This window comes from Hesperophylax consimilis, chromosome 16 (assembly GCF_061612785.1).
Source record: "Hesperophylax consimilis isolate HC1 chromosome 16, BYU_Hcon_1.0, whole genome shotgun sequence".
Lineage (NCBI taxonomy): Eukaryota > Metazoa > Arthropoda > Insecta > Trichoptera > Limnephilidae > Hesperophylax > Hesperophylax consimilis.
This window is the reverse complement of record NC_142851.1, coordinates 2548145-2620233: the sequence shown is the minus strand read 5'-3', so window position 1 is coordinate 2620233 and position 72089 is coordinate 2548145. Positions and strand designations below refer to the sequence as shown.

The window sequence follows — 72089 nt, the reverse complement described above, 5'->3', positions numbered from 1 at the left end:
AAATTCTCAAACTGATACGGAGAGCAAAAAGTGTTCACAGTGTTTAAATTCGCACAAAATTCACGAGTGCCCCGTGTTTTTGGGGAAAAATATCCCCGGACGATGGGAAAAAGTAAAAAATTCCCGACTTTGCCATAAATGTCTAGACGCAAGACACCATACGAGAGCGTGCAAATACCGTGTGTGGTGTGGAGTGGGTTCTTGTCGGCTTCCTCATCATAAACTACTTCACGACCCGTCGCGTGTGAAATCATCTGCCGGTACCTCGCGCGATAGTGAAAACCAAACTGTAACCAGTACCACGTCGTATGGACATGAATCTGTGCTGTTGAAAGTGATACCGGTAACCATATGTGGCCCAAACGGGCAAGTGTCAATTTATGCCCTACTAGACGAGGGGTCAACTGTGACCCTTCTAGACAATGAAACAGCGGACAAAGTGGGAGCGAACGGGCCGACCCGCGGGCTCCGTATTCACGGGGCGAGTGGTATGTGTTCGTCGGATAGTACATCCCGGCGAGTTAAACTATCAGTGCGCGGAGACGGTGACGAATATGTTATTACGGCGAATACAGTGCGAAACCTGGACCTACCTCAACAAAACATAGCCGGTCGGTGCCAAGTGAAACCAAAAATATTATTGGGACAGGACAACGTGCATCTCATCGTGTCAAGAGAGGTGCGCGAAGATACCGAGAAAAGAATGCTGTCCCGTACTGCACTCGGTTGGATCGTGCATGGAGGCATTCATCCCGTAGAAAATATAACGCTGAGCATTATCGGTGAAGCCGAGAGTGGAGACCAACAGCTCTCAGAGCTAATAAAACAAAACTTTGCGATCGATTCACTTGGAGTGACGTCAGCGACACGCGTAAATGCGACTATTCAGCGAGCAGAGGCCCTCATGGAAAACACCACTCGGCCATATGACACCGACCGGTGGGAAATGGGCCTACTGTGGAAAGAAGATAATACGCACCTGCCTGACAACAAACAGTGCGCGCTAAAACGATTATACGCATTAGAGAGAAAGCTAGCGAAAAATAATACATTAGAAGCAGCATATAAAATGAAAATTAATTCTCTGATCGAACGTGGATACGCGCGCAAATTAAATATTCGGGAGGCGGCCATTCCAAGCCCTCGAAAATGGTACCTACCGCATTTCGCGGTAGTTAATCCCAATAAACCGGGAAAGCTAAGAGTGGTTTTCGACGCAGCAAGCCGCTGTCGAGGTGTATCATTAAATGATAAACTGTTAACAGGGCCCGATCTGCTCTCCTCGCTATTGGGTAACATTTTGCGCTTCCGCGAAGGAAAAATCGCGCTCGCAGCAGATATTGCAGAAATGTTCTTACAAATAAAAATAAAAAGTGAGGACCAACCATCTCAATTATTTATGTGGAGAGCAACGCCAAATGAAGAGCCGAGCACTTACATGCTCACCTCTATGATGTTTGGGGCAACTTGTTCCCCAAGCAGCGCGCAATTCGTGAGAAACAAGGTAGCTGAGCAACACAAAGTGCAATATACCGCCGCGGCAACAGCCATACAGGAAAAATTTTATATGGATGATTATCTCGACGCCGTGGACACATCGGACGAAGCCACCAAGTTGGTACGGGAGGTGAGCGCAATCCTTGCAAGTGGGGGTTTCCTGCTCACTAATTGGGCTTCAAATGACCCTGCCGCTATTGCAGAAGTACCCTTTGAAAAACGGGCGAAATCGGCAATACCTATTAACAGCGGGGACCACGAAAACGAGCGCATACTAGGCCTCGTATGGGACCCCATAGGTGATCACTTTCTCTACAGCTTCAGGGAGGCCGCCTCAGCCGAGATGATCCCACACCCAACGAAAAGACAATTACTAAGTATTGTTATGAAGATTTTTGATCCTATTGGTTTCGTATCATGCTTGACAATACGTTCAAAAATACTTCTACAAGCAGTGTGGAGATCGAATATAGGTTGGGATGAACCAATTAAACCCGAGCACGCGAATAAATGGTCGGAATGGCTACTACTTCTCAGCCAGAGTAGCGTTTCTATACCACGAAGATGCTTAATTAATAAAAACGGCGATTTTGAACTCCACCTGTTCTGCGATGCATCGGAGTCGGCGTGTTGCGCTATTGCTTATTTAACCGAAAACTCCCAGGAAGGCACACACTCAACTTTCCTGGCTAGTAAATGTAAAGTGGCACCATTGAAACCCCTTTCTATACCGCGCCTTGAGCTACAAGCAGCCCTAATGGCTGCACGATTGGCGGCTACAATCAAAAGGGAAAGCCAAATTCACATTAGAAGAATAACATATTGGACGGACTCAACGACCGTCTTGTGTTGGCTAAGGACAGACCCGAGGACTTACTCCGCCTTCGTGGCCAACCGGCTAGGAGAGATTGACGACCTAAGTGAGATAATTAATTGGAGATGGGTACCTACTAAATTAAACCCGGCCGATATCGGTACAAGAGACATCGAGCCGCCCGACCTCTCGCCCACTAGCAGGTGGTTTTGCGGTCCTGCCTTTATTACCCACCCAGAAGCTACATGGCCCCGTGAAAAGGAGCCAGTCATCCGACCTGATAACCAAGTTTTGGAGGTGAGGCCTCAATATGTCGGGCTCACAATAATAAAAGGAGGCGGATTACCTCTTATTGAGCGATTTTCATCGTGGCATCGGCTAATACGCACCACTGGATGGGTTCTCCGCTTCATAAGGAGATGTCGGCCGAACCCCAACAAATCATCAGAAGGTCCTCTGAGTGCCGAAGAGACTCGAGGAGCAGAAACATTATGGGTAAAGAAATCTCAAGCAGACTCTTTCGCGGCCGAAATTTGCGCTACCCGAAAAGGCGATACACTACCCGCCGACAGTCGCTTGCGAACGTTAACGCCTTTCCTTGGCCCAGATGGCATTATACGAATGGGCTCACGGTTACAAGCCCTGAAAGGAGTTGCCAGCGGAGTACGGACACCAGTCATCCTGGATGGTGACGAGGTATACACTCGGCTCCTGATCCGCCACTATCATCAAATGGCGGACCATTCAAGCACCGAAAAAACCATGGCGGAAATCAGAGGCAGCTTTTTTATATTGAAATTGCGCACCAACCTTCGCCGAATAGCGCATGAATGCTTAGTATGCCGCATTAGGAGAGCTCAACCACTGCCACCACTGATGGGACCATTACCGGCTGCCAGGCTTACACATCACGTGAGCCCCTTCACGCATTGCGGCCTAGACTATTTTGGCCCTATGGAAGTGACAATCGGTAGGCGTCGAGAGAAACGGTACGGGGCATTATTCACCTGCCTGTCAACCAGGGCTGTACATCTCGAGCTAGCGGCCTCACTAAGTGCCGATTCAGCTATAATGGCAATGCAGCGAATGTCAGCTAGACGCGGCCAGCCCGAATGTATATACTCCGATAACGGGACTAATTTCCATGGCGCTGACAAAGAAATCCGAGACGCGCTGGAATCAATCAGTCGAGACCCCAGAGTACAAAACTACATTGCAACACAAAAAACATCGTGGAAATTTATCCCCCCCCTGTCTCCCCACATGGGGGGAGCTTGGGAGCGCCTCGTGCGCTCTATAAAAAGAGCCCTCAAGTCAACTATGAAAGAGCGCTCACCGAAAGAAGAAACTCTCCTCACGGCCCTGGCAGAAGCAGAGTACATAGTGAACAATCGCCCGCTGACTCATGTCTCTGTCGACCCGAGAGATGAGGAGCCGCTAACCCCTAACCATTTTTTGCTGGGATCAGCAGGAAAGCGGCCACACCTGTCACTGTATGCGGCAAAAGAAGAAGAGGTCTGCCTAAGAAAACAATGGCGAATCAGCCAGCAATTAGCAGATATGTTTTGGCGGCGATGGATGAAGGAATACTTGCCCACTATAGCCGCACGTCAAAAATGGCACCAGCCAGGTACCCCTATCAAAACGGGTGATCTTGTGCTAATCGTGGATCCCGCTTTGCCCCGCAATAGTTGGCCCCGCGGGCGAATCATTGAAACAATGCCCGCCGCTGATGGGCATGTAAGGACCGTTCGGGTCCAAACCAACACCGGAGTGTACGTGCGCCCAGCGGTCAAAATTGCCGTACTCATGACGACACCAAACACGGGCCCTAAATCACAAGAGGCCCCCCCACGCCGCCAAAAAGGAACCGGCCGAATGGATCGCCGCCGGACAAAAGCATCCCGTCACGTTCGAATTTGCTAGGCGCAGCCGATACTGCACCGGGGGGAGGATGTATCGAACGCATTACGCAATGCTACCCAAAGGCCGCAAAGCAGATGTCTGACCATGTGAGGATAAGAAAGCTGTATTTACCCGGCCGGCGAGTACTGAGCACAACGCGCGCCAGGACACAGTATTTACGTAGTATCCCCTCCCCGGCTCGAGAACACTGGGCACATCGCAAGCCATGGACCCAGTATTTACGTAGCATCCCCTCTCCTTTTCCTAGGCGAAGCTAGGCCAAACAGTGAGCGGCAACGGTCAGCCAATCAGCGTAAAGCCACGATAAACCTAGAAATATTTCTCTTTTCATATATAATTGCGCAAATTAATGTTAGATTTGCGTGAGTCTCGCCGCAACAATGCTAAATAAAAATATACAGGTTGAAAGGCTGGACTCACGTCTATGTTGTAAAGTAATATTGAAATATGTAAACATTAATATTAAGTAGTTATAAGGATTTCCTCACACCAATATCGGTCTGAGGACCCACTGATTCATATTGTACAATTTATTATAAAAACATTAAAAATGCTAGGGAAAAACAGTTTTCATGAGATGAAGCGGCGTAAAGAGTACTATTGAATAAATAATTTTAATATTGACCATTAAAGTCATATGAAAACACACGAAGCTGCACAAAAATACACCTCGTTTACGCGGGGCATTTTAGACGCGCGCACACCGATGTGTGCGCGCCCCCGCTAGTCCTATATATACTGCGCGTAAAGCGATCTCAAGTCTCTCTCTTCCGACATCTACTCTCGACCGCTTCACTCTGGACTGCTTCTCCCGCTGGAACAACTACAACCGCCTTTGACTTCTGACCTCTCGCTTCCTTGGACTACCTACTGCTCTCTCCTTGGATACACGACATCACAGCAACCGGAAAAGGCCCTGAACATAAAGCAGCTCACCGACTAGAAGATTCAGCACCCCCTTATTTACAGTCAATGTAAAGGACTTGCGTCTGATACACCTAACTTAGATGAAATAACGCCAATCTATAATACTCCTATGTCTAATCATTGGCTAGACTCTCCATTCACCTTAATTGAGCTAAAAAATTGTTTATCAATAGTCAAGGACTCATCTCCAGGCAGAGATGGTATACCCTACAGCAGTGTTCCGCAAAGTGTGCTCCGCGGCACACTGGTGTGCCGTGGCCATTTGTAAGTGTGCCGCGAGTCCCGCGTCACTTCTCACAAAGTGCTCTGTAAATCGGTCTTTACTTTTCTGTGCGGCGCGGCGGCCGGAGGTGGCGTGGGTGGGACTCGATCGCTGCGAAGTGGCCGTGTGCTACGCCGCTACGCTACATTATCACGTGTGCTATACTACATAAGTGGTGTGCTATTGCAACATTATCACGTGGAGCTTAAAACAGATTGGACACTAAAATTAAAATTTTCTGAAACAGAGTTAGCACATTTTTGGCTCCACGTAAAAAATGAGTATTCACTGCTGTCAAAGCGAGCTATTGCAATTCTATTACCATTTGCCACGACCTATTTATGCGAATTGGGGTTTTCAACTCTCACAACGATAAAGTAAAAAAAAAAGAGAACGCCTGAGGACGATCGACGAAGAGATGCGAGCAGCGTTATCAACGATTGTTCCAAATTTTGATCGTCTGTGTTCAGTTAAACAGGCCCACATTTCGCATTAAACATATTTTCATGTTATATTGATTTTAATAATAAATATTAATAAAATATTGTTTTTCGTAAATTTTGGTTCGGAGTGGCCACGCTTATTACGAATAATTTTTAGAAAAAAACTTTAGATACGCCGTAATTACTATAAAAGGAAACTTTTTGGCTTGGTGGCGGCGGAAAAAGATGCATTTTACTTATCTATTGCGTAAAATTAAAATTCACTTCTCGAACCGATTCGGTGACAGTTCGCGATCATTCTGTCACTGTTATGTGATAAATATCAATCATAATTACACAAACCCGGCTAGACAAACCCTGCTTTGCCAAACAAACCATTCAAAACCTGGGATGTTTTTTTTGAATTATGATGACATGCAGTTTTCGTAGTTTAACCTCAAAGTTCGCCGTTATTCGTAATAAGCCTAGCCAATCCTATCCAAAATTTACCTTGTTTTTTTTCTTTGGTGTACCGTTAAAATTTCTTGATTAGTTAGGTGTACCGTGAACATAAAAAGTTTGCGGAACACTGCCCTACAGCATAATCAAAAATAGTAATGATAATGTTCTAAACCACTTCTTAAGCATCTTAAACAAAATCTTCCAGACTGGTATAATGCCTGATGACTGGAGTTCTCAAATAATCATCCCTATTTTAAAAACAAACAAATCACCAAATTCTGGATCCAACTACAGGCCAATCGCTCTTTCATCCACCCTCAGTAAACTTTATGAAAAATTAATTAAAAACCGATTAGAATTTTTTGTCGAGAGTAAACAGCTTCTCTCTCCATTTCAATTTGGATTTAGGAAAAAAAATCCACTCAAGATAACCTTGCCATCATCAGCACTGATATTAATTTATCAATTTCTAAACAGGAAGTTTGTCTTGCCGTCTTTATAGATATAGAAGGCGCCTTTGACAATGTTTCCATCCCAATGCTGAAAAAAAAACTTCTAGGCCTTGGCCTTCCCCCCATGTTTGTCCAATCTATTATTAATCTATTTCTAGATAGAAAAATTTTCATTGAACTTCCAGATATTTCTCCTCAAAGTAGGTCTGTTTGGAAGGGTTTACCACAAGGCGATGTATTGTCCCCCTTACTGTATAATATATACACATATGATATGCATGTCACTATTCCCCCACAAGTAAAAGTTATTGAGTTCGCAGATGACATAGCTTTCTTCTTATCATCCAAAATCATCCCTCTCGCCGTCAAATAGCTTAACGAAGCCATGAATGCCCTTTGCACATGGCTCACCTTAAATGGTTTTGAACTTTCAATCCAAAAGACTCAGTGTGTCACCTTCTCAAACCGCCATAAAACCCCCCCCGTATAAATTTTATTTAAAAATTCTCCAATCCCCAACGCTTCTGAAGTAAAATTTTTGGGAGTAACATTTGATAGGAAACTTAAATGGTCTTCCCATATTAATAATTTAGTTACCAAATGCGAAAAAAAATTAAATATCATCAGATCATTATCTGGCGTTTGGTGGGGAGCTCACCTTACTTGCATTAAGTTGCTTTACAACGCACTTATTCGAAGCCATCTCGATTATGCCTGCCCACTTTTTAGTACTGCCTCAAAAAATGTACTTGATAAATTAGACAAAATTCAATCTAAATCTTTGCGAATTATAACTGGAGCGATGCAATCGTCACCCATCAATTCCCTTCAAGTAGAATGTTCTGATCCTCCCCTTTATTTAAGGCGTCAACTATTTGCTGACAAATTTGTTCTTAAATGTTTAAATTCTAAATGTCATCAGGTTATCCCCAGCGTCTCGTTGTTCATTGACTCAACCCATTCATCTACAATCAGAGCTTCAACTAAACCTCTTCCTGACATCTGTAAAAAATTTAAGTCTCTCTCAGAGCTTCACATCATCCAAAATGATCTACTTCCCTTATACAAATTAAAATATAGTCACGTCACCCTATCCCCAACAATATTTGAAGGGATCGGAATCCTTAAAAGTCATTCCAATCTCCCGGCCCGAACTGTCAATAATATGTTCAATGACATTATTTCATCTAAATGGCCCAACTTTTCTCTTTTATTTACTGATGGATCCAAATCTCCCGACTCTCCTAACTGTGGTATAGGTATTAACGTTTACCACAATAATTCTAATGACAGAATATTTCATTCAATTTCAAATCAATTTTCAATATTTTCAGCCGAGTGCATTGCAATAATAGAATCTCTCAAATATATAATCAAAAATAATTTCGAACATTCACTCGTTCTCTCTGACTCTCTCAGTTCCCTCCAAAAACTTAAATCCAGTCCTCTTCTTCATCCTGATGATCACTTTGTATGCCTTATTCGAGAGATGATAGCCTCCATTCAAAGCTCTGGTAAACTGTAACTCTGATTTGGATTCCTGGACATGTTGGTATCATGGGTAATGATATTGCGGATGCCTTGGCAAAACAAGGAGCGTCCAACCCTGTTGTTACCCTCGTAAACCACATTCCCCTATCTGACATTTTTTCCATCATCAAAGATAGATCCAGCAACGTTTGGTCTGAGTATTGGCACATTGCTAGTCAATCCAAGGGAGCCTGCTATGCCTCAATACAAAGGACTATTCCATCAAAACCGTGGTTTCAGCAATTCCCTCATTTTTCCAAAAAAGAAATTTCTTCACTCATTCGAATGAGGATCGGACATTGTTCCGTTCCTTCCCATCTTTTTAAAATTCACGTCGTTGACTCCTCAGATTGTACATTCTGTGGTCTAGAAGTGGGAACTTTAGATCACATATTTTTTGGTTGTCCCTCTCTAAACAAATATCCTCTCTTCTATCAAGCCTTATCTAAAATTGCCTCCCCTCCATTCAACATCTCATCTCTTCTAAGTCTGAACTCGACTCCAATTTTCATTATAATTTTGAAATTTGCCCATTTAAATATAATTAATATTTAAATTCGCCTTTCATTTCTCAATAATTTTAAATGATATCCAAGAACACCCTTGAAGGGTGAAAGCCAGAAATAATGTTAAAAAAAAAAAAAACCTAAAAAATCCAAACTTGGGCTCGATTTACACGAAAACGAAAGCTTATCAAATAATGTTGATGTACTCGTAGATTCACCAGTTTCCCGCTTTTACCACTGGTTTCCGGAGATTTGAAAGCTCTGACTAGTTCGTCGTTCTGTCCGCAGATGGTGCTGGCGGCAGAAATCATATGTTCGCTTAGTGCGCTTCTGCAACAATAAAACATGAATAAAACCCAACTGTCAAAATCCGCCGAACAGCCGAGAGCCGATCTCACGGGCTTGTTTTGTCAGACAAACATTGTTTACTAAGTGAAAAGTGCGCGCGATAAATACAAAGCAACCATGCTGCACTTTGCGGTCAAGGAGTTCTCCGTGACCGAAATCCACGAGAAGTTCGAGGAGTATATGGAAGATCAGGAAAATGTGGACAGTGCTACTAACTTTATTTACGACTCTTTGGTCGAAGATCTGACGATGGGGGTGCTTTTCGAGTTCCACCACGGGATCAAGACGGGCCTGACAGAAATAATTGAAGGAGAGCCAGAGAAAGAAGAGCCCCTACAAATTGTCAGCACTCCAGAATGTGACGTTTTCGGATTGTCAGTTGTCAAGAAGACACCTGATTGCAACTGCTCCTGTCCGAATTGTGATCGACCAGTTTCAGCCACGAGATTTGCTCCGCATCTTGAAAAATGCATGGGTAAGTGGAATTATTTTTTTCAAATGAAATACGCAGTTTTACCATAATCTTTCGTTCTATTTATAACTGGGTTTTTGCGCAACGCAATCCAAAGGGAAACACTCAGATGCATTCAATAAATATAGTTTTAGTTCAATTACATCTAACTATCATGTCTAGCGATATGTTAGCAAATTACCCAATGTAGATTTCGATTAAAACGTTTAAGCACATATTTTTATTTAAAATTACACTGTCATGTTAAAAATGCTGTCACGTACCACAATGCTTTTATAATTGCAGTAATATTATGTACCTATTTATTATTCATAGAAACTATCAACAGGTTACAATATTACATAGGCGTTTTTCATGTTTTTTGCATCATTGTCTCAAAATATTAATCGAGTGATGTTGATTGATAAATTACTCCGACAATTTCAACATATAACTCATTCAGTACCTACATGATTTACAATCTATATACATAGAAATGTAAATGTTTGTTTGTTCTAAATCTTAAATCTCCTAAAGTTCTTCACGGATTGGTTTGAAATTTTGATGCAGCATTGTATTCGAATATGCGTGTGCTTTTATATGCCTATATTATATAGATGTCACATATAACAGGTAAAAACTAGCTTATTTTGAAAAACGGCACCATCTGTTAGATGTACGCGTATGACGAAACGCGTTATTGTTTCTCTATCTGCACAGCAACAGCTAGTGTTTTTATATACATGTAGCAAATTGAATGAAAAAATGGACTAATTTTCAAAATAACTTGTAACATGCTTTCAAAGGCCTTGCTACGGTAAATACTTTCGTAATAATTATCAAAAATTTATTTTATGCATACCACCCTCATAAAAATAAAATGTTTTATTTTGCGTTCAATAGAACACACCGACTATGGCCCTACCACTGAGAGCTACGTTGGATTTTTTCTTTCTATAATGCGCATAGTTAATGAGAATGCGAGAGAGGTTACAGCAGAACTATCAGTCTAATATTCTATCCAATTCTTTCTCTGTCTGCCTCTGAGTCGCTTCCACTTGTTCATAATTGTTGTGTCCTGTCATCTGGCATTCTTTCAACCTATCCAGCCTATCGGATAATAGACAGATACATATTACACAGTTCCCGTGAGCACTTATTTTACCTCATTCCTTTGACAGTGACCCGGTTCCTTTGATAAAGTTCACCAGGGTTGACATTGGATTTTCGGCTAGGTCTCCTGGATCAACAATGTGACTTCCCAGGTAGCTGAGCCTTGTTCCTATCGGGGCTAGGCATTGGCACTATAGGTGAACTGGAGTACCTTCATCCTCTTCTGCATCTATTGGTGTTGTCCATTCCCAATGGCTGTGTGTGTATCCCCTTAGATGGCAGTGACCTGTCAGTAGTCCTACCAGTTCCCTCAGTGAATGCACTGTCCATATTGAGTATGTAGTTCCTGGTACGTCTAGGGTCCGGTCCATTGATGAGTACCTTCTTTCTCATTTGGGTGCCCTTTCCCATTCCTTCCAGCGCTGAAATTTGACCCGCCATTCAATATAATTATAGTTCGGTGTGACAAGATGACACTTCTACGGCAGGAAATTTTACAATGGTCTCACGCTCGATAAGATTTTCAAGCTGATGGGTTGTTATATTTGAATTCTGTACAATCCATTTTGTAGCAAGCATTCTATCCCTATACATATCAATGAATAACAAGTTGAAATTTGCGCAGGCATGGGACGCAACAGCTCCCGCATTGCATCGCGGCGCATCGCAAGCAACAGCAAGGAGCCGGCGCTGTACGCGGGGCTGAGTGATGATGATGACGACGCAGACTGGGTCGGCGATCGTCGCAAGAAGAAGCTGAGAAACAACGGAGTCAAGAAGCAGACAAAACTCAAGTGAGGAATCATTATATTCTTGCGTATTTATTATAAACAAGCATACTATTTGCAAAGTCGACAACCTCCATTAATCGCTATTTCGAGATAAATTAAACTATTATTTGTAAGGGATGGCTAGATACTTTATTTTAATTTTTCTGAATTATAACGAAGATGGTGGCGAGTGGAAGTGACCAGTTTTGCACAAAAACCTCAAATTTAAACATATTTCCGGGGAAACTAAACGGGATTTGGTTTTTAAATTCATACACAATACTTTAAAATATCATGAAAACGAGGTACCATTCAAAGTTTTTGAGTTCTTCATTAGAGTTTCTAAAATATGGCCTTGAAAAGGGTTTTCTTTGCTGATAAAAAGAAGGATTGGAAAATGATAAAAAAACTTTTGTTATTCATTGTTTAACCAGGTTCTTCTGCTGTGTAATTATTACTAAGCATACCATCTGTTTCGCCTTCCAATGGCATTAGTAATAAAAATTTAAGTAATTTGATTTTCATTATAAGTACTATAAGAAGTAATATAATTAGATAATAAAGCTCATAAATGTAACTCATATTTTTTATATTACAATAAATAAATACAAAATCAAGGTACGTCTGTAAGTAGCAGTTTACAGTCTACAGTTTAAAATTAAACTACGAAAGTACACTGTTGCCGCGAATGGGTGTTTGTATCATAGTTATGGCCTAGGATTATCGTTATCCGAAATTACGGTTTTGAAATATTTTCTAAATATTACTCATTTTCCAGGTGTTGAAGAATTTTGTTATATTTTTTCTTGACAGTGGAAATGCCAAGACAAACAGCACCAATGGGAACAGTGCGGACGGCGCCAACTCCTCGCAGGAGTCGGGCGGGGCCACCTACGAAACCATGTCCTGGAACGAGAAGAAGAACCTGTTGCTGCAGATCTGCGGAGTCGTATCGGAGCACACCAAGAAACTCTGCACCAGGTTTGTACAATTCTTCTCATAAACATAAGGTCGAGTAAGGGTAAGTCAGAAGCAAGTGTGAAAGCCGTTTGTTATTACAGGATCAGGTGCCTAACCATACACTGCTGATAATTCATGGCTAAAAGAAAGCTGCTTTGTCTATGGTGTCGCACACAGGTACACGCGACCAACAACAAAAAAGTAGTTTTTTTTTTTCATTTCACTTAATTTTGTTATATTCTTGTTGATGTTCTTTCTTAGACTCTAACTTCATAGTTTTGACTATAGAGATCTATTACCTGTAGAGTCAATTTGTTCGCTTTTCGGAACAGCTCATACAATCTAATAGAAATCATTATGTCTCCCTTACTCCCATGGTTAGAAATGTGATCTAAACGGCGTTAGACAGAGAAAACACCACGCTTTATATTCAAATGTAGAAAAAATTATATTTATTATTTATCTACATAAATAAAAACATAATACATGTGTTTTTATGCACTTATTTTATATAGATGTCACCTGTGACAGTAAATTTTTTTTTTTAAAACAGCGTCATCTGTTGGACAAACATGTTTTCTGCACAGAGAGACTGAGCCACAGCAAAGTGTGCCGGGACACAGTTAGTTTTTATATGAATCAACAATTTTTATAATACGTTTTTCTAATAAAATGCGTTTTTTTTTTATTACCAGTAATTTTAGTTTAGAGGAAAAAACGTAAGGTGAGCCATTTTTAAAACTTTTCATATTTGATTTCAAAATTTATATTTTTATTTCTTATGAAAAAATTTGATAGCGTATTTTCATCACCAGTTTTTAGTTTTTAAATTACATTCAGAAATATCCCCTTTATTTTGATTTTATTGAGAAGTAGAAATACACACAAATTCTCCAACATTCTGACAGCATCTTTAAGGAATTGAAAAGGGGTTACTCAAATTAAACTTTCACAACTTTTTTTAATAATATGGATAGATAGGAAAAACTTATGAACAACAAACTTCAGTTACAGAATGTTAACAAATCATTAAAAAAATTACCGGTTTCCTTACATTAAGGCCCAGTTGTTTTGCAGCAATTCAAATGTCATCGGATGGCCTTTCGGCGCCATTTTGTTTTTTGACACTTGAAAGGTCCCCATTAAACACCGATTTAGGTGCGTTTCAGCTCTTTATTAAATTATAATAAGCTGACAAGCTTAACAACATTATAGTTGTTCTCTTCTGCTGGTCACAATTTGTTCAAAAGCTGAAACGGACTTAGAAAACGCCATTAATTGAAAATTTTCTGTTAAATATGTTGTTTAGTGTGGATGTTCATGTAGCTCCAATTATGCTCCGTTATATATACTTATACATTTATTTTAATGAATACAGGGTCTTTGCAGGTTGACAGTTGGTAGGTGAGAGAGACTGAACTACTTACTACATTATATACTGTCTTATCAGTATTGCCAGAGTTACCATTATTTATTATTTATTTATTTATTTATTTTTTTTTTTAAAGAAAGTCAAACATTCCCGGGTTACGAATAACCTGACAATATTTGAAAATCTCCTACTACCACCACAGAAAGCCGAAAATATTTCTTGTGTTGTGATGGAGGACTTAGCCAGCCGAGGAATTGAACACGCTACGCCTGGGTGGGACCCAAGCGCGATGTCAACTCGGCCACCGACCGGTCAAATCCTATTTTCCTGCACTTTTTTTGTGTTCGTACAAACAGGTCTCCAACTCTTCTTGGAAGGAATTTATAAATAATTGGTTCTTTCAGATTAATTATGACGGCCGGCATAGTCCAGTGGTAACGCATTGGACTGCCATTCCGAAGGTCGCGGGTTCGAACCCGGCGTGCGCAAATAAATTTTATTTGATTAATTTGTGTTATTTCACAATTAATTGATTAAAATAATATATAGTATATTTGCGGCACGTTCCAGAGTGGAAGATACTACCAGTATCGCCCTGGTGTAAGACCACCATTCAGAATTGAAACGTTGCTCCAAATGGCTTTAGCCGTGTTTAGTGACTAGATCTGAATAGCCAGGTACTTCCCCACCTTCCTCTTTCCCTTCCCCACTTACCTTCAGCCTCACAACATCCCCCAATTGGGGATGCCATAGTCTCACTGGCTCCAGACGGGAGCAGTTGGGACTCTTGTGAGGTATTCACTATAAAAAAAAAAAAATTAAAAAAAAATCAGGGATTTATTATTACTCCGTATACTATTATAATGGTGACTCGATAGTCGACCTAACTAGTAGCTGGCTAATTGGAATCTGCAACAGTAAGTTTCTCTGGGAGCCTTCCCACTGGCCCTGGCGACTACTGGCCACTGGCTCCATCTTGCGGACTTCCACGCAAGCTCTATGCACTGCCATCTGTGCATGCATCTATGAAGCTCTTACTTCCCAACAACTTTCAACTGTAAAAGAAACAAAATGGCGCTGAAGGGTTATTTGATGACTTGTGTTTTCTGTGATACAACTTGGCCTTATATGTATTAATAAACTGATTTGTCAAGATCAACCGTTGGAAAAAACGCCTACGCTTACCCAATCTTACGTTAGTTTCGTTTCTGTATGTGGAAAATTATTTTTTAGATCCACCCGGTGCCCCCAGCACACCGAGGAGCAGCGCAAGACTCTGCGCAGCACCGTGCTGGACCCGGCACTCATGGAGCACAGTGCCGAGGGAGGGGTGACCCCGCTGACTCCGCACGACGTGGGCTCGCCCCCCGACTCCAGTCCCAGCTCCAGTTGCTCCTCCTCCTCCCGCAAGCGCGACAAGCATCGCTCCAAGAACTCCAAGAACGCCAAGCGCGAGAAGCTGAACCATTCCCCTGGACGAGAGTGATCCGTGCGTCGTAAGATACTGTTCAAGTTGCCATAAACTACTGTACCATTACTTTTGGGGTATTAACCTTAGAATGCAGAACTTTTTTTCTACAATCCACATAGTATGAATTTCACTTAATTGACCAATCAGAACACTCTTGATGAACTGTCGATAGTTTCTGAGATATCAACGTAGTTGTATTTTTTTTTTTTTTTTTTTGAGTGCCGACTCCAAACGGCATCTGTTTGCACCATTGATGTTGATTTAAATTGTTTAAACAAGAAAGTAATCAATTAAACATAATGGCGACTATATTTGATTGAAAATAAACTAAATGGGGGGGGTGTCATTTTGTAACAGCTTCATAATGACTCCAATGTCTGTGTCTAATGTGCACATAACACATATTAAAATCAAATGTCTAAATATAGTTAAAAATATTATAAAAATGTTAAAAATATAGCCTTCAGTGGTTTTATTATGGCAAGCAGCACTGATATGTGTTTGTTAAATTTATTTTAAGGATAATTAATATTTAAATCTATTTTCTTATCTAGTTGTCATATGAGGCTTTCACATTTTTAAAGTTCAAAACCAGTACCTACTCCCATGGAGCATGGAAATCCGGTTCCATGATATTTCATCAAAATGAAAATTCAACACACCTTTAAAACGTGATATAGAATCATTAAAAGTGATGAAAAAAAAACTAAGTTTAATAGTTACCTATTTAACTAGATTTTGTTTCATCACTTTTCATGACTTTATACTACCACTTTTTGTAGGTGTGTTGAATTGTTATTTTGATGATATACCCGGTCACAATGGAAATCCACACGGTCAGATCCATCATTGTAAGAATTCATCAAGAAGGTTTTACGTTTATGTTAAGACTACAGCCATGATAATTATTGTTAGTTAACAACTTCCGTTTAGGTATTTTCTATATAAGTATTGCTTTGCTTGCATGTCTTTGTGCTAAGAAATCATTGTGTTTACATTTACTGATAAAATACAGAAAATAATTATTAACGTTTTTTAGTATTTTGCAAACCAAATATTATAATATTCCAACTAACCTCATATTTTGGGTCACAAATTACATATTGTGAGCAAACACGAAAGTGGTCAAGTCAAAATCCCTGTCCGGTGGCAAACTAAGAAGTCCTCATGGCTTTGCAAGTCGGGATAGTTTTTACGTATATGAAACAAAATACACTTTAAATTAAAAATATGCCAACAAACGAGGACTTTGACTTGACCACTATTTGTTGTATGTTCACAATAGTAAATTTCGAGTTACAATTATCGTAATATAGAATCGGGGGGTGACTTTGGCCATCGCAGATATCTACATAATTTCTGCTACCACTCAGAAATTACACGCTTTTTTTAATAATTTTTTGTCGGGCAACATGATTTGATGTTGCATCAATAAAATAAGTATTAAATTAGTTGGTTTCTAGTTGTATTCAAAAGTGATATAAAGTCATGAAAAGTTATGAAACAAAAACTAGGTTAAATAGGTTACATAGGTAACTATTAAACCTAGTTTTTTTTTCATAACTTTTAATGACTGTATCACTTTTTAAAGGTGTGTTGAATTTTCATTTTGATGAAATGTCATGGAACCATATTCAAACATATTGCCGATTGAATTGTTTTTTTTTTAGACATTTTCAGACATTGTATAAATTCCTGAATGATTATAATAGTTTTGTGTCATTAATATTGTAATGTATATCAGTGTCTATCGATATATATAAATATGTACTTGAATAATCAAACTCCCAATTTTTTTTAATAAAATTTTATACCAAAGTCGCCCCACTCCGAAAGGTGACTTTGATCACCATGTTTTTTTAGACTCCCCAAACAACAATTTAAAAATATATATTTCGATAGTTTAAACTTCCCCTATATGATTTTATAAAAAAAAATATTTAGGTTCAAAGTTGAAAATTGATCAAAGTCACCACATTTTCCATTATTATCTTCTTTATTAAGTTGTTTTTTTTTTTGGAAATAAGTAACTTTATGATGGAATATTATGTAACTTTGTGAAATTATAAAGTCAATTGTGTCAAAACAGGTCGCTATGTTTTGTACACAAAGATACCCTGTTTTGTTTAATTGTAAATATTTTTGTAAAGGATTTTGAAGTAAGAAAGAATTGTGAGCAAAACTGACTGAATAAAAGTGAAAAGGGATGTGTAGTTAGTTAGATTGTTAAGATAAGCTGTAAGAAAATATACAAAGAATGATGGCTTTTTCCTTATCTAAATGTACACTGTAAATTGCTTGATAGAGGATTGATATCTATTTTGTATGCTAATCTTGATGTGTAAAATAATGTTATTGATAGTAATTAATATAATAATGTATTTTGTACAGATCTTTATTCCTTTGCTTGATAAATCCATCCCATTACTATAACCTTAGCCTCTTAACCTCTATTATTTTCTTATGAATTCATTTATAAATCAAAGTAATCACACCAAACAATGTTCATCTTTAACTGGTATGATTTTAGATTTTCACGGTCAAAAGTATTAAAGTGAATTGTTTTTGGGGTATTATGCCGTGTTGCGCTAACTCCTTCTTTAGCCAACGTTTCGGACAGCATTGCAGTGTAAATCTTTGAGTGCACATCTGCCCTGATGATGGACACTGCAATGCTGTCCGAAACGTCGGCTAAAGAAGGGGATAGCGCAACACGGCATAACACCCTAAAAACAAATCACTTTAATATCTTTACACCGTGTATAAACCGTGCACCCTAAATTTTAACTTTAGAAGTACGGAATTTAAGACTTCGAAAAAGTGATAAAAAGTTAATGGCTTTTCAATATAAATCTTTAATAAATATTGAATATTTTCTAAAATATAAATCTATATTTGCCATTTCCTCAACCTCGCTCAAAGCCTCAAAGAAAGAGTGTACGCTTGTGTTTACACACTGTACAGTGACCATGACTCATGACTGGTCACTAGCTGAGTTGGCATCGCGTTTGGGTCCCACCCAGGTGTGGTGTGTTCAATTCGTCGACTGGCGAAGTCATCCATCACAAGCAATATTTTCCGCTTATTGTGATGGTAGTAAGAGATTTTCAAATGTTGTCAGGTTATTCGTAACCCGGGATTTTCAAATATTTTCAGGTTCTTCGTAACCCGGGAATGTTTATCTTTCTTTAAAAAAATAAAAGTGTGTCCAATGGCTGCCATAAATAGCCTGGTTCGACTATAACTACCTACCTCATGCGTAATATTGAATTTTTCTTTGCGTAAATATCTGGTAATTCTGAAATTATATTATTTTCTTATGTAACTATATATATTTTATATTTAGTCTTAAATACATAAATATGTACATAATATCACACAAAAATTACAATTCATAATACAAAATATATATATATACTATAACTTTCAGATAACAAACAAATTGAAGTATGTAGCCCTTTTTAAATTTTCTATTTATGAATAATGTTATGCTCCATAATTCTTAGTTAACCGGTTGTGTGCCTTAAGCACGTATACGCGCTGTAAGTAGCCGTGCTCACAAGGCTGACCATATAAAATTAGCGCGTTAACACGCTGTTCTATATGACGATTTGATTTGGCGGCCTGCCGGTACATCTTAACCAAATACCTTCCGGCAGAGAAAGGGTTAAGAACTAAATTAAAGTTTTTGTTTATATCTTAATTCAAGCGCATATATTATTTTGCTTTTTATAAGGCCACTTTGAAAAATGGTTACGATTGGTTTGGATCACCGTGAGGTACAATAATACCAAACGAGTGGCAAAAAATTACAAATCAAAGTGCATAGGTGATGTCAGGACATGAACAGGTCAAACATCTCAAACACCTCAAAATAGTTTTAAAATAGAGGCTACTGCGCACGAGTGTCAACATTTCACTCCTTTACACACGAGAAACTGGTAGTACAAGTGGGAACTGGTGAATCTAAATCTCTTGAGTAGGTATTTCAATTTTTTTTTTTTTTTTTTTCAAATTTTGGAAATTAAAAGAAAAAAAACTTCTCTTGAAAACAAAAGCTAAAATCAAAAAAAGTTGTACATACCACAAAATCGACTCCAAATGCGATTCAACAGTTTCCCCGCTTGAACTACGAATTTCCAGACACCATTTAAAGTTCGTAAGTTGTCGTAAAATGTTAAGTTCCCTAATATAAATATGTACTAGAATGAATTGTGGAACCTTTGTATATTGCATTTAACGGGGCGATGGTAAAATATTACTCATCGCTTTGTGTTTTATAAATATGTAGTAGCTTTATAAAAATATAATGTGTAAATTGAATCAATAATGTGTATATCTTAATTTTAATAATGTAAAGGCTTTTGAAGCTATTTCATGAAATGAATTTCTAACGTGACTGAAATGGTATGTATACTAAACTAGATTGAAAATTTTGACGACACTGTAAAAATGTTCGGTGAGTATGGTTTATTACACGTGTGACTTTAAGTAAATCAAATTTTATTAAAATAAAATGATGTAATTTATTAATATAATGCCTGTGTGGAGACACATCCCTGATTTGCTAAATATTTATCAATGTGAAATATGTACAAGGAAAATAAAAAAAGTTGAATTCAAATTTTTTGTTTTATTTTTTCAAGTTAACATAAAAGCAATGCAGTTGCATTTTATGGTGGTTTTCTGGGATATACAGGGTGTTAAGGGACATACTTGACTTACTTTTTTTACCAGTGATTACTGACACATATCTTCAATATAAATAAAAATGTAAATGTTGGTTTGTTCAACATCTTAAATTAACTTAATTATTAATAAAGTTCTTTACCGATTGCTTTGAAATTTTGACACAACGTCGCATTCGAATAAGTGTGTGTTTTTGTATACCTATATTATATAGATCTGTGACTGGTAAAAACAGTATTTTTTTAAAAACAGCGCCATCTGTTGGACGTAAAAGCAACACATGCTACTGTTTCTGTCTGCACAGACAGACTGTACAGCAACGCGTGGCGGGGTACAGCTAGTTTGCAATAAAAATGTAGATAAAATTTGGTTTTTGGTGAATTTTTTAGATGTTTTTTTTACAATTTTTTTTTTTTTTTTAATTCTTTATATCATCACTGGTCACTTAGCCGAGTAACCACCCAATCGATTTTTTATGTTTTAAGTTGAAAACAAACAAAAAATGTCACCGGAGACCAAAATTCCAATTATTTTTTTTTACCCAAAAAAGTCAGAAACCACAGGTTAACGTTGGCCCTTAACACTTGTCTACTTTTTTCTGATATTTCAGAACACAAGGACATAAAATATGTATTTTAAAAACCACCAGTATCATTTTTTGAACTGCCATAAAAATGCAACAACAAAAAAACTACAATTGGGTATATATACCTTATAGAAAATGTTTGGTTTGTTAGGACTCTGAACAAAACTATATTTTATGAAAAGACTTTTAAATATATTTATTATGAAGTTGAAATAACTAAATTAACCTCTGCGTCTACTAATAAAATGAGAGAAAGTTGCCTTATGGACTTTTCTTACATATGTATTAAATATAGTGATGGGGAATATTCAACTAAATGGTGAAATCCCCATTAAGTTGTCTCCTATAAGAAATTTCATGTTATTTACAAATGTATTATATCAATTAGAGTAGTCAGCTTCGGGTGCCGACTTGCCAAGGAGCCAAGGCACTGATAATACCTAATACAGAGCACCCTTGAGGTTTTTACTAGCGCCAGGCGCCGTTAGTTTAGGGACGGCCTTGATTAGAGCTGATTTTGAATTTTACTGAATTTTATCTCGTGTGACGTCTTTTCCCAAGTTCACTTTGAGAGTTCATAAAATCATCATTTTTGGGATATCTAAAAAGTTATTTTACCCTCGTTATTAACTCTTTTTTTTTTTTTTGTATTAGGCAATTCACCCTAAAAAGAGTGCTATGTGCCGTTAAAGTTAAGGGAGATGGTTATAATTTTATGGGAAATCTATACGGGAATAGGAAATCTCAAATATTGAAGTCATTCAAGTCTATGAACTTGTATAGAACTGAGAAAATGCGAGAATTGTTGAGAGAAAGTAAATAAGGAATACTAAGGGGAGATTGGTGGGTGATTTTTATAAGTAAACGATTATTAACTCTTTAAATATAATGCATTTCTCAAAAAAGGATAACCTCATTCAGAATAGCTTTCTTAGTAAAATAAATAAATTCCCAACTCTGGGGAATTTAAAATACGTCTGGGAAAATTCCCAGGTAATTAATTATACATGAAGAAGCCAAATGATTTGTATTTATAAAATGCCACATTAGAAGCCAAGATTGTTATTTTTGTGAAACTTCAGTCTTTTAAAACAAGAGTCATAAAGACTTGAGTTCCAAAAGGTTTTAGTTCAGAGCCCTACGCATATGATCCTTAGATAAATACAAAAATCAAGCCATTGGTTAAGTACAATGTTAACGCAAAATAAAATTAAAGATAGCCCATCATAAAGCAACTTAACTAATATTATATCACAACACTGAATATTATTATCATTATGTTTCAATAAAAGTTTCATATTGGACGAATTCAATGAAGAATTGGTTAGAATATTTTATTCAGTCACATCAATATAAATGTTGTAACGTTTTACGTAATTATTAATTATTATCCAGACGGCACGAGGCGTATGTCGAATAATCTAGACAAGTATCGAACATTAATGGAAAGGTCCAAATATATTCTTATTATTTAAAGATTTTTCCCTTTTGATTGCTAAATTGTCTATTTACTAGTTGCGACCTGCCTCGTGCGCCAGTCAGGGAAAGGGGGAGTGACAAAATATCTGACAAAATATATGACAAAATATCTACAGTAGCGACACCTCTGACTGCAGAGATATGTATGTCAATCTGTAAAAGTGCTTATACAATAATGCATTCAATGCTTCAAGTTATAAGTAAAGAAATAAATCAAATTAAAATTAAAGAGAGCACAACTCATTTACCAGCTAATATTATTTGTGCATATCTTCTAACATCTTTGACTTGATGTATAATTTTTTGTATAAGTCCATTAATTTTTGAACATTGATTTTCACAAATGACCGCAGCTTTCACCAATCGAAACTGAGCGAAAGTTAGAGTTAAGGATTACTTAATTTCACCAATGTTTATTATTACCCAACTAGCTGATGTGTACCTGGCATTACCCGGGTATTTATAAATGGTTTGCGGTAAAGTTTTGATGTTGTGAGACCTCTTTTTAAGACAATTTTCATTACAATTCCGTAGTACATTATTTTGATGTATCTCATAACGTTTGAGCGAGAATTAGCAAAGTAAATCTCCCTAATTTTTTTTTCAACTTGATTACAAAACATCGACTTTTCTCTACTTTCTGTAGATATAGTATGCATGTATTATATTTATAAACCTTCCGGAGAAAATTTTATAAATGATAGTAAAAACCCTATTAAAATCCGTTATAGTTTAGAAGAAATAAGCGCACAAACAGACAGATGTGGATAGCGACTTTGTTTTAAACTATTTGGAGATGTTAAGGCATCAAGCTTTTACAATTTTTATTTGAAACTTACACAAGTGTTATTTGAAACTTGCACAAGTTTTATTTGAAACGTTTACAAGTTTTATTTGAAACGTTTACAAGTTTTATTTGAAACTTACACAAGTGTTATTTGAAACGTTTACAAGTTTTATTTGAAACTTACACAAGTGTTATTTGAAACTTACACAAGTTTTATTTGAAACTTTTACAAGCTTTATACCTCAATTTGGGGGGTGAGCTTGGGTACCACCGCCCCTGGAACCATTTATTGGATAACCAACACTTCTGCCATAGGTCACCCCAAGTGGTTCGCTAGGTTTGGTGATTTAGCCGGGGTGTCAAGGTTCAGCGGGTGAGGTGTGTTCGGGATAAGCCTGCCTTCCAGCAGCATGGCGTGCCAGTCGTTTGGTTTGGGGAGACCCTTTAACCTCTCTAACTGGGTTCTCGGCCCATCTCCGCTTAAGGTTCATACATCCTTCACTCCTGGACACACTGATACCTAGATTCCTATCGAACCCTCATACTTTTTACCTTCCCAGAACTTCCTCTCCTTCTTTTCCTTAAAAAACCCTCTAAACAGCATCCCCAAAGATCAAGATCAGATCAGGGTTAACGTAAAAAAAATAAAAAAAAATATATATATATATATATCAAATCTGGAAAGGGTAAAACAAAACTGTTCACAATTTAAAGTTTTAACACATTTACAAAACAATCTAATCTTAGCGAAGATTAATCTTTGCATTTAAATGTATCAACAATTGAGCGGAATTTAATCTTAGATAGTGTGTTTGGAGCCAATCTCAAATTTAGCAATCGCTCAGTTTTATTAGTGAAAGCAGCACTCATTTTTGTCAAACATAAAGGCAGGAAAGCACATTATAATTTATTTATTGTCATTTTACATGCGACAAGAATTAATTTTTAGGAGAAAACTATGCAATATTTGAATACATTTATATTATTATGTCGATGAGTTAATTATTTGGTATGAATTAATATACTGTGTATGTACCTAATACTTTTTCATGTTGGCTTAATTTGTTTGAGCTTGAAGATTTCATCCAATATTCAGTATCAGTTAAACACTTTAACATTTTTCTTTGAGCTTATTTTAGAGCAATAAATTTATAATACATAATACATATAATAATATGAACAAATCTCACTCGTCATACAAACAGTTTGATTATAAAATAACATCTGAAAGAGAGTTAAAATTAATTTCTTATGTAGATTTTTCAATAAGTTCAAGTGAGGAAATGTGGTATTGGAAGTTCTTGTGATAAATGCAGTATTTAAAAATCAGACTCATTGACAATAAATTACTCAACATTTCAGTGACTTCTTTTTACAAAACTGTTTTTGTTAAGGACAGGTTGTATCACAGAATTAGAACAATTCATCAAATTTCAAAGTTGATTGTCAAGTTCTTTGCAGGTTCTTTTCAAGTTGGGTTATTATTTCAGTTTTGTGAAACAACTGGCCAATAATGATATAACAGCAGAACTTAAATAGAACCTTCACAGAACTTGAAAATCAACCTTGAACTCACCAATGAATAAATGACAATTCTAGCTTTCAAACCATTACAAAAGTTAGGCAGTGAGATGGTCGATTGTTTTATATACTTATGGTCAAATTTTATGTAAAATAATCAAAAACTTAAAATACAAGGTACACAATTAATATCATATAAACTGTTCCAAGCCAAAAGGGATAAGTGACAAATCAGTACTTTTCATAAAAGCAAAACAAAAACTTTCTTGTAAAAAATTAAAATTAGTCATTTTTATGATTTGAGATTTTCACAAACAAAAGTATATTATAGTGATTTATTTTCGGGGAATTATGCCTTGTTGCATTACCTCCTTCTTTAGCCGCATTAAACAACAGCCCTAATGGTGGACACTGTAACGCTGTCCAAACGTTGGCTAAAGAAGGAGGTAGCGTAACACGGCATAAATACTATAGTTATTCTTATTTGCATTATATTTTGTTCACCGTTTTCATAGTCTAACCAGCAATTTGTCACTTAAGCCCTTCTGACTTGGAGCAGTCAATATAATAATGTTAGGTCTCCAATGAGTCAGTAAATTAGGCAGATATGTTGATAATTAATTCTTAACACCTTAACGGAGCAAAGTATATGTTTTAAATGTAATATTTCATGCATTAAATCAATTTAAAAAAAAAACAACATTCTTTGTACTTTATATAACATTCAAGTGCTGATAAACTTCAATGCAGATGGATCCAAATATTATAAATTCAGTAAAATCTGATGTAAAGGTTCTGTTCGAAAACTCTGAAAAAATATCACAAATATTATTACAAACTGAGAATTCTCCAAGTGAACTGTGAACTAGTTTTGCATAATATAACACCCCAGGGTCTTCTCTCATCGAAGGTTGGCTATCATACACCATCCGCACAGCATCCAAAGATGTCATAGACCCGAGGGACCTGTGAATTTTGTCGCTACCTGACTGGTATTGGAGAGATAAAACAGATACATTTCAGAACATCATCTTTGACATTTTCAGGTTTCACTATATTTATGTTTAATCTATTATATCCAAGCCTGTTCAATATCAACAATCAAACCTGGTGACCAATAATTGTCGAAAATTGTATGAAGGCCGGGAATCAGACTATTGGATCGGACGAACCAAATACACATCCGATTTTTCGTGGTCTCAGTCGTTTCCGATCTGTCTAGCGAAACACTGCAATCACCACAAAATATAATCTGAGGCGCAATTTATTTAATTGTTTATTTACAGACTTCCTTCCGGCCCAAGTCCTTCATTTCACTATCATTATATTCCTTTAACCTTAAGTGGAAAAATAAGACATGTATTCCCGGCCTAACAGTGATAGCTCTTTCCTAACCTCTCTTTTAGTTACATGCAACATTTACTAGAAAAGGGGAGATGTTACGACGGAGCTCTCAGCGACAGAACCTTAGCAGTATTGACAAAGCTGCACAGAAAAGGCCTTATAGTTGAAGGGTTTTTTGGGGCTCCAGACCCAAATTGGGTTGCTAACTTCAAAAATTTTTCAAATTCAACGATTTGTACAGGGTTAGCAGTTGTGTACCATCTGCAGTATCAGCAGGTCCTGTAGAGTACACAGTGTATACCTTACAATACGCACAGTTTCTAAGAAGCAACCTTAACTCTGGCATCGATGGAGCCCCCGTGCCTGAACTGGTCACTTGGATGACGCATTGTTGTGTTGGGGGTCGATGGTGAAAGTGGTAAAGGGTTCAGACTTTGAATTGTTCTGGTTTTCGACATCAACGTGAGTCACAGTGGGCGAGGAATTTCCCCCCACCAGATCCACTGCAGATTCCTGAATGTGCGCCGGATCCATTAGGTTGACAAACTTCTTTTCACGGGGCTTGTCGCCAGGGGTCTTCAGGATCTTGGGTGAGCGAAGGACGGGGGGTGGCTGGGAGAAAGAGTGGATGGGGAAGGTGGGAGACTCGTTGGGGCTGAAGTCCTCGCTAATCATCGAGGGCGATGTGGACCGTGTCTGAAACAAATATTCACTGTCAAGTTGTATTTTTTTTATATGAATACCGCACAAGAGTCCCAACTGCTCCCAACCATCTGAAGCCAGTGAGACTATGGCATGCCCAATAGGGGTATGTTGTATGGCTGAAGGTAGTGGGGAGGGGAAGAAGATAGGGCAAAGGAAGGTTGGGGAGAACCAGACTATTATACTAGATCTGGTCACCAAACATGGCTAAAGCCATTTCAAACGATGTTTCAATTCTGATTGGTGATCTTACATCATCTAGAACATGCCGCAAGTATACTAAATCTAAACTGGAAATAATAAAAACATATACTTTTTTAACCCCTCCAGCATTTAAGGGTCATATATGACCAAACGTCCATATTTTATAAAAGTATTTTTATCTTTTTTCCATCATGCGGTAATAATAATTCCTTCCAGTTTGCCTCAAATATTTTATTAGTAAAATCCTAAAAATAGTCAAAAAGGAAAAAAAAACTCATATTATAACAATCGGTTTAACTTTAAAAATTTGTTTTTATTATATGAATGAGAAGTGAAGGTTCAGTTTTTTTACAAATTCCCCAAACAAAACGAATGTGTTTTCGAAATATCGAGTTCTCTCAATTTTTCTATGATTTGAGTAAAAAATTAAGTAAAAATGTGATTAGCGTTTTTGACAAGATTTTTATCAAAATTTTATTATTTAAAAATAGTAATGTTTATTTTAAATGCATACACCAGAAAGATAATTTTCTCTACTTTCTAAAACAGTATTTGTTTTTACGGAAAATTAAAAAATAAGATGTATATAGCGCATCTGAAATACATAGAAAACAAAAAAAAAAATTAAGAGAACTAATCAAAAGTGATGAAAGTACTGAAGGGTTAATTGCTGCAGTTTTGAAAATACAATGAATAAAGTTGAAAATACAATGAATAAAGTTGAATATACAATGAATAAAGTTGAAAATACGAGGCATATCCAGAAAGTAAGTGTACTGAGGCTCTCACGACCGAATGAATTTTATTTTCGATATGTTGGCTACACTTACGTGTAGCCTGACTCTTCCCCTCCGCAACGAGACCTGTTCAAGGTCAGTACGTTGAGAAGTGTCAACGAGACAACACGTTTCGTGAAAAATGTCAATCCAATCTCCCGCCAAATGCGAAATACGCGGCGTCGTCTGTTATCTCGTTTGGAAGGAAAAACCTCCGTTTGAGGTTTATAATGAGGTTAAAACTGCATATGGTGATAAAGCTATGAATTGTACGAGTGTGTACAAGTGGTATCGCGAGTTTAAAAACGGTTCTCACCTCTTCACCCTCCACCAAAAAGTTCAAAACCACAATTTCAGCCAAGAAAATCGTGGCATCCGTGTTTTGGGACTGTCAAGGCATAATTTTGATTGAATATCTGCCTCAAGTGGAGACCATCAACTCTGCAAGATACTGTGAGACCCTAAAAAAATTGCGGAAGGCGATTCATAACAAGAGAAGAGGCATGCTGACAAAGGGAGTCAGCCTGCTGCACGACAATGCCAGACCACACACGGCCAACGCCACGAAGGAACTGCTTGCTTCGTTTAAATGGGATATCCTGAACCACCCCGCGCATTCCCTTAACCTAGCACCTTCAGATTATTATCTCTTTACCTCCCTGAAGCTGTACATGGGTGGAAAAAGGTTTTCAACCGACGAGGAGGTAAAGGAGGAGGTGGAGAAGTGGACGAAGGGGTTGGCGGGAAACTTCTTCGAGGAAGGCATCAAAAATTGATATCCCGCTTCACAACCTGCATTGAGAGGAATGGCGACTATGTCTAAAAATAGCTTACATATGTACTACGTTAATCATGTAATTTTTTTGTTTCAATAAAAAGATTTGTAACCTACAAAAATTCAGTACACTTACTTTCTGGATACGCCTCGTACAATGAATAAAGTTGAAAATACAATGAATAAAGGCTTACCTTGATCAGTTCAACCTTGATGTGTATCATCTGGAAGTCCACCACCATGAAGCAACGCAGGACCAGCAAGGCGGCCGACGCCAGCCACAAGGCGGTGAACACCCATCCCGAGATAATACTTCCCATTGTATAAACGTCAATAGAGAAAATCATCCTTGCATCTTCCACACTGAAAATAATCATCAGGTATTACAACTTAAAATATGAAAACAAATACAATGCTCTATCACTAACCTTAAAAAACCAGGCAAGTGTTCAGTTCATTAGTAAAAGAGGTGGATTATAGTGCGTACATACAAAAACAGCTTTTACTGTGAAATTTGAACTTGTAATGGTTTAAAGATTAGGTGTCAAGTTTACGCTTGCGAAAAGATTCCATTTTGTAAACTTATTCAAACAAAATACATGATAAAGGAAACAAACAGAAACACATGCGACAGTTACTAGAATACACAGAGGACTAACCGAAATGTCGTGTAGCCGTAGGATACAAGAATATTCGGGAATGTTCTCCCGTGTAAAAAAGCATTGTATTAGAACCTACTAGCGAAACATTGTAGGTACTGCCCATCTACCTACTCGCTGGATTATTCTGGATGCATTCGTACCTATATAAACGTCAAGGTATTTTGTTCAATAATTAACAGTTGCAAGCGAGTGCCTGCTGAGAGGGCCCGCCGCCGACTTATCAGCCGGCCGCCTTGGATGGCCCCTGTGTCGCGCCCCGCTATTACCCCACTGCGCCCGGCGTTGCACGAACCTTAAAGGAGAGGCTACAGATAATCATGGACTCCGAGGATTACATTAGCGCCTTGGGCTTGGATATCACACCTGGCCTGCGCTCCCCACGCGCCTAGCCCCTGCGATATCTTCGCTGGTTTGGCTTCTGGTCTGTTTAGTTGTCATTTTGATGAAATATCATGGAAGTGTATAGTAAAAGAGGTGTGGTTGGTACCTACTTGTGGTGATCAGTCATATTATGAAAGGCGACTTTAAACGCCTGCAATCCTTGGTCCAGTGTGTTTGTATTGATTATTGTAAAGATCCCGTAGCAGGCCATGAACACAAATCCCGGCACCACAATACGCCACGGTTTGGATATGCTAGAACAAGGACTTTTCCTTTAATCATTTCTCATCAACAAAATCAGAATGGCCACCGGACAAATCAAAACACTTTTAAAAAGTGATATAAAATCTTGAATAGTGTTGGAAAAAAAAGAAGGTTAAGTTTTTAGGCTCGAATGACTATACATATATCGCTTATCAGAAGTGTTCTGATTTGTCATGGAATCAATCAGAATATGGTTGCATGATAACATTTATAACTCAACACACCTTTAAAAAGTGTTATAAAGTCATTAAAAGCGATTGAAAACCTAACCTAATTTTTTTTTCATTTCTTTTCATGACTCTGTATCACTTTTTAAATGTGTGTTGAATTGTCATTTCAATGAGTTATCCGGTAATCTCAGAATACATACGTATCTTCTTTTCCGATTACTATGGTGGTAGTAATAATAATAATAATATTTTATTGATTTATATAGCGCCGTTTTTGTGCAAAATCACCTCAAGGGCGGTAGGAGATTTTCAAATATTGTTAGGTTATTCTTAACCCGGGAATGTTCGTCTTAAAAAATAAACAAATACATACTTCCATTGAATAATTTTTTTTTTAAATTTGAATACCGCATAAGAGTCCCGACTGATCCCAACTCTCAGGAGCCATTGAATCTATTGCATACCCCAATTGGGGTATGTTGGAAGGCTGAAGATATTTTGGAGGGGAAGGAAATGGGAGAGGGGAAGGAGATGGGGAAGAGGTAGGTGGAAAATTATCTGGCTATTCAGATCTGGTCACCAAAAACAGCTAAAGCCGTTTCAAGCAAAGTTTCCATTTTGAATGTTGGTCTTTCACTAGGGCGATAGTAAGAGAATCTTCCACTCTGGAAAGTGCCACAAAATATATATAATTTATTTCAAATTAATAAATAAAATTTACGTGACCTCCAATTACTAGTCGAGAGTCTTACACCTCGACCGCGGAGTTTCTCCTTTCCCTCCTTCGGTCAAGCTAGTTTTCTTTCAAATAAGTATAGATTACATTTATAAGGATCATCTTCTGTTCAGATTTGATATATAAAGGTGTCAATGGATAAAGTGCACTAACTTCAGGTGGTGATTCTACACAACATAGTAGAAATAAAAGATATAAATAACGTTAGTTGTTACTGCGCTTTACACCCGAGCACCATGTATCATAATAATATACATATTTATATACTCAGCCCCATATTATAAGGAGTAATGTAACTAATTGAAATTAATTAGGAATAGTATTAACATAAAGTACATATTTATATAGCCAGCCACATATTATAAGGAGTAATGTAACTAATTGAAAATAATTGGGAATAGTATTAACAGTAAAAAGATACATAAATGCACAGAGGCATTCGACAAAGAACAAAATTAAATTTATTTTTAACTAAAATACATAAATGATCCACTGACCTCATGCACATAGAAAAGAATGTGATCCAAACAATGGCGTATATGAAAGACATAACTGGATTGAAGAAGGGGAAGAGGCAGGTCGCCTGTTCCTGCCATTGGGACTTTATAAAGTCCACAGGAATTTCTGAAACACAATCCTAACTTTAGTCGCAAATATTTTTAACAATAACATTGGTGAAGTACTCTGCCGTGGTAAGTAAAAAACATTGTTATCCTTGGGAGCCTCAAGGAACAAACTGTGGTTTTACTTAGCACGGAGTACTGTGCCTGTCTCACTAAGAATTCCTGTGCCGAGAGCAGGCGATCAGGAGAGCAGGGATCATTGTTTTTTAAAAGACAATCAGAAATTTACCTTTATAATGAACATCGTTAGTAAACTAAAAAATATATAAAATTAACCATCTGTTAAAAATTTTAACAAATGAAATAGACATTAAAAATAAAATGATTTTGGTTACTACTTTATCGCTTGTCTGAATCGTTCCGAAAACCAGTTCCAATTTTGAAAATAAAAACAAATCCCAGTTCTAGAGGTCATTGAACCTGAGTTACACATAAACAAAACCGAAAGTATTATTTTTGATTGTAACTAGCTATACCCCGCCTCGCGTTGCTGTGGCTCAGTCTATCTGTGCAGATAGAGAAACAATAGCGCGTGTTGCTTTTACGTCCAACAGACGGCGCTGTTAAAATTTTTATTGGTCAATGATGTGTAATTTCTAACACTGTCAAATGTGAATGTATAAAGACATATAATGCAAAAAAAAGTACCATTTTATTAAAGTTCAGGCAAGACATTAAATAGGTAGGAACCTAACTTTAATGTTTTTTATTGTAGACTATATAAGTCAAGTAATAAGTAAATACAGTAATAGGTAAAAACTTGTAATTTAATAATACCTACCCAAGCTCCTGTTGCTCGCGGTAAAGTAAATAGTTTCATTGGTCTGAATGTCCGATAGATTCTTGTAAGTGATCGCCTTTGGGAACAGGACACAGTTGTGTTCGAAGGCAACGGTCAGCAAGCCGATGAAAACAATGCACACCATGGAGGAAATCACGGTCAGGACTAGCAGGAAGATGTGAAGACCTGAACCAAAATAAGGACATTCAAGATTTAAACAATCATAACATAATGTATTATTGCGACAATTATACAACGGTTTCTGGCTAAAATTCTGTTATAAATAGACTACACGCCATTGGTAACTCTTACACTATGTTAGCTGATGTTTTTAATTTGACTGTATAAAGTATAAATCTGTACTAATTAAACATTTTATCAGTGTATATTTTAACAGTTCCAGATTCATAGTCAAGAATTGTGATTACTAAACCATGGAGGCCGTCAAAACCTGCCATATCTCTCCAGTAGTGGAGTTTTATAAATTATTTGGTAATTATTACTCTAACCGCCGCACTTTTAGGCACAGATTATGAAAATTAGACTTTGTTTCAACAATTACTACAAGAAACAACTATCTACCTACACAAAATAGGTTATTAGGTTCTTAATTTGGGCTAATTAAGTAATTTATCCATATTTAGATTGAAACAAAACTCTCACAAGTGTTAGTCCATAAAAAAGGCAAATTGGCGGAAAGGGGATCTTTTCATAAGGTAAATTTTGAACTAAAAATGGAATTATAATGCATCTTTTACCATCTAACCCGACGAAAATCGTTGTTTCTTAAAATTAAGTTAAAACGAAGTGTAATTTTCATAATCTGTGCCTATTGAAAGTGCGGCAGTTAGATAAATATTTACCATTTATGTAATTATTCTTTTTTGTGAAGATATTTCCACGATACTGGAAAATTTATATTTTATGGCGGAAATTTAGTGTAGTCAAAACATTCTGTTTGGTGAATTAGAACAAGTCACTTGTTACTTGCCTCTTTAAAATAAATAAGTCATTTACAAACAACGTCAAAAATGCATTGTAGATATGAAACCTAATGACTGTTTGAGATCATTGAAAATAATTTAAAAAATCGGCATTATTACAAAACTGGAGCTTGGACGCTAGAAAAACCATGAAAATCTGAGACCTGGCCTACCTACTAAGAAATCAAAAACTGAGTAATTGTACATATGTTTCATTCCCAGCAGTAAAAATGGGATCGTATGCTGCGACATGACTGTTTGGTTGTCCAACCTTTTCTTTTATACAGTCTAAACCAGGAAAACATAATTATAAACTTCAATGTCCATGTTGTTATGTGTTTCTTTGAGACAGCTGCTGTCTCATGGCAGAGAATTGGGGAATGGGTGAAACAAATTATACAATTATTGTAAAGCTTTGGGAATTGATCTAGAAAAAAAAACAGTAGTAATAATAAATTGACAGTAAAAAAAGGAAATGCTTACCTTGCCACAATCCACTTATTTCGGAGTTATCGCGTTCTATCAATTTATGATAATCATACAATAGTTTCTTCATCTTCAGTATTGTAAAAAAAGGCTGTGCTGTAAATGCCGTGTAATCTTTACAAACAAAACGTTCACACAGAAACACACCGCCTCTTATCTCGAAGTTTGTGGTTTAGAACGCCAAGGAGAAACGAATTGATAAAAAATAATCTATCGGTTTCACATTTTGTAGGCGTGTACATAAACAACACAAAATATTACAACACACAACAGGAACAACTCGGAAATAGACGATCGCAGCGTTCACATTTCGATGACATCACCCACCGACATAGGCCTTTGCCTGTCTTTCCTACAATAACCGTAGATATGATGTCATTCGTTGTATTAACAATTTAATTATTCATATGTTTACACGAATTGATAAGACGCACTACGAGACGTGTTATTTGGAATCACTTATTTATATACACCTCTAATCGCTTGAGTAATATTTTTATCAGATCTCCCTTCCTATACACGACAGATTTGTTTTCATTGTGTTCTCCGTCGCCATGACAACCTCCTAACAACGCCATTCAAAATCAAAACAAATGTTTCCGTTCTGCGTAGGGCTGCCACAATAACCGCGAAAAGCAAAAAGTAAGTGTTTTTTATTTTGGTTTTGATGAAAATCCATTTTGATGGAAGTATGATTATATTCGAGCGAGACCCGATAACCCACCTACCAATCATCGGTCGATCCATAAATAAACCACTCACAGTCGATTGCCGAGATACCGAGGTAATCATGCAAACCGATAGTAGGTATAAAAAGTTTTTGGAACTAGTTTGTTTTAATTTTACAATGTATTCATCATCGGATGAAGAACAGGCACTTTCATTTCTAGCTCCAGAGAGGAAGAAAACACATTACTTTTGACTATTGTTTTACTGTTGCGATGTTGAGTTTGTTGACGCGACTTCGTCGAGATGCATGAGTTCTTGTTCCATAATTACTTGAGCAATGTTCATTTTTGCTATTGCTTGCCTTCTAGCGGAAAATGTTTTGACCGTCTTTGCATGGGCCAAGAAAAGGCAATCGATTGCGTCAAATGATGTTTTATTTTTATTTTGAAAGTAATCAACCAAGTTTCCTACAGAAAACGATGGTTCGGAACGCTTCCTAAATATTTTTCTTTGTGTTAGGCGTGTTGGACGTGTTGGGGCTACAATTTTTGATGATTCTGGTGAAGGTGTTGAAAACACCATTTGTGTTTCGTTAACTTGCGAGTCGTCTTTTGATGTCTGAAAAGGTTTGGCATCTTCGGTATCTTCGGTAACAATTATTATTGATGATAGGTTTTCTGATTTAATGTTGGTTTGCGATGTTATAAGTCCCGCAGAAATGCTACTGTATTCATTATCAACGTCGAACACAGTCAAAAAATTCATTTGATCTGCCCAGAGCCATTTCTTTGTATTATTTGCTGCCTGGCCAGATTTTGTAGATTTAATGAATTTGGCATACGTGTCTTTCAAATTTTTCCATTTTCTTTTGATATCTTCACCTGAAACAAGATTATTTATGATACTTTTTACACAATTGGCCACAGTTTTAGAGTTGGATTTATAACATTGAGTGCAACCGTGAATAAATTCATCGAGTTCCGCCTCACGCTTAATACGCAAAAAAGTGTAAATAGCACTTGGTTTCAACTTAATTACTACAAGAAACAACTATTTATGTCGAGGAGATGGTAAAAGATGCATTAAAGATCAATTTTTGTTTCCCAAAGTTAAGTTTAAAGATTAGGAAATATGCATGAATTATTAACATAATCCAAACTGACAACCTAAAAACCTATTTTATGCATGTTTACGACTCCCCCGACTTAAATAGTTGTCTCTATTAGATATTTAAGTTGAAATCAAGTGTTGTTTTTTAAAGAGCCTTTGCATAAGACGGAATTAGACAACTTTACCCCACCATGAATTGCGACAGAAGTTTGTGAAAGATATAAAGATATGTGCACAAGATTAAGCCAGTGACAGACCACGCTAAAGCGCGCTATATTTTCGTGGCTTGGCCTATATACGCATATCGCTCACCATACATTCCTATTGGTAGTGTATGACGAGCGATATGCTGAAATAGACCAAGCCATGAGCGTATGGTGTGTTATATAATGTGTCGCCTACCTTATAAGAATATTTGCCCGAACCACCAAAAAAGAAATACAGTACGGTAGGCAAGCATGTCACCATCAAGTTTAGTGTTCAGACAAAACTAATTGATACAGATTACAATTTTATTTGCATCGATACTGGTGGATTCGGAAAATAAAACAGTGAAGGTTAACATTTGATATCTCAAAAATTATAATATAAGACTGATTTGCAAGAAGAGTTCTTGAAAATGCATTTGGCATATTAGCAAAAAAATTGAGATTTTTTTATAGGCCAATAGAAACTAAGTTTACCATTTATTCTGATAGTAAAAACGACACGCATATTGCACAATTTTTTGGGGATAATTTTTTTAATTATTCGACACACCGGAGACTTAAATTCGACATTTTACTAATTTAGATCTAAACAGTCGGAGATGCGCAGCAATACTAGTATCTTTCTTCGAGAAAAGTTTGAAAATAAATAACGTTTCCGTAGATCTATTAGGTATATTATTGTGCCACCCCCAACCCCAACTATATTTGTTTTGTTATAGTACTTACTGAAAAAAAGTCACCTATATTTGTATGCTAAGAAAATAAAAAAATATACAGGGTGTATCGGCAAGTACCCAACCAACTTTAACCAGCTATTCCTTAGCACATTTGGAGTAAAAAATGTTATGGGCGCTTTGCTGCCCGGTAACATTTTTTTCCATTAAAAACAAAAAATACATTAAAAAATCCACACTCCGTCACTGTCATTTGCATTGTTTCTCGTGTTCAACAGCTGTTATTAGCAAGTGTGTCAAAAAGTGTCCTCGCTATTTCGTACACACTAAATAATAATAGTTAAAAATGAGACGAATGGTGCCGTGCCACTTCGTTGTCATTGTAAAAGCGCGCCAACGTAGGTACGTACGTACATTATTCAACGAAACTCGAACAAAATATTGCCAGACGGGTTTTCAAACTTTGACAAAGGATAAAACACTGGTGACATGTGGTGAAAATATGAATAATAATTTTTTTATTAAAAAAAATGTTACCAGACAGCAAAGTGCCAATAACATTTTTTACTCCAAATGTGCCAAGGAATAGCTGGTTAAAGTTTGTCGGGTACGTGCCGATACACCCTGTATATTATACTGACCACTCTCATTTAGTTCCTTCCCGATTTCCAGCCATATCTTATCCTTTTTTCGCATGTTTTTGTAATCTTCGTGGGATGAATCGTATAAAATTGGAAAATTTCGAACCAACTCAATCAATTTTCCACTTTTTGCCATGATACGCGAAATTGTAGCGGTAGCGAAGAAAACGCGGCTGACGGCGAACTGAAATCTGGAATGAAAAAAACTTTATAAAATCCAGCGAAATTTCGCTTCTTCGATAAGTACAAGCCGCCATTTACTACAAAGACAACTGCGAATTTTTACCTTGCGAATAATTCGCTGTCGCTGCGAATATTTCGCGAATGGGTACTGCAACAATGACAGTTGCTGTCAAATAATGTCCGCCATCTACAGTATTTCAACGCAAACTGAACTGACATATTCAATGCTTCAGTTCTTACTTTTGGGTTTTAAAATCCATACATTTAAATTTGGGAAAAATATATTCTTCTGGCAATAACAATTTGTTTTGACAGATAGCCACGTATGGTGTGAATTTTTATATTGTTTACCTTTTTGTGATGGGAGTGTTATAAATTATTTATTTCTCCGTTTTCTATTCTAAAACATATTCATAAAAGATGACTACGTTTCATCAACATAAGATTGGTGACATAGTTCATTTGAATGTCGGGGGTACGAGGTAAATACAAAGCTATTTTTATTGTTCGTTTTCGTTATTTTAATGATAATTGTTATTAAAATATTTAAAATATTTGCTGAAATAAATGATAACCATTAAATTTAGTGATGCCTGACCGCTTCAACGAGCGACTTGAATGAGTCATCATTTTAATGTCCGGATCTTTAATATTCTGTGATGCTGTCGAAAGATTTATAATTTATTTGTTTTTTTCAAACATCTTGAATAATAATAGAAATGTATCCATCTTTAAAAACATTTTTAAGGATTCATGATCCAACCCATGTTGCACAAATATTTGTGAGTCATCTGAACTGAAAAATAAAGATGATTGGTGTTAATTCAGTATTGTTAGATTGATAAAGTTTTCGTTTATGATGAACGTCGTAGATTCCTTGTATATCCATTATTATTATTTAAATCATCCTAGTTGAAATTATGTCAGCTCCGCATAGGTTCGTTTCTATTTTAGGAGTGCTATCGACCTACTCTAAAGGCATTGTCGTCCTATCATTTAATCTGCATTTGTTTTCAAACAAATATTTATAAGAGGATGTAAATGAATAATATTTAAGCCTTTCATATGCTGTTTATATCGTAAAGCACGACTAACATGTTACTCTAAATACTTAAGGTATATCTTTTGAAGATATTAAATCTGATACAATGAGTGGTCTGGAAAATTTAGGCTAATTTAAGTGTAATGGTTAAGATTAAAAAAGGGACGCTTAGATGATTTGGGCGTGAAGGGTGAATGAGCAAAAAATCAGAAAGTTTGATCTTATTATTTTAATAAAAATCTAGATATGTTAAAGTGTTGGTAAACTAATTGAATTCCCCTGCATGCTGCTGGCTCTTTAAAAACAACAACACTTGATTTTACTTGAATATCTAACAGAGATAACTATTTAAGTCGGGGGTTTAAGTAAACATGCACAAAATAGGTTTTTATTGTTTAGTTTGGGTTATTTTAAAAATTTATGCGTATTTCCTAACCTTCAAATATAACTTTGGGAAAAAATGGACCTTTAATGCATCTTTTACCATCTCCCACCACATAATTAGTTATTTCTTGTAGAAATTAAGTTGAAACTAGGTCCGATTTTTATATATTTAAGCGCTCAGCGGAATTCGACAAGTTTGATGAACTTTTTTTAATTCTAATTATTTACTCTGAGCTTACGAAAAATTTTTTTAGAAAAAATGATTGTAATAGACGCCGGTAAAATTTAACCTAAAGTTGTATTTCACATAGAATTCGAAACATTACAATATATTTTTTTAAAATTATTTTTTACCTAATATTTTCTTAACTACCCATATAGAATTTATAGATAAATTATTTGCAATGTTGCTTGTACTAGAAATATACAAAGTGACGTTTAGCTTCTTATTTTAGTGCCCATCCTCTTTTTTTTTAAAGATTCTCCACATCATGGCAGACTCTCATGTGGGTCCCCGATTCGTTTTTCACGGCACTCCTCGGAGGGCGCATTCCCAGCCTCCGCGACGAGACGGGCGCCATATTTGTGGACCGTGACCCAATCATGTTCTCCGTAATCCTCAACTACCTCCGCACCAAGGATGTGGACCTCCGGGATGTCAACATCCGGGCGCTGAGGCACGAGGCGGACTATTTTGGGATCACGCCGCTCAGCAGAAGATTGGCGTTGTGCGATGAAATGTCTCACTCGTCATGCGGCGATGTTCTTTTCTATGGATATCTACCACCGCCAGGTATAAAGCTCTTTCATGAACCCTTTCAGCACCGCACTTTTGTTTCCACATATACACCATATTTTAAACTTGATAACACCTTAAATAACTTAATTTTTTAGCCTTATAATTTAGAATTTATTCTAATTTGATTTTTATTATTTTTAGGCCTAACAGGCTATTTTTCTATTACTTAGGAAAAACCTATCGCAAATCACAAACAATTGCTTAATTTTTTTTTTGAATATACAGTGTAATATACATAAATATAAAGATAACTTAAAAAAACACAAAAATAATAAAGGATCCCAGTCCAAGCAAAACAGTCGAAACGGGATATGTCGTTTTACGGCATTTGTCGCTGGAATGAAGATTGCAACCTAACAGCGAAAATAGACAACACAAGGAATATTCTTCGCAAGCGATACGCTAAATACGGGGCTATTTTACAAAATCCTTGTTCCTGATGAAGAACAATAGTATTGAAAGGATTTTAAAGGACTTTGTTTTAGGGAAATTCAAATTTCATCATCCTGATATTGTTTGGACTTCCGGTTGTTATCCTTTTGAACCCGTTAATTTGCTCCGTTTTATCTATACCCGTACGCGGTACATATTTTCAAATACCTATGCACGCAATTAAATGTCAAATTATAGCATTCTGGCATGATTTATTGGACTATATAGACAGAACAGATTATTCTCCACAATATGAAAACAAATCCTCGTGTGTCAACACTCTTAGATGTTTATAAAAACAAAAACATCAATTTCATACAAAGACGTACCGTATCTTTTGAATGTGGTCCCGCCATTCACTCGGCGTGTGTGTACTTAGGTGATAGACACAAGTGGGACACCATGATCACTTATCATTTTTAGTTATGAAAAGTTGTGAATGACATACTAGTACTAACGCCATCCGTTGACAAAAATGTAAACTAAAGGACTAAAAGGCGCGAAGAGGCGCACTTGATTATCGATCTTTTTTTATGAAATACAATTTTATTTTTGAGAAATTCTTGTAGATGTCAGCATCGTGATAGTTCTACGATTGTCCAAGTGAGCAAGAAATACATTTATGACGAAAGAGCGCTGGAATATCGGCCGTCAAAGTTTCCGTATCAACTGTTGATACAGCCGCGTGTGAGTATAGACTTTTTGCCGAAACAACAGTTGATACGGCCGCATGCAAAGACTTAAACAAGACAGATGATGGTCTGTAGATGCCCGTTGCAAGATGAGACCAGTCCTGTCAAAAATAAAATAGTGGAAGTAATTATTTATGAAGATTTTTACAATAAAATAAATTAGGATTATTAGTGTGCAGTATTGCACCCCATATTTATTACTTTTTATGCTATTATATAGATTATAATTTTATTGTGAACTATCTAAGTATGTGGGAAAAGTTTTAGTTGCCCCAATGGGGCGGGCAATATGCCGATGCGAAAGAAGTACAGCCCCCCAATCTTGGCGGCTGGTATGTCGATGGGTTAATGAATGAGATCAATCTTTTAGCAAATCTCTCCCCGCCAAACACAATAACCCCCGTGACACCCCGGCCCTCCCAGAGCAAGTCCACGGGGCGCAGCAGCACCCAGAGCAGTGGCAGCAGCACGGGAGAGGGTGGCAGCTCGGCGGGGGGGCGCACGCACTCTAGGAACTCCTCTCTGGACCTGCGCCTGGTGGGGCGTGTTACCACCACAGATCAAATTAGGTAGGATCCCTGATTCATATTAACTTCCAATGTTTAATAAGACTACGCTAAGCATATATGATGGTATAACTGATGGATTATACTAATCTCAAGAATTATACCCTTGCAAATTTATTGCAATCTTTAGAGTATAGGCGTGGTGTGAGAGTGTCTATCCTTGTTCTACCTGTATTTCAATGGACGATGTTTCGAAGAACTGGCATCATTGATCCCTTCGTCACCAGTGCATAATCGAGAAACACGCCAAACGCGCACCCATCATTTGTACATAGGATATTCTTGAGTTCAACAGCTCTGCTGTGGAACAATTTGCCGGCTGCTGTGTTTACCCCCTCCTACAGCATGGGCCCCTTTCACAGCATTTCTAAAGATGACGTAGGTCCTCAGGGAAAACAATTTCCCTCAGCCTTCGGTGTGAAATTGATGTAAAAAAAAACCTTAATATTCAACGGTTTTATTTTCAGATGTAATCGAGGTCATTCAAGAACTGCTTCATTAGATTTACGAAATGGCGTCCAAGATATTCTCACAAAACCCGTAGTTCCAACCAGACCAGATAGTGAGTAAAATGATTATTCTACTTTCATTAGTAATTCATTTCATTTGGGTAAAGTAAACTAATTCCAAATCTTTCTCATAACTTTGTATTTTGACTTGTTGAAAATACATTTTGAAACTGATCATTTTGATAACCTTATAAAACAGAACATAATAAAAGAACATTAATAATAAAAATCTTATTACCATCATTGAAAGCGGAAGATGTTGCTTGTGCAATTATGCAGGACTTAGCAAGTTGAGGAATCGAACTCACTACACCCGGGTGAGAACCCAACGAATTTATCTTTAGTCACTTTTCCTTTTTGTTAACTTTTCTTTAATGTTCTGTTTTGTCATGGAACCCACAATTTTGTATTTAACACATCATTTTTATTTCAGTAAATGGCTGGCCAGACCACCTCCGAGTACAGATTATCAAAGCCCATCACAACTGGATAGTTGTAGCCTACACACATCTCGTTGTTGGCTATCGGTGAATATAGTTTTTCATTCCTATTTATGTACAGCCTTAAATGTGGTGTAAATTTTATACAATTGATAAACAACTGTGTATGTGAATACCTTACTAATAGAAACGTAAATCATTTCATGGAAATATATATATATATATAATTATACAGACAAAGAGGGTTCTTTACCTATTGTATACACTTGAAACTTCTCATCTAATTTTGTAATATTTTTAAGGTATTTTAAATATGCTATATACAGTAGAACCCTGTTAATTCGAACCCCGATATTTCGAAAAACCCACAATTTAAAATTTTCGCCAAAAAAAATCCCAGAAATTTTTTTTCATACAAAAATGTTTTTTAACTCGAAATTCGAAATTTATTTTTGTCAATGCACGAAAATTTGTTTGTGTAATTAAAAAAAAATCAATATTTGCAAATATTAATTATACAATTTCGTAAATCTGAATTTGAAAGACAGCCGTGACGCCAAAACGGGGTATCGCGTTTTTACATGCTTGTACATCGTCTATTTGTATGTATTATTATTTTGTAAATCTGAATTGATTTACACTGGAATGTCGTATTTTTTCTAATATTTGGGTTTCAGGGCCCGTAATTGAATTCACAAAAATTTATTGCATTTTATGAATTTACTTTTAATATCTGAATTTAATGGGTAGACTGCGACGGAAATTGGCAATTTCGCGGAAATAAGTCATATGATTACGATTTTACTCTTAATACACTACTTGAATTTGATGGGGTGGCTGAGGAACCTGATTTTCAGCAATTTTTTTTTCTCTTAAAATTTTGAATTACGTGGGAACGTTAATTTGATTTTTTGAGTTTTCGAATTAACGGGGTTTTACTGTATTTCTTCTTTTTGAAGATGTTGTAAAAACAAATACCATTTTATAAACTACATAAAATTATGTACCTTTTTGGATTTTTGAATTTGAAATCCATAAATTAGGATATTTTAATTTTATCATGAAAAAGTTGAAAAAAAAAAAAACACATTTTTTACTACAGATGTCAAAAAATTGTAGAAAATACAAAATGTTGAAAACACATTCCTTTTGTTTAGAGAATCTGCAAGAAAATTGTCACTTCACTTTTTATTTCGTTCATACAATAAAAAAAATTATAATAATAATTCCCAGAGAATAAACAAACAAAAAAATTACATTTTGGTTTCATAGTTTGCGCACTATAAATGTCGATTTTTAGGATTTGTATTTACCTAGAAATTTCATAGAATTCTTATTAACCACTCGGAACATTAGAACGTCAAAAGACGTAAATATGATAATAGCGGTCAAGACATTAGAACGTCTTTTCACGTAAACGCGCGAGATTTTACAAAAATCGATTTATTTCCATCACTAGTATACGGATTGCCATGATTTAAAAAACAGAGTATCGATAATGAATAACGCTACGCGTCTGTATTCAAGAATATCTATGGAAGGTAGAGGTGCATTATCTAAGTCGATTGGATCTGTCATCTTGTTCGTTCATAATTTATTGCGTTTCTAAATAATTTATTAAAAATATTTTAGTTTGGACGGTTAATATTTTGAGGTGACTAATAGTTTTTAATTATATTTCTTCAATATATAAAGTGTTATTTCATTATGATACTCAGAAAAAAGTACATTTTTTACAGCTTTGAAATAATGGTCAGCGATTTTTACATATTTTTGACGTTTTCAGAAAATGTATATTTTGAAACGCAAATATTTACGTATAACGATACAATACGATAGTGAATTTCATAATCTTTCCAAAACATTTTTTAGAATGAGGCTACGTTTCCCAAAACGTGAGTTATGAAGCTTTTAACAAAATTCGTAAATATCACAAAAATTTTCACGTTTTGACAGTTCGCAAAGGAACACAAAGTAAATAAAAGTCTTTGTCTGAGAGGTTAAATTCACGCAGTTAACAGTCAATTAAAAAATAATACATATATCCAAAATAACTCTCTTTTTCAAAACGGGTCAGTCTGCTAAAATGCAACATTTTTAGCTCTTTCGGAGCACAGTTAAAGACCTTTTTTTATTAGTATGTACCAAATCGAATTTGAGCTTGTATAGTCTTTATTCAATGTGTCACTAAAACACCGTTTGAGAGTTGGGAAGTGTTTTTATTTGTTGAGGCTGGTAATATTCTTTGAGGAAATATAATATGTAGGGTTAACTAGACTATTATTGCCCGCAACTGGTGATTGATTGCCCAATCTCACTTTAATTGTACTTTTCGCCTACGGGTTAAGAAAGAATTACAATATTCGAAAACGTATGATAAATTTGGAGCCCGCACCAAGTGAAGTACTCCCTCATGGAGAAGGTTCAGAAGAAATTTCTGAGATTTCTCTACCTGAGGGAGTTGGCTATGACCCGTGGCTCTATCCTACTGACTTTCTCTTGGGTATGAACCATCTACGGGTCAGAAGGGATGTGCTCATTACTTAACCTTTCTTCAGACTATTTTGTGGATGGTTTTAATACTTGACTATTATGGAGAGGTTTAATTTCTATGTTCCCGATGGTTATCTCTGTCACCGACAGCATAGACTGTTTTAACTCCCGGCCTGTAGGACTGGCTTGCCTATCTATGGTCATGCCAGTAGGGAGAGCTATGTTGTTAATTAGTAGTGTAATAATGTAGTGAAAGAAATGAAGAATAAACATAAACGATCACCTCTTAAGAAGTGACCTCGTTAAAATATCACCTCTAAAATGTTTTAACTAGTACAGCTTTATACTTCCATATATTAAAAACTTCAGTTAACATTGCATAATAGTTACCAATAGTATGTAATCTATTTATAGCAGAATTGTAGCCAGAAACCGTAGTGTAATTGCTACAATAATACATACTAAGGGAACCTTGGTCTAATGGTAGTAAAATGAAAGTGAATCAACATTAATATATGGGGCTATCCACTTGTAATTTAAATTTTATATAAAAAAATGAGATTAAAATTTTTTCTTCCGATGTTTAACTACAAAAATTTCAATAAATGTAATAAAAAATCATCCCTCGTGGTGATTTTTCACAAAAACTGCGCTATACAAGTTATTCAATTGTTATTAATCTAATGATTCTAAAGGAATTCCAAGTCTAAAATATGAATTCACCTCAAAAATATTAATATATTTAACAGAGTTTAAACGGCAAGCTTTGTTGCTGCTTGTATAAAATCTGCTTTTATGTATTTATTTATTTTCCTAATGTATCTTTAAAAACGAATTAAAATTGTGTTGTAATGTTTTTAAAACTTCTTTCACTTTATGTTTTTGAAGATGCAAATGAGTAAAATATTATTTCTTGCAGGTTGACGGACACATGCGGGTGGTGCGTGGTGTTCCAATCCCCGGCACAGGAAGCGCCCATTGAGCGGGTCGCCCTGAACGCCAAAGTGGGCGGTGGGGAGGTCATGCTGGGGGTGGCGTGCGGCCCCCTAATCAAGCTGTGGGCCATCTCCTCGCACATGGATCCCATTCGGAGGACCCTAGTGGGTAAATATCTGCACATTTTCACTAGGGTGAATGTTGCGATCTTTGGGGACAGGGCATTCAATGAGCTGGATCCATGTTCTTTGAATGACCTGCCGTCTAGTCTGTGTTCAAAAACATGCTTTGAAAAATTTAACCGCAGCTGGTTCATACACGAATGTGATTTGGAAAGTCAACCCTACTGCGCGTGTATGATCTACACGTACTCTACGTGCTAGCTACACTCGGAAGTTCTGCCTTCTATAATTTCCAAAGAAGTTTTTTCACAAAACGTGATTATTTTGCAGGCACATTCAACCTCGGCGTTCGCGTGGAACACCTCCTGTTCATCGGCCCCCAGCTGGTGGCCCTGTCCAGCAGCGGCGGAAGCGGGGCCCCGCGGGGAGGAGCGGCCGGCGCGGCAGCAGCAGGGGCAGGGGGCGGGGGCAAGGCCGGCGTGTGGCATACGTCCACGCAGCATTGGCAGGTGCAGGACATCGCCCCCCTCACCTCCTTCGATACGGCCGGCTCCTTCCTGCTGCTCGGGACTATCAATGGGGCCATTAATTATATAGGTCAGTTCATCTGAAAATATTAATTTATACAGGCATTCTTAACACAGTGAAACCCACTTACCGAAGTTCCCACAGAAGTTAACAGAGTTCACTGTATAATAATAATAATAATTGGATAATTGATATAGCACCGTTTTCATGGAAAATCACCTCAAGGGCGCTGTACAATTTATTACGAGTTCCGAGGCTCTATCTAATTTTATTATTTACAAACAGTTTCAGAAAAACATACTTATTATTTACAAACAGAAACAGAAAAACATACTTACCCGGCAGGCCACTTCATATAAACACACTTTTATTAAAAAGTTTACGACTTTGAACGCAGAGGACACTATAATGAAAACACTGGACATTGATTTTACATTTGCTATTACATATACCCTTCTTTACTGTTTATATTACATTTATTAAAAGATTAATGGCAAAAGTGGAGTTGATATTTCTTTTAAAAGACTGGAGAATTTTTTATAAAATGACTTTAAAAAGCTTACAAATTCTTAGTTCTTTACATTTTTTACACATTTATTTATTTACAATGTCGCGCACTGTGAAGGTATATGACTGTCTAAAAAGGTGTGTTTTAAGTTTAGCTCTAAATTCTGTTGAGTCTGTCATCATTCTTAAATCATTTGGCAGTCCATTCCAGGCTTTAGGTCCTGACACTCCAAAAGCACGCTCACGGAAATTAGTATCTGGTGTGCGCTTTGGTTCCTTCAACCTTCCGATAGCTGATGACGCTAAGCTTCTGATTGATAAGCTGACCTAAGGGTTAACTGTAATACACATTTACATTTACATTTTATAGACATTTGAGCAAATGAAGATTTTTGAGATGTTCTGAAATGTGGGAATGCTTAAATACGCCGGTGATAAGTCTTGCCGCAACGTTCATTGGGGACAGGTTTTCTTACAAATAAATATGGAACGCACTTCTATTGTGTATTATCTGTTCATTGCACTCGTATTATACGTATTTATCTACAAAGTTTTTCCGATTGTTCCGCCAGATATGCAGAAGTTCCCGCTGCGCATGAAGGACAATGACCTGCTGGTGACGCAGCTCTACCGAGATCCAAACCACGAGCCCATCACCGCCATCTCCGTCTATCTCACTCCTAAAACTAGTAAGTTTATTACTTTTAAAATTAAGGATGTGTTCTTTCACAAAATTTGAACAATTCATCAAATTTCAAATTTAAAACTCAAGTTCTATTTAAATTCTGCTATTATTTCACCACAGGCTGGTTTTTTCACAGTACTTGGATAATAACAGAACTAGCATATGACTTTCACAAAACTTGAATATTAACATGTGTATGCCACATAGCAGAACGGACATACTGGCTCGGCATAGCATGACACGAGGTAAAAAAATAAAATAATAAAATTTCCAAGACTGTTGACATTTTTAACACTGAAAGATTTAAGAAGCATGTAAATGCTACATATTACCCGTTGTAATATGTATGTTATGTCTCTTTTTCTTTCTCTTTTCAAAAATATACGTTACACGTGTATTGTAAATGGACACATAATCTGTAATGCACAAAAAAAACTTTGAAATTTGATGAATTCTTGTTAAAATTCTGTGAAACAACCGTTCAGTACTGTTTGAATGAACTGTTTCATTGTTTGCAACATTCCTCTTAAATTTTCAGGCACTGTTTTTAATTAATTTTGAGTATTAAATGATTTGTCCATGCATAATGTTTTTTTTGTCAATTTAATAGGTTTTTGAAGCATGGTCCACCTGTGTTTACGCTTTTAATGGAAACAATAATTTAATGGTTTCCTCTATTTCCTCTCAACCATTCAGAAACTCCATTAAACCTCACACAACAAATCCTAATTGCAGGTTTATGTGGCAACTGGATTGAGATAGCGTATGGAACTCGCGGGGGCTCCGTGAGGGTCATCGTACAGCATCCTGAGACTGTAGGACACGGACCTCAGCTCTTTCAAACATTCACCGTTCACCAGAGTCCTGTCACTAAGGTAAAACTATTGTATAAAGGTATATAATTCCATTTTTTAAAAAAACAGTTAAAATATTATATTTTTCTTCATACAATCAGTTCCAATTTTGACACTTAACTCCATATACATATTCTTATGAATGGCTATTCTTTTATTATAAGCATCAATTACTCGCCTGAAATATCCATACAAATTGAAAAAATCTCCCGAGTAAAAATAAATGCCGCCGACGGGAATATATAATAATTTGTTATCCTTTGTGCTATGCATAAAAACCTTGTCGTATAAACATTAGTTTATCATTAAAAAAATATATATAGCTATTCTTTTCATAAGCAGAAGCATTCTGTAGGTAAATTTCTTCTTTTTAAAGGCGATGATCCTCATAAAAATATTTTTTTTATAAATACTTTCAGCTTTACAAATCCTACAATTATAAAATCCAGTGATTTTTCGTGGGTCTACAGAAGTTATCTTATAATATCTTAACTTGTGCTCACAGAATGAATAAATATTGGAGGTATGTCGTGTCCAGGTGTCCCTGTCGGAGAAGTACCTGGTGTCCGTGTGCAGCGAGTACAACCACGTGAGGTCGTGGAAGGTGACCCGCTTCCGGGGCATGATCAGCACGCAGCCCGGCACAACCCCCGAGGCTTCCTTCAAGGTGCTCTCCCTCGAGCCCAGCGATCCCAATGTTGTCTCTTCAAATGATTGCGGTCAGTACAAAATATTGCAATTCACAAAATTGGTAATGTAAAAATCAAAAGATTCTTTGAGGTGACACCTTTGTTTATTTTATTTATAATACCTTTGTTTTGCAGGGCCTTATGGAGAGCAAGATGAAGAACAAATCTTTGTACAGAAAGTAGTTCCCGAAACGGACACGCTGTATGTGAGACTGGCTTCTAATGGGAAAAGGTATGTTGTAACCACTGACACTTTGTACAGAAAGTAGTTCCCGAAACGGACACGCTGTATGTGAGACTGGCTTCTAATGGGAAAAGGTATGTTGTAACCACTGACACTTTGTACAGAAAGTAGTTCCCGAAACGGACACGCTGTATGTGAGACTGGCTTCTAATGGGAAAAGGTATGTTGTAACCACTGACACTTTGTACAGAAAGTAGTTCCCGAAACGGACACGCTGTATGTGAGACTGGCTTCTAATGGGAAAAGGTATGTTGTAACCACTGACACTTTGTACAGAAAGTAGTTCCCGAAACGGACACGCTGTATGTGAGACTGGCTTCTAATGGGAAAAGGTATGTTGTAACCACTGACACTTTGTACAGAAAGTAGTTCCCGAAACGGACACGCTGTATGTGAGACTGGCTTCTAATGGGAAAAGGTATGTTGTAACCACTGACACTTTGTACAGAAAGTAGTTCCCGAAACGGACACGCTGTATGTGAGACTGGCTTCTAATGGGAAAAGGTATGTTGTAACCACTGACACTTTGTACAGAAAGTAGTTCCCGAAACGGACACGCTGTATGTGAGACTGGCTTCTAATGGGAAAAGGTATGTTGTAACCACTGACACTTTGTACAGAAAGTAGTTCCCGAAACGGACACGCTGTATGTGAGACTGGCTTCTAATGGGAAAAGGTATGTTGTAACCACTGACACTTTGTACAGAAAGTAGTTCCCGAAACGGACACGCTGTATGTGAGACTGGCTTCTAATGGGAAAAGGTATGTTGTAACCACTGACACTTTGTACAGAAAGTAGTTCCCGAAACGGACACGCTGTATGTGAGACTGGCTTCTAATGGGAAAAGGTATGTTGTAACCACTGACACTTTGTACAGAAAGTAGTTCCCGAAACGGACACGCTGTATGTGAGACTGGCTTCTAATGGGAAAAGGTATGTTGTAACCACTGACACTTTGTACAGAAAGTAGTTCCCGAAACGGACACGCTGTATGTGAGACTGGCTTCTAATGGGAAAAGGTATGTTGTAACCACTGACACTTTGTACAGAAAGTAGTTCCCGAAACGGACACGCTGTATGTGAGACTGGCTTCTAATGGGAAAAGGTATGTTGTAACCACTGACACTTTGTACAGAAAGTAGTTCCCGAAACGGACACGCTGTATGTGAGACTGGCTTCTAATGGGAAAAGGTATGTTGTAACCACTGACACTTTGTACAGAAAGTAGTTCCCGAAACGGACACGCTGTATGTGAGACTGGCTTCTAATGGGAAAAGGTATGTTGTAACCACTGACACTTTGTACAGAAAGTAGTTCCCGAAACGGACACGCTGTATGTGAGACTGGCTTCTAATGGGAAAAGGTATGTTGTAACCACTGACACTTTGTACAGAAAGTAGTTCCCGAAACGGACACGCTGTATGTGAGACTGGCTTCTAATGGGAAAAGGTATGTTGTAACCACTGACACTTTGTACAGAAAGTAGTTCCCGAAACGGACACGCTGTATGTGAGACTGGCTTCTAATGGGAAAAGGTATGTTGTAACCACTGACACTTTGTACAGAAAGTAGTTCCCGAAAGGGACACGCTGTATGTGAGACTGGCTTCTAATGGGAAAAGGTATGTTGTAACCACTGACACTTTGTACAGAAAGTAGTTCCCGAAAGGGACACGCTGTATGTGAGACTGGCTTCTAATGGGAAAAGGTATGTTGTAACCACTGACACTTTGTACAGAAAGTAGTTCCCGAAACGGACACGCTGTATGTGAGACTGGCTTCTAATGGGAAAAGGTATGTTGTAACCACTGACACTTTGTACAGAAAGTAGTTCCCGAAACGGACACGCTGTATGTGAGACTGGCTTCTAATGGGAAAAGGTATGTTGTAACCACTGACACTTTGTACAGAAAGTAGTTCCCGAAAGGGACACGCTGTATGTGAGACTGGCTTCTAATGGGAAAAGGTATGTTGTAACCACTGACACTTTGTACAGAAAGTAGTTCCCGAAAGGGACACGCTGTATGTGAGACTGGCTTCTAATGGGAAAAGGTATGTTGTAACCACTGACACTTTGTACAGAAAGTAGTTCCCGAAAGGGACACGCTGTATGTGAGACTGGCTTCTAATGGGAAAAGGTATGTTGTAACCACTGACACTTTGTACAGAAAGTAGTTCCCGAAACGGACACGCTGTATGTGAGACTGGCTTCTAATGGGAAAAGGTATGTTGTAACCACTGACACTTTGTACAGAAAGTAGTTCCCGAAACGGACACGCTGTATGTGAGACTGGCTTCTAATGGGAAAAGGTATGTTGTAACCACTGACACTTTGTACAGAAAGTAGTTCCCGAAACGGACACGCTGTATGTGAGACTGGCTTCTAATGGGAAAAGGTATGTTGTAACCACTGACACTTTGTACAGAAAGTAGTTCCCGAAACGGACACGCTGTATGTGAGACTGGCTTCTAATGGGAAAAGGTATGTTGTAACCACTGACACTTTGTACAGAAAGTAGTTCCCGAAACGGACACGCTGTATGTGAGACTGGCTTCTAATGGGAAAAGGTATGTTGTAACCACTGACACTTTGTACAGAAAGTAGTTCCCGAAACGGACACGCTGTATGTGAGACTGGCTTCTAATGGGAAAAGGTATGTTGTAACCACTGACACTTTGTACAGAAAGTAGTTCCCGAAACGGACACGCTGTATGTGAGACTGGCTTCTAATGGGAAAAGGTATGTTGTAACCACTGACACTTTGTACAGAAAGTAGTTCCCGAAAGGGACACGCTGTATGTGAGACTGGCTTCTAATGGGAAAAGGTATGTTGTAACCACTGACACTTTGTACAGAAAGTAGTTCCCGAAAGGGACACGCTGTATGTGAGACTGGCTTCTAATGGGAAAAGGTATGTTGTAACCACTGACACTTTGTACAGAAAGTAGTTCCCGAAAGGGACACGCTGTATGTGAGACTGGCTTCTAATGGGAAAAGGTATGTTGTAACCACTGACACTTTGTACAGAAAGTAGTTCCCGAAAGGGACACGCTGTATGTGAGACTGGCTTCTAATGGGAAAAGGTATGTTGTAACCACTGACACTTTGTACAGAAAGTAGTTCCCGAAACGGACACGCTGTATGTGAGACTGGCTTCTAATGGGAAAAGGTATGTTGTAACCACTGACACTTTGTACAGAAAGTAGTTCCCGAAACGGACACGCTGTTTGTGAGACTGGCTTCTAATGGGAAAAGGTATGTTGTAACCACTGACACTTTGTACAGAAAGTAGTTCCCGAAAGGGACACGCTGTATGTGAGACTGGCTTCTAATGGGAAAAGGTATGTTGTAACCACTGACACTTTGTACAGAAAGTAGTTCCCGAAAGGGACACGCTGTATGTGAGACTGGCTTCTAATGGGAAAAGGTATGTTGTAACCACTGACACTTTGTACAGAAAGTAGTTCCCGAAAGGGACACGCTGTATGTGAGACTGGCTTCTAATGGGAAAAGGTATGTTGTAACCACTGACACTTTGTACAGAAAGTAGTTCCCGAAACGGACACGCTGTATGTGAGACTGGCTTCTAATGGGAAAAGGTATGTTGTAACCACTGACACTTTGTACAGAAAGTAGTTCCCGAAACGGACACGCTGTATGTGAGACTGGCTTCTAATGGGAAAAGGTATGTTGTAACCACTGACACTTTGTACAGAAAGTAGTTCCCGAAAGGGACACGCTGTATGTGAGACTGGCTTCTAATGGGAAAAGGTATGTTGTAACCACTGACACTTTGTACAGAAAGTAGTTCCCGAAACGGACACGCTGTATGTGAGACTGGCTTCTAATGGGAAAAGGTATGTTGTAACCACCGACATCAAAATAAATATACCTGGCCTAAAGTTAAATTTACGTATCATTTCGATGGCCCGGAGGCAACAGCATGAAGCCTATTTTGGCACCAGTGGGGTTACAGCATGTCATGAATAAACTATGACAACATTTGTACATTCTCCACCTGTGAGCGTTAAACGAAATAACCAGAACCTGCGCAGAAAAGTAAAGTTTGCAGCGCAGTCCGTTGTGGGATTTTTCTGCGCAGATTTGAATGTTTATTTCTAGGCTTTCTCTCATCATTATCGTGTTCGTTTACCGCGGTGAGAGAATTGTTAAAAAATTGTAAAAGTATGAAACTAAATACTGTAACAAAATATTCAATAATGGAAACAAGCCGAATTTTTTTAACCCGATTTGGGATTCGCAGTTACGGTTACTGGAAAAATATTGCATGGAGAAATACGCTTGTAAAAATGACCACTTTCATTATTATTATTTAATGATCTGGCAGCATTCTGCTGATGCGATCATGTCTGATTTCACAGTAAGTTTAACAGTAATTGAGTTGTTTTAAATTTAAAAATAAGTTAATCGTTTTTTTCCAAATGAGAATCCAATGGAGGTTTAAATTGGTACTATCACTACTACTTTTTTTTTTTTTAAATAAACTTTATGTCCGGGTTAAATCTTCCCCACAGGAAAAACTAAAACCTTCCGCACACTTTTCCACAAATGATCATCTAGTCAATCCACATTATGCAAGTGCATTATGTAAGCTAGAGGTGAGTCCTGTGAGTACTTTCCGATATTGGGTACAGTGAGTACAGGTACAAAAAAATACCCGGTGCAAAATACTTTCAAATATTTTATACCTACTTTGAGTATCTGGGGACGGAGACTGAAGGGGACCTGAGGCGTGCCGAGGTACAAAATATTCTTAAATATTTTATACCTACCATGGGTATCTGGGGACTGGGGATGGCGAGTCACGGGGACCTTAAGCGTGCTGGGCACTGAGAAGGGAAGTTGAGGGGAAGGGAAGGGAGGAACAAGAAGGAATAATGTTACTCACAGGTGTTCAAAATAAATAATGTTTGCAAGCTTTTTATATAATTTTTATTTTTTGTACTTTCGTAGCGTAATGTTGTAAGGCGTATTACATTTATTAACCCGGAGGCTGCCGTGCGCATCTATGTTTGATTGAAGATTCCGGGCCCTCGCTGCCACGCGCAATCATACGTGATTTTAATTTCATCTTGCGATATCTCGGAACTTTCTGTATAGATGGCGCAAAACTCAGGCTTAAAAAATAATTTTAACCTTTATCTAGCGACATCTCTACACAGATGTGACAAATGATTTTGTTTATATTATGAAAGACCTCGTCAAACTGAAGACTACAATATTTCCCCTCTCAGTGTTTGAATTCCCCGCGCGCGCGTAGTTGTGTTAGTGTATCACGTGGTTCTTTCTTATCTCGACGGTTCGCGAATACTTAGAATCTGCAACGAATCGTGGTTCTAACGTTATTATTTTAACAAATTGTTTTTATTAAGTGGTCATATTTTTAGTGCAAATAAGTTTTGTGGTAATCAACATGTTTTGTTTTTTTAAATGAAATAAGTTGTTATATCCGCCTTTCGAGTGAAAAAGTAATAATATACATTTTATTTTAATTATCTGTGTTTAGAAACTAATTATTGTGTTAATTTGTCTTTTTTCCTAATTTTTTTTTGTGTAACCCTCCATCATGGCTCGACGCGACTTGTTTGATGACCAAATAAGAGAATATTGTCTCGATTTTATATCTGTTAAATTCTTTTATTGTACACAACACCATACAAAATTCAGGTATGAGCTTCCCCGATTATCAGTTATGTGTGATAAGACAAGTAATCGCAAAACACCACAAAAAACTCAACTCTACTCAACTCCTCATTCGTCTCATCATGACACACCATTACGTCTGCTTTCAAAAGAGGTTGTAAACATCAAAACAATCCAAGCCATACAGAGCCTGCCATGTTTGTGCGAATACAAAGCTTAAACAAAGTCGCAGAAAAATGGCTCGATATGTGTTCCCAGTGTAATGTGGCATTGTGTATTCATTCTTGTTTTAAAGTCTACCATTCGAATAAAAACTATTAACATAAATAATACGATAAGAAACTGTAAATAAAAGTTTAATAAATAATTAAGTTTAAAACAATAATATTATCACAATTGTATCGTGAGAAATTTAATGGTGAGCCGTTGCAGAGGTCCCACTTCGGAGACGTGAATACTGATATTACTATAGTATGTCTGTATGTGTTGGTGAGATTACTGATTTGATAATGGCGGCGGGTCGAAGTTTGTTGATGTTTCATAGATAGTTTTTATTCGTCAAATAATGCATCAATTCATAAAGATATCTTGTTTAGACTTTTTAAAAGTGTAACGTAAACAAGTTTTTTTTTGTTTTGGTAATAATTTACAATCTCTAAGTGCTGAGGATAATAAATAATGAGGCAATGTAAAATATTCTAAAAATCCTTGGCGTGGGAGTATGTATCTTGTGTTTACTTTCGGGCAGCAAAAGGGTTAAGCATGAAACACTAACATCATTTTAACAAAACATATATTATATGATCATGAAATTAAATTAACACGTTTTCCTACATTGCTGTATGTAATATCATCTCTATAAGTAACTTACTGTGAACTCAAAACCTGTTTAAAACATCGCGAAATCGGCAGCAGAATTTGGATTTTCTGGTTCATTCCAGTCAACGTTAATACTCATTTCTATTCTTCCTTAAAGCACTAAAGCAGTGGATTAATATATTTATTGGTTTTGCCAATGTTTTCCTTTCAATTGATCGATTCGTAATACTTTTTCAACACAATGCCGTTTACATTGTTGATGAATTACATGTAAAATAACAAGTTTTCTCTTCTACTAACCATTTTGCGTTGCCCTGAATACATCTTCGTAAAGATGGTAGACCCTGGCGTGGGATTTGATCAGAGTATGTGCGCACAAGTAGTCAGCAATACCTGGGAAATTACAAGAATTTTTAACACATCATAACCTCCCAAAGATCTGTATATTATTTTCAAGACACAAGATTTTTGTTATTGAATGTTTATGTTGATTTTTTACCTGATAAATTCAATGCAGGAGCCTTTCCGTCACCTCTACCGCCGTATTATTCCTGGAATACTACGGAAGGTTCATTAAAAGTCAACTATTTCGTGACTTTATCTTTGAATGCGCTGAAAGAAAACAGTAATCTGCGAAGTATATTTCAATAGTGGAGTTCGGCCACCCTCCGCTATCTTGTAGCGGATGTGGAAGATCCCAGTGGTAGAAAAGCCATCTTGCTAATATCGGATAAACAATTTATTAAAATCTGCTAATAAAATCTCCACAATGGCGCAGTAACTACACAAAGTTCAGGATGTGAAGAGGTCAAACACCATAAACATAAATAAACCATTCTATCAAACACCATGCCATAGACACTCAGCTGTCAACAGTTTTTCCATAGACATTCACCATCAGACAATGGAGATTACCGTGGCTAAATACTCATAACTGTCCTTTTTATTGCTAATAGTATAGAAGATCTACAGTCTCTCGTGTCTAGAATGAACGAAGTATGCATGAAGAATGAGTTAATGATGAATGTAAGTAAGTCTAAAGTAATGGTGTTTGAAAGAGAGAGTACGAAAACAGTGTGCAATATAATTGTGAATGAGGAATACTTGGAGCAGGTGGATGAGTTTGTGTATTTAGGAAGTATGTTTACGAGAGATGGGAAGGCTGACAGAGATATTGAAAGAAGGGTAAATGCAGGTAATTCCGTTAATGGAGGACTGAACGCCGTTGGCGCTAACAAAAAATTGTCCAAAGAAGCGAAGTTAGCAGTCCACAACGGAGTGCTGGTACCTACCCTGATGTATGGAAGTGAGGCATGGAACTGGCAGAGAAAGGATGAAAGTAGATTGAATGCTGTTGAAATGAGATCCCTGAGGCGTATGTGTGGTAAAACCATGTTTGATCGTGTGAGGAATGTGGAGATCCGCAAAGAGTGCAAGGCTGATGTAAGCGTAATGAGTAAGATTAAGAAAGGGACGCTTAGATGGTTTGGGCATGTAGAGCGAATGAGCGAAGATAGGAGTATAAGGAGGATATATGATGCAAATGTGAATGGTAGCAGAAGTCGGGGACGCCCGAGGAAGACATGGCACGATCAAGTGAATCAGATACTCGAGTCGGGCCATGTCAAGAGTCAGAATAATAGAAGAGTATGTATGAGACGATGTATGAATGTGAATGAGGCAAGGAGTGTGTGCCAAGACCGAGTTGTTTGGCGGTCCGTCCTCTCTGCCTACCCCTGCGGGGAAACGGCGTGATGGTTAGTTAGTTAGTTAGTTAGTCCTTTTTCCTCGTACACCTGTCTAATAGGAACGAGCGAAAAGGCATCTGTATTTTACAGTGCCGAAAGCAAAAATATTTCTTTGTCCCTTTTCCTCATATAACTTTCTAACCGACGAGAGTGAGAAGTCAGTAATATTTTCAAGTACGGAGTACTTCAAGACCTGTGATACAAATATTAAACCAAGTATTTTGGAACCAGGTATTTTGGAGATTTGTCACAAGTACAAAGTACGGCATGAATATACCCGGTACTTTTACTGGGTACAATAAATACCCTCTCCTCTAATGTAAGCATAATAAATACAAGAACAACACGTCAAATGACCAGAGATCAAATGGGAAAATAATTCACCGATTCCAGATATTTTCATATCAGAGGGTTCTGCTCGGTAGAACTCCACTGGACATATAAATCCTACTGATGCCTCAATATAAATATTTTAAAAAAATCTTTCGTAATCCTACATGTATTTAAAATGACTGATTTTTGCATTTTTATATATAAATTCTTTGACAGATCTAATATGCCTAAATTTTGAATGAGAGAGCTAGGTATAATGCCAGTAGCCGAAGTAACAAATGGTAATATTTTTATAGTCTGAGTATGCCAAATTCTTTTTATCTCATTTCTTAAATCTGTGTATTTTCTTATTTTTCAGAAACAGATTTTTGAAACTTCCGATTTTATGTCCGGGTTAAATCTTCCCTATAGGAAAAACTAAACCCTTCCACACACTTTTCCACCAATGATCATCTAGTCCAGGGGTCTCCAAACTTTTCAGCCGGAGGGCCACATTGACTACTCATATTTTATATTTTACCATATTTTCGTCCACGGGGGGGGGGGGGGGAGTAAAAGTAAAAAGTGGAGAATAAAATTTCCAGGGATCATATTTCTTCATAAATCATTTCACTTCAAACTCACTCCAATCCCCCAGATATGACGTGAAATCCGTTAAGTTGGCAACACTGCGCTTACGCTAGTGTTCAATTACTAAATTGTGTTGTATTGTATTGTCACAAGTGCGACGCTTGCGACATCTCGTGGTTACACGCGGAAATAAGTAGTTGTAGTACCCTATATCCATCGCTAGCGGCGAGACCGGCGACCGCGAGTCAGTCCACCTGGGGAAACCGAATGAAGCGGACCTGTCTGTGAGGTAGTGCGTAACTCCTTTAAACGTGTTTGTGTGTTTTTAAAAGACATCTGTGTAAAAGTTTTTTGATTAGACTGTTTTTTTGCTGTGATTTACTATGGAAAGTATGGCAAAGAAGCGAAAAGTAGACCGCGAGTGCAGAGCATTCAAAGATCAATGGAACTTTCAATATTTCGTAATTGAGTCCAATAAGAAAACGCTATGTTTGATTTGCAATGAAGCCATAGCCGTTCTCAAAGAGTATAATGTTAAACGTCATTATGAAACGAAACATTTTAAAAAATACTCACAATATAGGGAAGTTTGCGGACAGAAAAAATTGAAGCTTTGAAGCGTGGATTAAAATCGCAGCAATCTTCGTTTACGAAACTCAATAATGAACAAGAGGCTGTAACTCGTGCCAGTTTTCGTGTGGCTCTTGAAATCACAAAACGTGGAAAACCTTTCACCGATGGAGAAATGATCAAAGAATGTGTAATTGCAGAAGCCGAAGAAATGTGCCCTGAAAAGGTAAATTTATATAAAACTCTCAGTTTGTCAGCAAATACTGTAGCGCGGAGGGTAGAAGACATCGCAGAAAATATATCATCTCAACTGTCTGACAAAAATGGACATCTTGAGTGGTATTCTCTGGCTTTGGATGAATCAACGGATGTGTCAGATACTGCTCAGGTGTTGATTTTTATTCGAGGAGTGGATAAAAGCTATGAAGTGTATGAAGAACTTCTTGATATTGATAGTATTCACGGCACAACTACTGATGAAGATATTTTTAAGGGTGTTGAAAATGCCATTATTAAAAAGAATCTTCGATGGAAAAACTTGAAATCTATCACAACTGACGGAGGAAAAAACATGTGTGGTAAAAATAAAGGAGTAGTGGCTCTTGTGTCAAAGGCTGTAGAAAATGATGGTGGTTCAAAACCATTAGTCTTACATTGTGTCATTCATCAACAGTCTCTATGCGGAAAATGTTTGGATATGTCCGAAGTTCTAAAACCAGTCATATCAATTGTTAATTTCATCAGATCCACTGGGCTGAATCACTGAGAATTCCGCGAATTTATTAAAGAGATCGGAGAAAATGATTTGCCATATCATACTGCCGTACGCTGGCTAAGTTGCGGACAAGTCCTTCAGCGCTTCTTTGAACTTCGATCAGTGATCGAAATTTTTTTGAATGAAAAGCATCGCCCTCTTACCGAATTGCAAAATAGCGAATGGCTGTGGAAGTTAGCATTCTATGTCGATTTGACAAAACATATGAACGAACTGAATTTGAGATTGCAGGGAGAAAATCAGCTTCTCCTTGATTTATATACTAATGTCAAATCGTTCCGGCAGAAAATAATGCTGTTTCAATCACAATTAAATAAAAAATGTTTCACACAATTTAAAACATGTGAAATATTTAGCCACACTACTGAGACTGAGTTTCCCGTCGATTTTGCAATCGGAGCTTTGAGTGCTTTGAAGATAAATTTTGATACTCGTTTCTCAGACCTTGATATCATTGCGAATCAAATCAAGATTTTTCAAAATCCTCTTGATATTGACATCGAAACCTTGACCCCGGAACTTCAAATGGAAATTATTGATTTACAATGTAGTGATATAATTAAGAACAAATTTCAAAACTCATCTTTGTTGGAATTTTACAAGAGTCTTCCACTGGCACAATTTGATAATTTGCATAAATTTGATCGTGGGCTATTTTCTGTTTGTGGTACTACTTACTTGTGTGAGAAAACATTCTCCAAAATGAAGTACACAAAGAATGTTTAGAGATCTAAGTTAACCGATGAGCATCTTAAAGCTCTTTTAATAATTGCTACCACTAAAATTGATCCACAACTACAAATTATCGTCAGTGGAAAATCACAATTACATAAATCCCATTAGTATTTTATATGTTTATGTGTTTATACTCGTATGTTATAATGTTTTTATATGTTTATGTGTTTATACTCGTATGTTATAATGTTTTTATATGTTTATGTGTCTATACTCGTATGTTATAATGAACGTATTGATTGATGTTTTACAGGATAGAATACTGGGCCCTTAATCTCGAGTATTCTAACGAGGATAGGGATCTGGTAATATCTCTATTAATAGTCGTAGATTCTTATATACGGAGGTTGTTTAATTCGGAATATAATAAACTGACAATACAAGTAACAAGTTGCCTGAAGGCCGTCTAGCGACAGAATGGCTTCCCGCCACCCGACGATGCAACCCGAGGCCTTTAGTAGCGTTCGGTTATGTTCGGTAGAACCCGAAGCTACCCGAATGCAAACACCAAACACTACAGTTTTTATATGTTTATGTGTTTATACTCTTATGTTATAATGTTTTTATATGTTTATAAAGTTAGTAAGATTCATTACACTTATTTGTTAGTTACTATGCTTTAGTGAGTCTTCTTTTTTTTTAAATTTAATATAAAACATTATAGGTTACATTTTGACGAGCTAAAGAGGAGCTCTTGTGCCTGATAAGGGAGCCACGATTCTTACTTAGGTTACATTTTATAATATATTTTGTATAAAATATTTATTTTTGAATGTAAGTTTTTTTTGAAAAATTGTTTAATTTTATTTATTTTTTCTGATTGGTTGAAAATACAGCGCAATTCAGAAGGAAGGTTATTATAGTTTTTTATAGCTTGGTAAATATAACGGTTGTGCATTTGTGTTGTTTTAAAATTTGGTGTAATAAATTGATTTCCATTTCTCATTAGTGTGTAAAATTCTTCATATTCTTTATTATTTTTTTCTTTACACATTTTAATAAAAGAAGCTTGCTTAAATATGTCATCGACATTTGGTACTGGAAATAATTTAAATAGTGATTCTGTTGAGAAGGTAGATTTTTTTAAGGATTACTTTAATTATGGTTCTTTGTGAAACTTTTAGTGAGTTTAGATTGTTTTTGTAAGAACCTCCCCAACCTAAAATTCAGTAGATAAGCAAGGAGTGAACAAGCGTATTCTGCGTATTATACTTATCACTAAGCTTTGCCTAGCATGTAAATAAAACCAAGATACTATCATTCTGAGTTTTTTATCCACCTTATCACAATCACAATTAAAACAATAAGACCAGGGGGCGATTTTGCCACGTATCGTTTCGCGCGTATATTGCATCCAGAAGGAGCGTGAAACGCGCGAGCATTTGGAACCATTCCTTGTCACAATTTTGCCGCTCCATTTCCCTTGATACGTGTACTCGCTCTGCAGTTCCCGCGTAAACTGGACGTAAGTCTGGCGAACTACACACAATTACGGACGCAATGTATTGGTGCCCAGTACCTCGCCAATGAGCATATATATTCGCACGAAAAAATTCGCGGTGAATTCGCCCCTTTTGAGAAAGGTCTTAGCCATTAGTTGTCGCGGGCCTGATTGATGAAAATGGTCATAAGATGTCGCGGGCCGGATGGATGACACTGGCGGGCCGGACACGGCCCGCGGGCCGTAGTTTGGAGACCCCTGATCTAGTCAATCAACATTATGCAAGTGCATTATATAAGCAAAATAAATACAAAACAATACAAGAACAACACGTCAACTCACCAGAGATCAAATGGGAAAATAATTCACCGACTCCAGATATTTTCATATCAGAGGGTTCGGCTCGATAGAACTCCTAACAGGGCCTATAAATCCTACTGATCCCTCAACATAAATATTTAAAAAATCTTTCGTTATCCTACATGTATTCAAAATGACCGACTTTTGCATCTTTATATATAAATTTTTTGATAGATCTAATACGCCTAAATTTTTAATGAGAGAGCTAGGTATAATGCCAGTAGCCGAAATAACGAATGGTAATATTTTTATAGTCTGAGAATGCCAAATTCTTTTTATCTCATTTCATAAATCTGTGTATTTTCTAATTTTTTCATTAACAGATTTTACTGCTACTGCTACTACTATTACTACTATTACTACTATTACTGCTACTACTACCACTATTACTACTACTAATATTACTACTACTACTACTTCTACCACTAACTACTAACTACTACACTACTTATTCAAGTAAAAATAATGGAAATGACATTTGAAAATATGTATAATATAAAACACACATCACTCACAAATACACAACATATAATATAAATATACCGATTTTAACTTTATTTCTTTTTATTTTACTTTAATTTTAAATCTATGTTTTTAGTTTAAATTTATCTTAATCTTCTGTTTTTTTTTGTTCACCGTCATTATATATATTTTCTTTAAATGTATTATGTATTATAAAATGGAGGCCTCAGCACGGGTAAGCCACCCAGTGAAGCCAATATTACTGGATTGTACTATTAAATGTAAAATATTGTACCAAAATAAAAAAAATAATTTCTGAATTTTTATTGTTAGGGTGTGCGTGGTGAAGTCGGTGGACAGTTCTGTGGTATCCTGCTTCATGGTGATGGAATGTGAGGGGGTGCTGCGCCCCCGCCGCCTGCTACTCACGGGGCACTGTTCGGGGGCCACACATATGTGGGACCTAACCACCGCGCTGGACCGGGCTGGGACCCCTCACTCCAACAAAGGTCAATATGTTTAACTGCACTTATATTTCATTTTTTATTGGTACTTTTCTTTAATAATTTTGAAGGTTATACCCATCAATGTAATATATCATTGAAGAAGAAGATAATACTAATAAATCTAAACAACACATGAAACAGAATAATTTATTTATTTATTTATTTATTGATTTATACTCCCATTGGGCTTTTACATACATAGTTCATAAAAAAATAATATTCTGAAGATTGCAAGTTCACAAAACTAATAGTAAAAATACATATAACCATATCCATTTGACATATTATAACAGCAAGTAAATAGTACAAAAATAAGAATATTCCTACTCCTAAGTTATACAGACTTAAATTAGTTAATAAGAAATGTAAAGTTTATATGTAAATGCTAGGTAGTGGCAGCAGTAACATGATACAATACGACACATAGTGTATGAGGCCTTTGAGTAAGAAAGCTAACGAAATAATTATTGGCAGTATTGTTAACAAATATACTGCGTTTGACTGGTTGTAGTGGCCTGCTAAATCGAGGGCGATCGGTCAGCCATTTTACATAGTTTATATAATAAAAATATAATGGTATCAATTGGGAATCGAACCCACCTTTGACGTACCGTTACAACATCTTTAATCACTCAACCATGGGACCTAATTATTTTTCATCATTTTTGTCGATCTCATATTTCAAATTCAGAATTAACAATATTATCTTAGCAACAAATTTTTCCCATTTTCGATTCCCAGTTGAGACCGTTATCTTTTTTATTTTTATTCCGTTGTCTTGTTCTGTTTCATGTTTCGTTTTTATTTATTAGTATTATCTTCTTCTTTGATGAGAAATTATATTTATCTATTAACAACCAATTTCCATTTAGGCCCTTCTTCCACAGGGATATACGAGTATCTGATACTGATGTTGTGTATTCATGTCACAAACAACTTATCGCGCATGGTCCATACACGTCGTTGCTGAAATCACGGTGTCATCATCTGTCAAAACTAGCTTTCATAAACTCACTCACAACTACTATAGCCATCATTTTTTGTTGACTGTATTGTTCCTAGCGTTTTTTCATATTTATTAATTGGTCCGCCACGTTAAAAGTCTCGACAGCGTGAGTGGCAACACTTTGACCGGCTGGTCGCGGGTTGGCAATGTGTGTCTGTGTTTCACCTCCGCGCAGATGTATGGCGGTAACCGGCAAGATACTTGAATCGTCGGGTATCGTATACTTGCGTATCCCTGTGGGAGGAAGGCATTACATATCATATTATTAAAAAATCATCAGTGTACGCAAATCCATTAGTAATAAATTCAGCGTTTATCGGAGGCTGCTCAAACATTCAGAATGGTGCTAACTGGCGTTAGTTACAGTTTAACTCTCTGAAAATCATTTGGAATGATGCTAATTGGCGTTAGTTACAGTTTAACCCTTTGACAAGCATTCAGAATGGTGCTAATTGGCGTTAGTTACAGTTTAACTCTCTGAAAAACATTTGGAATGATGCTAATTGGCGTTAGTTACAGTTTAACCCTTTGACAAGCATTCAGAATGGTGCTAATTGGCGTTAGTTACAGTTTAACCCTTTGACAAGCATTCAGAATGGTGCTAATTGGCTTTAGTTACAGTTTAACCCTTTGACTTCGAACCCCGACAGTCTCACCCCTTCAGTAGCTCGAACCAGATTTGAAGTACCTCAATCTAGGTCTTCAAAATCCTCGAGAGATCCTCGTCATCTTACCATTATCATATTAATTACGATCAATTTACCTTTTCGCAGACTTGGAGCCAGCGACAGGCGGGGGCCCCAGCGCAGACGAGCTGGTGCGGCTCGTGGAGCAGTGCGACCTTCACTGCACGGCGCCCCCCTCCCCGCACCGCCCCCTCATTTGAAACACCCCCTCACCCCACCCCCGGCACACCTGCTGCTCTCTGGCCGGTATGTTCTTCAGTTAGCAGTGAGACCCTTGCAAGTATATCCCTGTTGTGATAATGGAGTCCAAGTCTCACGTATTTAGATTTATAAATAGAGGCTCTGAGATTGTATCAATTCATGCTGTCTGCAATTTAATGTTTTCTTTAACCAAATCAAAATGTGGTTTAGGTCCAAATATCGTCATCAGCGCCATTTTTTATTATTTGATATTTGAAATCGTGATCAGTTGACAGGCATAACAACATGACTGCTGTGCTTGTTAGCTGATCACATTTTGATCAAATCCTAAAATGTATCGAGGATCGGCCTTTAACGAGGATTGCCTTTCCGATTGTCGATTTAAGGGTTGTCGAATGTGAAGGAGTTTGAAATAATCCAACCTTAGAAAATGATGAATTTTAAACCAGTGGTAATAGAATTTTTCTGTATACACGGTGTCCGGTAACTAGTGGTACAAGCGGAAAACTGGGATATCTACATAACATGGAAAACACAAAAAAAAAAAAAAATTATTTAAGAGATTATTTAAAAAAAATATATTTTTTTTGGCTTCTAAAGAGTTTAAAGACTTTTTAATGCGGCTCTACCCTTTGACGCATTTTAAAAGACAATAAACAGCTGGTAGTAACCCCCTACCTACCGATTTTTTTCAAATTTGATTTTAAAAATTCCAACTTCGAATTCGATTTACTCGTAAACTAATGTTTCCAGTTAGTTAGCTAGTTTCCAGACACCATGTATATAATGTACCAATACACATTACCCTAAGTATGCATTGTTTTAGTCAGCTTAATTGAGCAACTTAAAAAATACTAGGCCATATTGAATTGAGAAATTATTATTTATTTATATATTCGAGAGTTATTTTTTCCAAGTCAGGGGAAATTGTGCTACGAATGGGGTGAAAATCTTCATTTACGTAAGTAAATAAATATAGAACGTTTCTCATTACAGATGAAATTGATTACAGCATGACACACTTAACTTTGCAGTAGGTGGCGTGGCTAGTGTAGATTTTGTGGACATAAAAAATTTTAAAATGTAAAACAATCATAAATTCATTAATCCGTTGTTTACTCCTTCAGCTAACTGCTAATTTAAATGTGTCATGCTGTTAAAGTAATGTTTTTGATTTTAGAAACGTAAATACAATTTGTAAAGTACATTACGTAAAGTGGAATAAAGATCTTTTAACTATTTTTAAAGTGTCTTGACGGTCTATAATAATATTCTGTTTTTTTGTTTTGATCTTTTTAATATTTTATATTAAATACTCGTATGTACGTAAGCTAGTTCCTATGAAAAAACCACCAACAATTTATATGATTCTTGCCTAGTTGATATTTATTTAAAAAAAATATATTTATTTGTTTAGTTTTTTATTTTTCGAAATATTTAGGCCACAACATAATATTATTGTAAATTGTAAAACTTCATAATTTAAATTGCTTACATTTTTTTTATACGAAAATTTATTTAGCTTAAGAGATGATTTTTTAATGCAATTACCTAGTAGGGAATATAAGTTTTACTGCAGAGTTACATGTATTATATTTATAATATTATTTTGTATGTCCCATAAAACATTCCTAAAATTGGTGTCAAAATTAAACATTCCCCTACTTGTGTGTTAATATTTACCATAATCTTTTACAAAAAAACTGCTTTGGGTATATATTTATCATTTTTTCAACTTTCATATACATAGTTTTTAAATATTGTAACTTTGTTTTAACCTTTACAAATTTGAAGGTAAAAATCTCGTACGACCTTGGGGTAACTAGGGTCCCCCATATATCGCGGAGCTTTTGTGTCTCTTAACCCATTGGCCTCCGAATTGTTTAGCTAAAAAATTGTCCTTCACATCCGAATTAATTTTGTACCAAAAGTTTTAAATCTGCATTGGTGTACTAAATCTTACATAACTTTTAAACTAAACATGAAAACGAAACAATTTTTTTAAATTTACTTGTGCATTGAATCAAGGTATATAAAAAATATATGCAGTGTTTAAAAAAATAATAATTATATTATTTAAAGAGGATAAAAAAATATTTTTTTACTTCATTTTTATAATTGGATTAAGAAAAGTTGTTCATTAATCATACTTATTACCATAATATATTTTTTTTTCAATTTGGGCTGATGTTAGCAGCCCACCCTGCGTTTTACGAACAAACTTGTCAATTCCCGAACCACACGAAATTTTGAAAAAAATTCAATGACACTGAAATATAATAAAATTTCAATCGTAAATATCAGGAAAAAACTGTACCAACAGAGTTCTACCAATACAACAAAATGAAGGCTTAATTATCTCCAGAGCGATTGGCATTTAAAATTTTAAACACAGATGTCAATAATGTATCCCTTTTTCGTTTTTAAGCCGACAGATATCAGACCCGCCGGGACGGCCTCGTTTGATTTTAAGACATATCGCCGTACACACGCCGGGACGGCGTCGTTTGAGGCCAATGGGTTAATATTCCTTTACCAGTAACACTCAGATATTAGTTATTACCTGCCGTTTTAATTAGACATCGCCCATCTTCGACGATAGACTTTAAGTTATGCAAAACGGTAAAAGAAGTAACGAAATCGATAACTCAAATACATACTAAAGCCTTTTCCAGTAAAATGCACCTTGTTTACAGTGAGGAATTTTTAACAAAATCCAGGGGCGTGGTAATTTGAGTAATTGATGGATATTATTTAATATCTTAAAAAAATAGTAAAGGGATAAATTATTTTTTATGCAGATCAATAATCGAATAGTTTTTCAATGATTACCTAAATTCTATAGTATGTAATGTAAAAAATAACTTAGATATCGCACAAAACTCATTCGGGGGAACTGTATTACACCTCTTCGGAGCGGGAGGGTTAAACATAATTTGTAAAATATTTATATGTTTTTCGCGGTTTCATAAAAACAGTATTTTCAATTCATACAAATATTTATATAAATATGCCTTTCCATTTGGGTAAAAATCAATCAAAATTTAGTTTGCGTAGGTATGTATTTTTATTGTGTTTAATTCGTAGAACTCCATTTAATAGTGGCCGAACCACAGTTTGTAATGGCCTTTTGAATGCCGAAACAGCTGTCACAATAATAAATATCAAAATACTTGCAGAACGTTACTTTACTTTAAATGTAGGTAGGTAGCATAAAAATACATAGTTACAACGAAAAATTGATAAATAATATTATAATAGAATTATATAATTATTATGCATTTAAAAAATTAAATAAGTACTGAAGGGAAATTGCAAAATGAAAATTAATATATTTTTTTAATCTTTTTGTTGATAGATAATAAACATTATGTAATAATAAGACGTAAATACAAGATTGCATTATGAATCGAAAATATTTTTGAAAATATTGTGTAATTTTACCTATTTTGTGGCGTTACTGATAAACAGTGATTTATATAATATGTTTGTAAATGATGTGTTGTAGAGTGAAGGTTATTATATAGTAATTCATTATTGTAGGGGAGTATTACTTGTTTGCTGTTTTTATTGTAAATTATTGTCGGAAAATAATAAATTTATTTGCATAATCTTTCAAATGTGTATGAAATTGAAAAGGTAAAAGGGATGATAGCAAATTTGTTCAACGCATCCCGTCCAAAGTTATTTTGACGAAAACTCATGACAGCAACTAAATTATTTTTTGTGCAAAATTGTCCTTAATGTAGTAAAAATGTCATAACTTAGAGTGCCCGCAAAGGAGACACTTTAGTTGCGGCAACTATTTTGTCGTAGTCGCCGTCTTCAAATTGAGTGCGAACACGAATCTTTATCTGCGGCAACTATTTTAAAAATATCACTTAAGTACGGGTTGTACATACTTGGAGGAAATATGGTAGTTTGTTTAAAATTTTTATTCGGAACAGTCTCCGAAGACTTAGATATAATCGTTCAGCCGCGGAGAAAGTTGTGGTTGCCGGCAGCCGCAACTAAAAAGTCTCTTGTGTGTGCACTTAAAGCCCGCAACTAAAGTCTCTCATCCGTGGGGCACTTAATGCAAATTCATGTAGTAAAAATATCATAACTTTTTGTACGTTATGTTGGTATTGAAACACACAAATTAAAAAATATATATTTTAAAAAATGTCAGTTGTAATGGTTTTATGAATTAAATAATCTGGATTTTTTTATTTATGTTGCCGATGGGACCCTCGGACGCAAGGCCGTGTAAGATAGCGAAAATAAATTGGCACCGCTCGGACGGAATGGGTTAAATGTGGAATAGATTTCTATTTGTAAAGTAAGTGAAACTCTCTTAAGGAGTTTTCAAAGGGACCGGAAAAAACTTAATTAGTGGAAAAACTTATAAGTAAGAAAAATTGGGCCTTTGTTTCAAATTCAGTCTTTAAGCGACCGAAAAAACTATACTTATTTGGCATGAAAACTTCTTAAGAAAGTTTCACTGTAACTAACTTTTGTAATTTATTCCTAGGATATATGAATTGACCCACATTTATATTTTCCTGGGATTTATGAAATGATATTCATAGTGCAATAAATAAGTATACACTAAATTTGTAGGTTAGAGTTTGCACTTATAAGTTTTAAGACTTGTGAGAATTGGGAAAAACGTAATAAAGTAGTGATTTTTAACCCTAAATATTTTTTTTAATTGAAGTGGCTAAACCAAATATATTTTGCTGAGATTCTATAGTACATATTACTGTTCAACCTATAACCGTAGATATGATAATATATGCTGTATTATTTGATATTATTAATATTGTTTTGTATTTTTTTAAATTCTTTATACCTTTGTTTCTCAACCTGCGGGTCGCGATCAGGTTAAATCCTTTTATTAAATAATGAATTTCAAGTTATAATCCGGTGTTACATATACCTACTTCATAATAAACTAATGAATAACTTTTTTTAATTAATTAATGCGACTGTTGAGTTTGTTTTTCACTTAAAGCAAAGCACTAAGAAGTCATGCAAAATCATGTGTTTGTGTTTTGAAAATTTGATCGTTTATAAATATATTAGATGCTTTAATTAAATAAAGAGAGTAGAATACGTCTTAGCCTTTGATATATTTAAATACAGAGAGTAAAATACGTCTTGGCCTTTGATATAGTCGAGCATTTTTTTAAGCAATCTTTTTTATAAGCCCAGAAAAAAATAAAGTATCAGGCATAAAAAAACTGCTTTAAAGTTCAAAATCGCCTACTTATAAACCTATTTTCGGTTTGGTTTTATTGTATAATGTGGCAAATGACGTTCTTTAGAAAATGATTGTAAAACATTTAAAAGTTTTTATCCTGCACAAATTAAATCAGAGAATTTAAACCATTTCGCCACCTATATAAGGATTGTTATTGTTCGCGGCCTGATTCCAAATGTTACACGATGTGGTGCATCACCTTGAAAAGGTTTTCTTAGAGTGGATAAATATTTGAAACACACAAAAGAAAATTATTTTCAAAACTATTTCTGTCAGTTTTAAAGCCTCCATAGACGAGAAACACAAGTAAGAAGTGGCAAAGGGGATTAATATTTTCAAGTCATCCGTTACTAAGATTCTGTATTCACATAGTCTAGTCGTGCAAGCCAAAACTTATCTAAATCAGGAGGCAAAAATTCTATAAACTTTTATAAATGTTCAAATATAAAGTGAGAGGGCGTAAGGTTATTTACTATATTTTTTGGCTTTTAAGGGGTTCGCTACACTATAAAGGTTGAGAAACGCTGCCTTTTACATGCATAATATTTACTATAATCAAATCTTCTAAGTCTTTTTTTATAGAAAATCTGAAGCACTGAACTTTTCTGTGCCAAAAAACATTTTTATGAAGTTTCTTCAATAAATCATATCAAGCAAGATGTCAACTGAAAACTTGTGTTCTAATCTTTCCTCTACACTTTTACTTAGACAGTCTTATTACAAAAATAGATTTAAAATAGTAGGACAATTGGTTTGAAACATATTTTTAAAAATGTATATTTTATTGTAGAAGTAAAAGATGTAATTCAAATAAAAATAGTCACAAAATAAATATTTTTATAATAAAAACAAAAGAAGTCTTTCATAAAATTATTGTCAAAAGATTTTAATGGCTTGAATTGTGTAGTTTCATATAATTTTTTCTTCTAAAAGAATTTTTATATTAATTTCTTTGCAACTGCATGGTAAATTATAATCTTGGTTGTACGACCGAATGGCGACCATGGTCATATGGCCGAATGGTGACCTCGATTATATGACCGAATGGCTACCATGGTTATATGGCCGAATGGTGACCTCAATTGTATGACCAAATGGCTACCACGGTTATATGGCTGAATGGTGACCTCGATTGTACGACTGAATGGTTATCTTGGTCGTATGGCCGAATGGACACCTCGATAGTAAGACCGAATGGCTACCATGGTTATATGGCCGAATGGTGACCTCGATTGTGTGTCTGAATTTGTTCATATGGTCATCTGACCTTGGTTATATGGCCAAAGGTGACCTTGATTGTATGACCGAATGGCAGCTACCTTGGTCATATGGCCGAATGGTGACCTCAATTGTATGACCGAATGGCTACCATGGTTATATGGCCGAATGCTGACCTCGATTGTATGACCAAATGGCTACCTTGGTGTTATGGCCGAAGGTGACCTTGATTGTATGACCGAATGGCAGCTACCTTGGTCATTTGGCCAAACGGTGACCCTCATTGTACGATGGTGACCTTCATCTTACAACCCAACAAGATCCTTTACCTGTCGACTTTCTGTGATAAATATGTCTTTTTAGATCTACTTATTTATTTAGAATATTGTATATATGACTGAATGTAATGTGTTATTTTTAAACCGTGTATGTATGTACTTATACAAATATTTATGTATTCAAAATTTCATTTGGTTTCAGGGTTTCTTAAAAAATATGTAAACTCAAACTGTAAAATTGTTATTTTTTTTGCCTTCTTTTTCATCCCCGAATTCCTAGTTATTTCTTGCCCTACCTACTTCAGTGGTCTCAATAAAAACCTTCTACTCAGGGTATCATATAAGCTACAGATAAAACAAACTGGGATGATAGGGAGGTTACTTGCAATCAAAATGACCCAAGATGTGGTCCGTTGTTACATATACCTACTTCATAATAAACTTATGAATAAAATTTGTTAATTAATTAATGCGACTGTTGAGTTTGTTTTTCACTTAAAGCAAAGCACTACGAAGTCATGCAAAATCGTGTGTTTTCGTTTTGAAAATTTGATCGTTTATAAATGATGCTTTAATTAAATACAGAGAGTAGAATATGTCTTAGCCTTTGATATAATTAAATACAGAGAGTAAAATACGTCGAAGATTCTTAACCCTTTCAGCGTTATATCAACTTTATTTAGTCGTGATTCAACTTTCTCTAGCACATGTTTTGTTTGTCAGCTTCATTCAAACGTTAGGTTTTATTTAACCCATTGGCCTCAAACGACGCCATCCTGGCGGGTCTGGTGTCGTCGGCTTAAAAACGAAAAAGGGATACATTATTGACAT

At 36.5% G+C, this 72089-nt stretch overlaps 5 protein-coding genes across 5 annotated transcripts; 3 read left to right on the top strand and 2 right to left on the bottom strand.

Annotated features, from left to right (window-relative positions):
- Window positions 1–2932: 2932 nt before the first annotated feature.
- Window positions 2933–4237, top strand: LOC149416544 (uncharacterized). Its single transcript, XM_089641270.1, has one exon. It carries the CDS (start codon window positions 2933–2935, stop codon window positions 4235–4237), a length of 1305 nt encoding a protein of 434 aa, XP_089497396.1.
- Window positions 4238–9151: 4914 nt separating this feature from the next.
- Window positions 9152–16802, top strand: Sgf11 (SAGA associated factor 11kDa). Its single transcript, XM_089641394.1, has 4 exons — window positions 9152–9621; window positions 11336–11504; window positions 12294–12461; window positions 15046–16802. Exons 1-4 carry the CDS (start codon window positions 9264–9266, stop codon window positions 15296–15298), a joined length of 948 nt encoding a protein of 315 aa, XP_089497520.1. The 5' UTR covers window positions 9152–9263; the 3' UTR covers window positions 15299–16802.
- Window positions 16803–23484: 6682 nt separating this feature from the next.
- Window positions 23485–33875, bottom strand: LOC149416542 (uncharacterized). The gene is made up of 6 exons (XM_089641393.1): window positions 33230–33875; window positions 31764–31949; window positions 30857–30983; window positions 29300–29443; window positions 28341–28509; window positions 23485–26385 (listed from the first exon to the last, which is right to left on the bottom strand). Exons 1-6 carry the CDS (start codon window positions 33300–33302, stop codon window positions 26062–26064), a joined length of 1023 nt encoding a protein of 340 aa, XP_089497519.1. The 5' UTR covers window positions 33303–33875; the 3' UTR covers window positions 23485–26061.
- Window positions 33876–34162: 287 nt separating this feature from the next.
- LOC149416541 (uncharacterized) lies at window positions 34163–36905 on the bottom strand. Its single transcript, XM_089641269.1, has 3 exons — window positions 36822–36905; window positions 36536–36726; window positions 34163–34782 (listed from the first exon to the last, which is right to left on the bottom strand). The coding sequence occupies exons 2-3, from the start codon at window positions 36669–36671 to the stop codon at window positions 34163–34165; spliced, it is 756 nt and encodes a 251-aa protein (XP_089497395.1). The 5' UTR covers window positions 36672–36726; window positions 36822–36905.
- Window positions 36906–37043: 138 nt separating this feature from the next.
- Window positions 37044–65960, top strand: LOC149416540 (BTB/POZ domain-containing protein KCTD3). The gene is made up of 13 exons (XM_089641391.1): window positions 37044–37200; window positions 38624–38937; window positions 40438–40636; window positions 41101–41195; window positions 41576–41669; window positions 44995–45179; window positions 45464–45730; window positions 46741–46857; window positions 47589–47728; window positions 48246–48426; window positions 48532–48628; window positions 62452–62627; window positions 64404–65960. Exons 1-13 carry the CDS (start codon window positions 37139–37141, stop codon window positions 64514–64516), a joined length of 2040 nt encoding a protein of 679 aa, XP_089497517.1. The 5' UTR covers window positions 37044–37138; the 3' UTR covers window positions 64517–65960.
- Window positions 65961–72089: the final 6129 nt, after the last annotated feature.

Coding starts and splice junctions, on each gene's coding strand:
- LOC149416544 (XM_089641270.1), top strand. CDS start 2,933: ATGGGCTCACGGTTACAAGCCCTGAAAGGAGTTGCCAGCGGAGTACGG.
- Sgf11 (XM_089641394.1), top strand. CDS start 9,264: ATGCTGCACTTTGCGGTCAAGGAGTTCTCCGTGACCGAAATCCACGAG. Junction 9,622..11,335: donor GCATCTTGAAAAATGCATGG/GTAAGTGGAATT, acceptor AAATTTGCGCAG/GCATGGGACGCAACAGCTCC. Junction 11,505..12,293: donor AAGAAGCAGACAAAACTCAA/GTGAGGAATCAT, acceptor TTTTCTTGACAG/TGGAAATGCCAAGACAAACA.
- LOC149416542 (XM_089641393.1), bottom strand. CDS start 33,302: ATGAAGAAACTATTGTATGATTATCATAAATTGATAGAACGCGATAAC. Junction 31,950..33,229: donor AATAAGTGGATTGTGGCAAG/GTAAGCATTTCC, acceptor ATTTTGGTTCAG/GTCTTCACATCTTCCTGCTA. Junction 30,984..31,763: donor CGCGAGCAACAGGAGCTTGG/GTAGGTATTATT, acceptor ATTGTGTTTCAG/AAATTCCTGTGGACTTTATA.
- LOC149416541 (XM_089641269.1), bottom strand. CDS start 36,671: ATGGCAAAAAGTGGAAAATTGATTGAGTTGGTTCGAAATTTTCCAATT. Junction 34,783..36,535: donor GAAGGAACTAAATGAGAGTG/GTCAGTATAATA, acceptor ATCTTGTTTCAG/GTGAAGATATCAAAAGAAAA.
- LOC149416540 (XM_089641391.1), top strand. CDS start 37,139: ATGACTACGTTTCATCAACATAAGATTGGTGACATAGTTCATTTGAAT. Junction 37,201..38,623: donor TTGAATGTCGGGGGTACGAG/GTAAATACAAAG, acceptor TTTTTTTTAAAG/ATTCTCCACATCATGGCAGA. Junction 48,629..62,451: donor CTGGCTTCTAATGGGAAAAG/GTATGTTGTAAC, acceptor TTTTATTGTTAG/GGTGTGCGTGGTGAAGTCGG.